The sequence below is a fragment of the Lygodium microphyllum genome, chromosome 30, assembly GCF_053477565.2.
Source record: "Lygodium microphyllum isolate KBCC chromosome 30, Lygodium_microphyllum_v1.1.10, whole genome shotgun sequence".
In the NCBI taxonomy this organism is placed as follows: Eukaryota; Viridiplantae; Streptophyta; class Polypodiopsida; order Schizaeales; family Lygodiaceae; genus Lygodium; species Lygodium microphyllum.
The window spans coordinates 38,091,088-38,163,176 of record NC_141164.1 but is presented as its reverse complement, the minus strand read 5'-3'; the positions used below and the strand labels follow the sequence as shown (position 1 = coordinate 38,163,176).

Sequence of the window (72,089 nt, the reverse complement as noted above, 5' to 3'; positions counted from 1 at the left end):
ACAAAGCTACAAGGAGCGTCCACTGACAAAGAAGAACCACAAGCTCAAGATTTGATTCGTCATACCATCGACGCCACTCTTGAAGCACAAACCATTCGCAAGGAATCCAAGATAAGTAAACGAAGTTTCAAGTTTCGCACTTTCAATGGCATAAGAGAAGGAAAGACTGTTTTATCATTCATTAGCCAGTTTGATGACTATTTCCATGAGGAAACTTATCCCGAGAAAGATAAAATCAAGTGTGTTACTAATCATTTGATAGATAGAGCATCACTTTGGTGGACTGTAGTCCGCAAGAGTATAGAATGTCCTGCTACATGGGAAGATTTCAAGAAGAAGTTCATGCAAAATTTCCTACCACCGCAATTTCATGAGAAGGCTATCAAGCAATGGGATTTACTCCAACAGCGCGATCGTGAGCCTATTCCACAGTACACAGAGCATTTTTGGAATGCACTCCTACAGCTATGCATACTTGAAGACGTACCAGAAACGACACATAAGCGGAAGTATATGTCTGGACTTCTTGGACATTACTACGCTGAGGTGAATATGTTTAAGCCTGCTACCCTTGAAGACGCCATCTCCTTAGCTCACGACACTGAAGATAAATTACGTGGAAGAGATCGACGACCACAGCCATTCCAAGCAAACGGTAATTATGGATCTAAACAATTCAATTCCAATTTCAGAAGGTTTAATCCAAGTCGTTTTTCATCACCATCTTTCCGCAAGAATTGGCCTAAACCACCTGCATTACCATCCACTGTCAATCCAAATCCTAAGCCTATTCCACAAGCAAATCCAAATATACCCAGACTCCCAGCCATTGCAAATAATGTGACCAAAGCCAAGCCCATAGTATGCTACAAGTGTCACCAGCCAGGGCATCTCGCAGCAAATTGTCATTCAAAGAAGCCATCAGCACATATCAACTACCTTGGAGCTATGGACGAAGAAGAGCATGAGGATATGCCGGATTTCACTGAAGAAGAAGATGATCCTACTACTACTTCCGACATTTTACCAGGTATGCCTACTTTACATTCATTGTTGACTATGAAATGTATGGTACATGGAAAAGAAAGAATTATATTGCATGATGACGGTAGTACGCATGACTTTATTTCAGCAAAATTGGTAAAGGAATTGAAATTGCATACAGTACCTACGCACTATCGCATAAAAGCTGCATTTTTAGGTACTAGGTACAATGGCACACAAGAAGTTCAAGATTTAGAAATTCAAATTGGTCCATATATTGAAAGAAGAAATTTCTTAGTTGTCCCATTACAGTCTAGCGACATTATTCTAGGAATGCCATGGAGACACCAACATAATCCCAATATAGATTATTCCACACACACAATGAATATTAATTTTCAAGGAAAATCTATTACATTATTTGGTATGCATGCATCTCATATGTTTCCACTGCTTTCGCATACTCAAGCAAAACGTGCACTACGCAAGAATACTAAATCATATCTCATTTGGGTGAATGAATTGCACGCAAAAGAAACTCATATGCACCCTAGGCATAAGGAATTTCTTGCATATTTTAAGGATTGTTTTGCAGAAGACCTACCACCAGGTTTACCTCCATCACGTCCAGAAGACCATAAGATTGACCTAATACCTGGCACACAACCACCTTGCAAAGCCCCATATAGGCACAATCAAATAGAGCAAAAAGAAATCCAGAGTCAAGTAGAAGAATTACTAAATAGAGGCTTAATTCGACCTAGCAGTTCTCCATTCGGTGCACCTGTGCTCTTAGTCAAGAAAAAGAATAATACTTATCGGATGTGTATTGACTACCGAGCATTAAACAAGATCACTGTAAAGAATAGGTATCCTATACCTAGAGTTGATGACCTTATGGACAAACTGCAAGGATCTTCTATATTTAGTAAAATTGACCTTAAATCTGGATATCATCAGGTGAGGTTAGATAGATTCGACATATTTAAGACTGCATTCAGGACACAGTTTGGCCATTACGAATTCTTAGTTATGCCATTCGGATTAACTAATGCACCTGCTACTTTCAGTAGAATGATGAACCGTATTTTTCTAAAATATCAATATTGTGTGATTGTTTTCTTTGATGATATTTTAGTGTTCAGTCAAAGTGAAAAAGAGCATTATGAGCATTTATCATTAGTTTTTCAATTACTGAAAGAAAATCAATTGTTTGCAAATCCTGACAAGAGTGAATTCTTTAAGACAGAAATAGAATATCTAGGTCATATTGTATCAAAAGAAGGAATAAAAGTTGATCCTAAGAAAATTGATACAATATTGCATTGGCCTGTTCCTAAAAATGTACATGAATTACGCTCATTCCTTGGTCTTGCTAGTTTCTATAGGAAGTTTGTACGTAATTTCTCATTACTTGCTTTACCACTGACCAAACTTCTTAAGAAAGGCATTGTTTACCAATGGACTGAAAATCAGCAGAAATCCTTTGACTTACTCAAACGTGCATTGACCAATGCCCCTGTTCTACAATTGCCTGACTTTAACAGACCATTCTTTCTAGTTGTGACCGATGCTAGCGGATCAGGAATAGGAGCCGTGCTTATGCAAGACAACCATCCAATAGCATATTCTAGTTCTAAGCTGAAACCCTCTGAGCTTAAATATTCCACTTATGACAAGGAACTCTTAGCAGTTGTACAAGCATTAAAACAATGGAAGCATTATTTAATGGGTTCAGAATTCATGATAAAGACCGATCAGCAAAGCATTAGACATCTACTTAGCCAGCCCCAAATTTCTAACCGTCATATCAAATGGGCTTCATTCATTCAAAGTTTCCATCCTATCATTCAATACCAACCTGGAAAAGAAAATGTAGTTGCTGATGCATTGAGTAGAAGACCTGCAATTCATAACATTTCTATCATATCTTTTGATTCTTTAATTGCTATGAAAGACACATATCACCAGGATATTACTTTTCATTCTGATTGGCAAAAATTAGTTCAAAATAATTTCATTCCTGTTGATTCATTGTCATATAATGATGGATTCATGTTTTTTGAAAAGAGACTATGTGTTACTATTCCATTCCGATCTTTTGTTTTGAATGAAATTCATTGTCCCCCATATCAAGGTCATAGAGGTATCATTTCTACATTACGCATGTTAACTGAAGATTTTTATTGGTCGCATATGGATGCAGATGTATCTAATTTTGTCTCTGAATGTTTGATTTGTCAAAGAATAAAGAGACATCATGGTAAACAGTATGGATTATTAATGCCTTTATCTATTCCATCTAAACCTTGGGAGCATATATCTATGGATTTCATTACTGGCTTACCAAATACTAAATCTAACCATGACATGATTTGGACAATTGTAGATAGATTTAGTAAGCAAGCATATTTCATTGCATGTAAGAAAACTTTAACAGCATCACAAGCAGCACAGTTATTTTTGAAAACTGTTTTTACTAACCATGGATTGCCGAAAGTGATTATTTCAGATAGAGATTCTAGATTTTGTAATAATTTCTGGATTACACTGTTTGCAAATCTAGGCACAAAGATTGATTTCTCATCTGCATTTCATCCAGAAACAAATGGACAAACAGAAGCCACAAATAGCACCATTCTAGATCTTTTACGTGCATACACTATCTCTAAACCTCAGACATGGGATACTCATTTACATTTATTACAGTTTGCATATAACAATACACCGCACACATCTACAAAGAAAGCACCTTTTGAAGTTATTTATGGATATAGATTATCTACACCTGTTGCCTCTTTGTCTAATAGAATACAAAGTGCCGATGATATTGCTGTTATGCATAACACTATTTTTGATGAGGTCAAGGATATGATTGCTAAAGCCCAACAATCATATACCAAACAAGCCAATAAGAAAAGACAAGCCATGAATTTCAAAGTTGATGATTATGTTTGGCTTAGAATAGAAAAGCGTAGACTGCAAAGTGTAGATAGACATCCAGTTGTCAAATTAGCTCCTAGATTCTACGGACCATTTAGAATCATTCATAAGATTAATGACAATGCATTCAAGTTAGAACTGCCATCCCATTGGAAAATTCATAATACATTTCATATTAGTTTATTGAGACCATTTAGAGGACAATTACCTATCCACCCTGTCTATGAAAACCCACCTTTACTAGAAGAAGAGACTGAAATACTTGAACCAGAAGCCATTATAGACACTGACTACATGACCACTAGAACTGGCCGAAGGTATTCTAGATATCTAGTGAAATTTAAGAACCATCCTGTAGAGGAAGCACAATGGATGCACGCTAGAGACTTAAATGCTTTCCCCACTCTGTTAGCTCCACATTGAGCTAATAGCAATTGAGGTCAATTGCTATCCCACCGCGGGGGTATGATGCCAGGAGGCATATTCCACGGTGGATTCCATGAGGTTTTACGGTGGATTCCGTAAACTTAGATGACCGGGGCTCATACGCAAAGAGGATTCTTTGTGCGAGAAGTTGATGGGGACGCCTGTCCTTTTCGGGCGTTTCATTAATTTAGTGTGTACATGGGTGATTCCATAGCGGGTGATTCCGAAAAATGCATATTAAATTAATAAACGTTTATGAGCTTAGAGTGCGCACTCGTAATAAATTAAGGTTAGGATTTATTTCTAACCGGTTGATTTATTTATGTAGCTGAAGACTGCTAGGTATTCACTTTTGTCGGTTTAATTGTGTTATTTTACTAACGATTGTGAATGCTTCAGTTGATGTGTAGAGATAGCAGCAGTGGCGGAGGAAAGCATTGGAGTCTAGCGGGTTTTCGACCTTTGGACTATATTTTGATAGGCGCCACGCCTATATTTTGTTATGTCTATAGAGACATCGATTATTTATTATTATTTTGTATGCGCTTATGCGCCTGGATATGTTATTTCTATTTGGACATTGAGATTGGGCGTGCCAGACACTATGGGCACCGTCCATTAGCTTTATTTTACTATTTTTGGTAGAAAGCAAACTCAAAAGCTAAAAGCTTGTCATATTTTTGTAATTGGGCTATTTTTGAGCATGAAGATTGGAAATATACATTAAATACATGCTTTGTGAAGCGCTCACACAAGGCATGGGGGAGATTGAACCCAATTTGTCTCTTGCCTCTTGTCATGCTTGCTTTTACATGGGTTTTTGTGCTAAAAAGTAGAGTACTTTGTTCTTGGGGACCTTCCGGGATTCACCACGTGAGCTATCTGCGACCGATCTGCGCACCACTTGTTCATGAGTAGAAGAATGTCAAGGAGGAACCATGTACCCTCTTTGGTGATTAAGCTCTTCAAATGGAGTTCCTTGCTAAAAATAATGAAGAATTTTCCTAGTATCTTGAAGGAAGGGCTTGTTAAACACTCCATAAAATGGTACTTGATCTCCTCTAAATCATGTAGGGAAGGTCCTCCAACAACTCCTTGATATTAGTAGGTGAAGATGAAGGAGAAAAATGAAGTAAAGCTTGTGGTCTACCCTGAAACTTGGAAGAGGTTTGGGAAAGTTGAAGAAGAAGAAGAAGACTCTTCAAAAAGTAACTATGTCTAAGCCTTCCCTAACTTTAGTGAAGCCTCTTTCTTGAAAATGCTTGTCAAAAGTACCTAAAACTAAGTGACGACCTACTATTTTGACTAAAGTGCCTCCATATCTATCCCTTCCAACTTTAAATACCTCCAAACTTGTCTTCTTCCAACTATAGGTATCCTACAGGTCATTGCTAGTCACAATCCACGTCTTGTACTTGCAATACTTGTCTAAAATAGAGTTTTTCAAAAAAATTTAAATAAATGGATAGAGTGGATCAAAAACCTAGGGCTTTGATACCACTTGTAACAAAGGGACCTAAGAGGGGAGAGAAGATATGCAAAAAAAGAGAGAAGAAGAGTGTAGAGGAGAGAGAAAGTCTATACAATGAGAGAGAAATACTAGAAATCGACAGAGAAAAATATGAAAGAAGGAAAGAAATGGTTGGGAACTATGAAAGGACATGAAGAGGCTTGAGAGGTGAAGGACAAAGTTGTATTATTGTACAAAAAAAAAGATATGTACATATGTCCCTTTCACCTTTTATATGCCCCTAATTCAACTCTTTACAATAGGTCTTGGGGGAGCTTGCCCTCTAGGCTCAAGCCATACTTAACACACAGATCCTCTGCAGAGAGGCAAAACTTTAAAAGATGAGGATATTCAAAATCATGCTTCATGGGAGTAGAGGAATCCACAAATTTCTTGGATGGATTCCTCATACAGAGGCCATTCTCAAAGAGAGAGAGAGAGAGAAGAGTATGATGCATTTATTACATATCCACATAACAAATGAAGTCAAGAATGGTCTCTGAGAACTGGAATGCATGAAGAACTTCTCAACATTGGGATATACAAAGAACTTTTAACACTAAGTCTCTGAGAAAGGGCTATGTGCCATGTTAGAGCTCATTCTTCTCTTTAGTAGAAAGAGCATAAGGTACTAATGTTTGTGTTTACTTTGTTTATTCTTGAACTCAAATTTGTAGAGTTAAGGCAATGCAATTTGTTGTTGATTGATGTTAGAATGTTGCATTTTGAGAAAGGACACTCTTTGAAGTCACCCTACCATTCCTCTGATGCTTTGGTGGTGTATAAGCTAAATTTGTACTTTCAGTTCCTTGGTAGCTTGGATCAAGCACATTGAAATAACTCAATTGAGCCAATGATCAGTATTTAGATTAGAGAATCCTTCTTGTGTGTGGTGCTGCTGAAATCATAAAAGTGTTTGTCACTGTTATCATAGCTTCAAGTCCTACTAAGGAAGCTCTAAAGTTACTGCTACAGAAGTTGCAAATTTATTGTAAAATGAAATGACACAAAGCTTTCGAGTTCTTTTGAGAACCATTGCAAGCCTAGCACCCACACAGTTATAAACTCCTTATCAAGCAACTCTCTCTTGATTTTTCTTAGATGGGTGTTTATCATCTGATGTACTGCATAGTCTTTTGGTGAGAAGTCTACATTGCAACATTGCAAAAGATATTCTCCTTCATGATGATCAATCATCTATCCTACTAGACCTTGTAGTTCCTAAACCTGTAAAGCTTCTACTAGAAGTAATTGATGACAACAAGCATGAAATCTCAAGAAAATCTTATAGGCCCATACAAGAGTTTCCTCATCAGAGCCTTTTTAAAACCAAGAGTAATAGTTGCAGAATCTGAGTGACACTAACTCATTGAGTTAGGTTATTTCAAGTGTATTCACATGTTCTCAATCAACTAAGACCTTTTCACATGAATCCAGGCTACACTGAGCGAGAAATTGGCAGCAACAAGATGCATATTGTTCTTCTAAATCTTACAAGCTATGATTAGATAGAACATGCATACAATGAGGGCTCAAGTTGGAAACATCACATGCTTTAGCAAGAGCATTACTCACATAGTTTTTCTCCTTATTATGTGCCACAGGGAAATATGATGAGCATCATAAGAGCAATGGAACTCAACAAGTCAGTTGCTCATATGGTTGACATGATTGATGTATTGGCACATGCACTTATGGATTTTGATGCAACCATGATGGGGCAGCTGAAGTGGTAGATGCTACCCAGATAGAACGAACACTTGCCCAATGCTTGACATCCATATGGATCAATTGGTATAAGCATGCATCTTGAAAGCTCTCATAAATCTTTATGGCGATGTTGTTGCAAGAGGGTTTGGCACATGTACAAGACAAGCATATGTTGGTTGCATTGATTGCTATGGATGATGCAACAGCTCAACAAAACTTATTAAATTCATTGCTAAATTTATACAACATTGAGTATAGACAATCACTCTCTTACGGGAAACATTTTCTATATGGGCGTCAATATGACTATGAGTAGCAATCATTTATTTCTCAACCACATGCTTATCATGAGTACCATGGATAATAGTATGACTATTAAATTGCTAATCTACATAGTGATGATGTGGGCAAAACCATCGAAAAAATGGCCACTCTATGTTTAATTTCTTCCGTAACCTTAGTTTAAACCTTATTACTAAGGTCTTCAAATCTTATCCATAAAAGCCCCTCTTTACATTTACATAGAGGTGAACTCGTTTGCTTTAGAAATCTATTCACACTATCTTATACGAATTAGATATCTATAAACTACTTCCACACTTTCAATTACCTATCCTAAACTAGTAAAGAAGGGTTGTTTGTATGTGGGATACCTATTGCCCAAAAACTTGATTCTAATCTTTTCTACTCTTGTAATCAGAAATCATATACTAAAAAGGTTGCTCTCAAGTAAGACTTTTCTTATTTTTCAACCTTGTAAAATCCCAAAAATCCCACTCTCGTAACTAGAAATAGACCCTACCCTCCTATGAGTCACCGGTAAGACCTCTCCATTCCCAAAATCTCTAAAATCGAAGTAGTGGAAAATTTAATAACTATGGTTTCCACACTTGAAAAATGAAAACCATATACCACCTAATGCAGAAAGACCTATGGGAAATATCTAAAGAGATCAAAGCTCTTGAAACCCAACTCGAAGAAGAAAAAAATAATAAACCACTCAAGATAATAACATGGAGATTGTCATATGATGTTCTGCACCACATATTGAGGATTATAAATGCAAAAAAAGTCTGGGATGAATTGGATAAAATATTTGGCTCACAAGCAAAGAATTCAAAGAAAAAACTTTTACTTGGGTTTTTCAAGCTAGATTTAAATAATCATGGCTCTTTGACTTCATTAATAAATAAATTTAAAAGATTAAGGTACAATGTTCTTCTATTGGTAAAGACATCAAAGAAAATGAAGCTATTGTTGTGCTACTTGGTGTGAGAAAACCTAACAAAGGGTAAGGGCTCATCATCATAGGCCATGACAAAGAATTAACTTGAAAATCCCCTACTAACCCAACATTTTAATAGCCTCACCAAATATCTTTAGGAGACCAAGGCTCACAAAAATTGCAATGAGTTCCTAAGGCCTTATTATGTGCTTATGATTACTATGTGGTTAATCGATGGATATGATTGTTTAAAGTATCCACACAAGCATCTTTACTTACCACGATATGAACCCTATTCAAGGTTAGGGACAATAGAGCTAAATCTAAATGCAAATATGATACAAACCCAGTTGATTGCTTGAATATATACAAATTCGTGACCATCATGGTACTTTGATAAAATGCACAAGATGTGAATGAAATGGTAGACGAGAGTAAGAGGTTAGGACTAGAGATGGATCTTGGTGGCTCTTTAGAGTCACACTCAATAAGTTGTGTACCTATAGGGGTACATAAGTGGAGGGTGGGTGGATGGTGTGCAATTAGGAGTTCGGTCTAAGCCAAAACTTCCTAGGTATGTTCCACACTTAAGAACCCAATCAGTGTCAAATTATTAGTGTGATACGATGCAATGATAGTTAGGGGGAAAGTCTACCAATATTTTGGGTTTCCTAATCTTGAGGACCTTGAATTAGCATCTTGGAAAAGGAGCTAGGGGTTTGGAGATGGAGCCAACCGACTGAAGCCACTAGGCACTTCTAACTCAATGATCCCTAAGTGCCATGTGTGGATGCATCTAGATTACATGTGGGGCTTTTGCTCTCTCTCTCTCTCTATATATATATATATATATATATATATATATATATATGTATATATATATATATATATATATATATCATTCTTTGTCCTCCTATGCATGCAAGAGAAGTGGTCTCAAGGAGTGCTCCATGCAAACCTTACTCATTATTTCCTTTTCATCATGATTTGTGTCGCTAGAAGGGTAATGAATAGGAAGGGGTGATTGTAGCTACTAGTGCACCAACTTTCCTTCATATCCTCTAACAAATTGAAGTAAGAAGTTGGTAGCATGGTGGCATGATGAATCAGGTTGACCATTGTACAGTTTTCAATACATGTGTTTATATTAAAACATAGTGGATGGAGACCCTCTTCTTTTAATGCTCTTTGCTTATTCAGAAATGTAATGAGAACCATGAAGCATTTTCATGTCCCAATAAAGGCTAGGTCTAGGCATTCTAAAAAATGGGACACAATGCTCTTGAAGAGGGAACAAGGTCCCACTTTTGAAACTCAAGACTATCTTCCTCCCTTTGGGCTTTAACGTTGAAAATGAGGGAAAAGTCAAATTTGCCATGCTTTTCTAGTTCATAATCCACTCCATGGATTCATGGGCAACAAAGATAAGTGAGGTCTTCTCTTTTCAATGTTTTGGCACTATAGAAAGCAATCAAGCTTCGTTGTTCATGTTCAAAATGTTATTTTGCCATTCAAGATGTGCTTCATACCCATACAATGTTCTTGGTACTTCAAAGACCTTGCATGCCTAGTATCCTTCCTTGGCAATTAACTTTTTTAAATTCCTTCTAATGTTTCCCTCCTCTTCTACTTGGAATCTTTGCTTGAGTTTCATAAGGTGGGCTTATTGAGTCATCCTCCAATAAGCATCCAACAGGAAGTTCTTATCTAGGTTGTCACCTCCTATTCATCTATTTCTATCGATGGAGGTGACAATAGTGGCTCTTCCTAGCTAATGAATCCTATTTTTCTAATTTTATCATCTATAAATCCCTCATTGCTAATGCACACACTCGTCCCTTGCAAAGTTTAACTCAAGTTGAGACACTATTGTTCCCATGCTAATCCTAAGAGCTTCTCTCACTATTTAAAGCTTCCTCTTGAGCTCATCAAGCATATCTTCATCACCTAGCCCTATGAATTCAATCAAGATGCAAGTGCAACTTCTTTGTTGGATATGCATCAACTTCTCTACAATCATGGCTCTTTCATTAGTTGAATTTCTTTCATAACCTGCTTGTGCCAATTTGGTTCCAAGGTGGTGGATGGTCTACTTGCACCAATTTGATTCCTAGTTGGTGGATGGTCTATAAACTATGCCCATCTATTTATTCTATTTACTTCTTGGCTTGCTCCATGCCTCTATTTTTACACTTGGTTAAAATGTTAAGTTTTGTTGCTTCTTGGCTTGTTGTAACTCTTCATTTTGTTTTGGTTAGCCAAGCTATTTCTTTTCTAATGTGGTCTTAGTTCTAAGTTACTTTCTTTAATTTTTCTTCTAGTTATAGTACTCTTTGCCTTTCTTATTTTGCTAGCTCCACATCTTTCCTCACTTTCTCTAGTTGTTGAGCTTGTTTACTCAACTCATCTTCCAAGTGAGCCTTTTCATTAGAGAACATTTATATTCACATTGGGGCATTTAGTTCTAGAGAGAGAAAGCATCTCAGCCAACTAAGGGAGAGCTATTGTTACAATAAAAATGGATTTTTTCATTTTTTGAATGTTCTATCTCATTTTCAAAATTTTCTAGCATAAAAAATTTTAAGGTATTTTTGGGGGGGCAAATTCTTGAGGCACAAAAAGTAAAAAACTTTTAAACAATTTCGACACCAAATAGTGATATTTCTTGTTAGCTTGGGCATAAAACCTTGCATTCTCCTTATAATCTTCTTGAAATGATAAATTATTACACCAAAATGCTCTCTCTTATTGTAATATCCCTATTTTTTCCTTGAAACTCTATAGCATGTCAATGAAGTTCCTTTTCTCCAAAGAGTTTCCATGTGATTTGCTAGTTTCACTTCTACTTTTCATTCAATGTCTTCTTTTGCTTCATTTTCTATTTCAATGAAAACTACACATCTTCCACATCCTCCTCTTCTATCAAAGCAATTATAATATACAATAATTTAGATCTTGAGAAGTAGAGTTTGAAAAATGCTCAAAACAAATATTGAGGCCAAGATACAAAGAAATAAGGAAGGTACCCAACACAATGCTATATTGTGTTGAGCTAGTCACTATATAACTCCCTCATATTTTAGTCTCGGGGTTTGTTTTGAGCTTTTTTTGACACCCAATGGGGATTTGGGCCATTTAAATGTAGTAATCCATTAGTATACCAAAATCTACATTTTGGGTAGAGAATGGGATAAAACCAATGGTATATTATATCTATAGCACCCCAAAGTCCTTGTCAAGGGGGTTGAAAAATTCTCATAGTGGATATTAGGAGATCAAGATATAAAGAAATTGACAAGATGCCTAGGAGGACTGGCACAATGCAAGAGGGACCTTGACCTCTTAGTGTCTATTTCGAGAATTTTCTAATCCCAAATAGGAGGCCTAAGGCTAGTCCCCATACAATGACACCATCAGTTTTTTCCCAATCTCCACTCAAAATTTAGATTTGGTTACTACTAATTGATTAATATATTGAAATGGCCCAAAATCCCTAGTGGGTGTCAAAAAAAAGCTCAAAATAAAAACAATGAGACCAAATCATGAGTGGTAGCACAATGTGATAAGGCCTTTCCAAAACACTGTGGAAAGGCCGTATCACATCGTGCTTACCCTAGGCCAACACAACATAGGGGGTGATCAGGGGAGGAGGGAGATTTGGAGATCATCCGAGGAACCCCTCACATTGTACTAGCCCTAAAATTTGGGCATTGGACTGGCGAAACACAAGGGGGAATCCCTCAACGATCTTGGGAAGGGGGGGGATTGCTCCTCAAGTTATGTAGATCTACGGCTCCCCTTGCATTGTGTCAATCCTCTTGGGTACCTTCCTTATCTCTTTTCATCTTGGTGTTATTTCTTCATATGATGAGTACATTTCCTATCTCTTTATATCATGTCAAAAGACACTCAAAATGTATACTAGGAGATCAAATTATGGGGGAGTTGAGAAAGTATTCATGGTGATTGGCACAATGTCATAAGGCCTTTTTAAACACTATCATGGGTCCCCCTCTTACATTGTGCTAAAGCAGTGATTGAGCACAATGTGAGGGGGGGCCTACGACTATCGGGATCCCCCTCCCCACTTTGTGTTTTATTGGTCCTATGTCATCCAAATGCGAGGGGGGGCTTGGGCTAGCACAACACGAGGGGGCCCTAGAGACCACGTTAGCAATCCCCCTTGCATTATGTTGGCGAAATCCCCCCCTTGCATTGTCGTAGTCTTGGGTCAACACAATGCTAGGGGAAGGGGCATTCGATGGTCTTAGCCCACCCACCCCCCACCCCCAACCACTTGACATTGTGCTAGGACCAACACAATGTGAGAGGGTGTTATATTGGCTAGGTGATTAATATTGATTATGAAAGTCTATTTGTTGATGGAACTTACTAATATAGAGAAAGTTTTCCCAACAATCTCAAAGAAGTGATGTAAAAGCACATGAGAAGTTGTTCCATTTCATCCATCAAGTGGGACAATTTCATCATAAGCCATAGGTGTCCTAATATAAAATATTTCCTTTGATAGTTTTAAATGTCAAGGATATTAATTTTCATCCTAATACAAGGGCCTTAATATAGATATATCATGATGTATCCTAATATGAGATAAATCTTTATATTGAGATAGAGTTTGAAATAATCCAATGTACATTGAATATTTATCATATGGGGGATGGCAAGAGCCTTTGTCTCCTTTATCCATGAACATTAAGGAATGAAGTATTCCAACATTGAGTGATGAATTGCTTGAGAAGAATCAAAATTTTTAGGAATAATTGATTGTATTATGATTTTGGTATCCATGGTATACTTAATTGTAAATGTTTTGGTATCCATGAAGCATATGAGAAGAATTCATCATTAGAAGGAAGGTTTAAAAGAGAGAGAGAGAGAGAGAGAGAGAGAGAGAGAGAGAGAGAGAGAGAGAGAGAGAGAGAGAGAGAGAGAGAGAGAGAGAGAGAGAGATAGAGATAGAGAGAGAAAGAGAGAGAGAGAGAGAGAGAGAGAGAGTGAGAGAGAGAGAGAGAGAGAGAGTGTGTGTGTGTGTGTGTGTGTGTGTGTTCCCACAATATATTAAGGATGTCTAATTATTATATTATATTTTGCCATGATTCCCTCCTTGTTCATCTCTTTGAATGCTTGATTACTTCATTTTGGATTTCTATGTGAACTAGCCTTTCCATATGGTCACTAATGTAATTCCATAGAGTGTTAGCTCTCGTATGGCTGAATAATATGAATGAGCTTGATACCATGGTTTCTTAAATTTTCCTTGAATTGACAAAATTGCTATACCATTATGTTCCTTTAAAAACCATGGGATGTGATTGCATCTACTATGCTATCAAAGAATTCAACAAATTTAAATTAGTAATGCACTTTGAAACTAAAGGTCAAACTAATTAAATATATCACATATTTTTTATACAATTTAACTTTTTATACAAGAAAAACTCCAATAAATATATTTTTACCTCTAACTTGTTTCTTACTATGACAAATTTAATAACATTCTCAAATGTAACTTAAATATTTTATGCTTAAATAGATGGATCTAGTTTTAAAAATGTCTGGTTAGTTCTAGTAAAGCAAAGGAAATTTATTTGAGATACAAAAATAATGAGCATCGATGGATTTTTAGAAATTATCTTACTTGGTTGAGTGTATCCTCTTCTTTATATCACCCTATTGCAACTTCATATCCTACATATCTTGAAGCTTTTTATCACATTACAAAACCCTAATATTTATTTACAAGTAGAAGGTAGAAAACAAGGTTTATTTTCCTTACTTAAGAATTCATACTCTTAGGATTTAGACTTTTCAATAGTCTTCTTTTTAAATGGCTTCTAACTGAGCCCTCTAGGCATCCTTACCTTTCTTCTTCTTGTCTTCTCCCATCCTCTTGTATCTTTGAGTTTGCAAGGTTTTTATTTTGGGCTCCATGGGTTGATTGACCTCATTTCTTGCTAGTTGGCTCTATTTTTAGTAGTTACATTGGATGTTTTCTTGTTGATGGCTTCCCTATGCAGTGCAAGCTTCCTTTGGGATTCCTCCCACAAATTTTTGCTAGATTTTCTTCCTTTTGAAGCTGCAAATCCTTGATCTTTTAGAGTCACTACCCCTTTGATTGTTGAAGTCGCCTCCTACATTGATGAGGTGGTTTCTCTTTGTTTTCCTTTTAGGACTGGTTATGTTAGTGCTTGGGAGTTGTTAATGACTTCCTCTATAATAGTTCTTAGAATGCCTCTACACCACCCAACCATACTAGCCTTTCCAATTGCTCTTTTCTTGCTACTATCTCACTCACATTGGATGTTCTCTTGTTGATGGCATCCCTATGCAGTGCAAGTTTCCTTTGGAATTTCTCCCACAATTTCTGTGCTATTTTTTCTTCCTTTTGAAGCTGCAAATCCTTGCCATCAATGGGCGATGGGCTTGAGGATGCCTCTTTCACAGTCACTACCCCTTTGATTGTTGAAGTCAACTCTTACATTGATGATGTGGTTTCTCTTTCTTCTCCTTTTAGGACTGGTTATGTTAGTGCTTGGGGGTTGTTAATGACTTCCTCTACAATGGCTCTTAGAATGCCTGTGAACCCAACCATACTCACCTTTCCAATTGTTCTTTTTCTTGCTACTATCTTGCTCACCAGTAGAGCATCCTTTGAAACTTCATATGCTTGAGTCTCCAAGCTTAGGGTCTTTGCTACTACATGGGTAGTATCTTGTATGTAGGCATTAAATTCACACTTTCCAATATTTCGTATTATCAATTCCTCTAGCAATATTAAGTGAATTCTATTGATCATAGAGTCACACTTCCTGCTAGAGAACAATGTGTGAATTAACTTGGCTTGCATCTTTAGAGTGGGGTCATAAATGTCTTCAATCTTCATCCCCTCATTAGTGCTCACTTTCCATTTTGATAGCCTCAACTTGGCAAAGACGTAGAGGTCTTGTCCAACCTTTCTAGCAAGTCTAGTACTCTTTACACCACATCTAATCTTAAAGGTACTTCTATTTGGTACATCCCTTCTCCCATCACACGACAGTCAATTTTTTAGTTTGGTTAGTGTGGTCATAGCTCCACATTAGGAACTCAGCACACTTACAATGATATGTTATCCCTTAAAATCTTTCCATGTACTTTGTAGGGCACACTGCTCCACCAATTCCTTTTCCTTTAGTTTCCTAGTCTCAACCTTGTTGAGGTTTTGGATTTTGCTAATAGTGTAGGTTGCAATGCTTCCAATTTTCCATTCTTAGCTTGTACCTTGCTTGCTCCACCTCATTGAAAGGTAGCCAAGTTTTGCTAAGTCTTTTGCATGTGACTTATTCACTAGCTCCTGCCTTTTAAGAGTACTTGTACAAGAAGTTGTGATGACAGATTGCAAATTTTATAAAGCTTTAAAATTTCATTTGGTTTTCTAAAACATTTTATCCAAAGTTCCAGTGCCCTATAGTACCTAGTGAGTGCTTTTGAAAACTTAAATTCTTTTCTCATTTCGTATGCTTAATTGCTACTTTTCACAACTAATGTTTATTTTCTACCTTTTGGTCCCCTTTATTACCATGAAAGATTGCAATGCTTCCTAATATTGTGGGGGTGACTTCTTGGTGAATAGTGGAGCATTCCATGGTGCTTATTTTTAGGGTATATGTGTAAACTATGTGAGAGAAAATATTTTTTATATGGAAAGAAAATTGATTTTACTTATTTAAAATTAAATATTTTTGCAACCAATCAAAGAAGTGAGGGTTGTATTCAAGTGATGTATAATGTTCTATGTCATGGGATAAAGGCCATTGTAGTCAACTGCCCATCATAGTCACTAACTCTAACTATTTATGTACACACTCATTCTTTATTCTTTGTGTGACAAGACAATAAGGTGCTACTCATAAGAGACATATTGGAGGCACCACAAACATTTCCCCTTCTCTCTCTCTCTCTCTCTCTCTCTCTCTCTCTCTCTCTCTCTCTCTCTCTCTCTCTCTCTCTCTCTCTCTCTCTCTCTCTCTCTCTCTCTCTCTCTCTCTCTCTCTCTCTCTCTCTCTCTCTCTCTCTCTCTCTCTCTCTCTCTCTCTCTCTCTCTCTCTCTCTCTCTCTCTCTCTCTCTCTCTCTCTCTCTCTCTCTCTCTCTCTCTCCCCTTGTAGCTCTAACAAATGGTATTAGAACAAGAGAAGTCTCTAGCCAGTGCTACCAAACAAAAATCATCACGATCTCTATTTTGGACAAGATGAGTCTAATGTCTCCCAGATTCAACAAACCTTCCCCAACTAATGAGAAATGAGAAATCTAGGAGCAATATCTTGGTATATCTATGAAAGAACATAGAGCATAGTGGAGATAATAACAAACACAAGTATAAGAAAGAATAGGAGAGAATTTTAAAAATATTCTTCTCGTTTACCAAATTGATACAACTAATGGCTAAAGGCTCTATCCATTCATGCACTCCTTTGAGCTTCAATGGTAATCTAGATAGATGTTGGATGGACGAGGATAAGTGAGGAAGGTATGTGATAACTCTCACAACATGCTTGAAAACAACTATGTTGTATTTATATATACAACAAACTCATAAAGGTCAACATGGTAGGAGAGAGAAAGGTGGATCCATAAAGTGGACGGTAAGTCGATCCATAAAGTAGGATCCACTAAAGGGAGAGGGAGATGGATAGATAAGGTTCTCGAGGAGTGTATTAAATATCCTCCAAGATGGTTCCCCTTAGCTCACCACTCACATGTTTCTCCTTAGCTCTCCACCCACATGGTCCATTTAACCCACCAGCCACACCACCCAAGAATATTCCCATGAATATTGTCCAAATCCCCATAATTCATCACTCATTGTATACTATTAACTCTTTCCCACTTAACCCAATGTTCAAGTCCACATGGGCCATCTCATAACAAGTTTGGCCTTCACGATTAGACCCCTTTGGAAATCTAAACTGGGAATCTTGCCAATGGTCAGTGCCTATCATGGTAAATATGTTAATGCGATTTTCCTCTATAGAATTATATTCCATATTTAATTATCTATCCTCAATAAGCTCCCACACAATGATACCAAATCTCTAGATGCTTTGTGCAAGCATGAAACACAACGTTACTTGCAATCACCATGCAACTCTATTTGTCACACTTCATAGTTGTTCCCTCTTTGATTGGAACTCCCATGTCTCCCAAAAGAATGCTTAGTAAAAATGCTTCAAAAGAAACAAAGCATGTTGCCTTGTATTTAGCTTCTATTGACGATAATCCCATTGTAGGTTACATCTCTTGCTAATCTAAGAGAAAATCATCCAAGTGAGAAGCAATATCCAGTCACCATTGATTTCCTGGAATCAATAGCTCTTGCCCAATCTCAATCACAATGTCTTTCCCAATTTGTAGATGATAACATAATATATTGTACCCTTTAAGTACTTTAGCACCCACACCCTTGCTCTCCAATGGTTCTCTCAAGGCTCATTTGAGAACTTGCTTAGGACTCCAACCGCATAACTAAGACCTGGCCTAGCATTACATTAAAAATAACCATCTTCACAAGCTTCTAATACTAGCTAATATCCATAGGTGGTGACGTATTCTCAAATGATAGTTTTGCAATTACTTCCATTGGTGAAACCGTTGCCTTACACGAGGTCATCCTAAACGGCTTCAAAATTTCCCCAGCACACCTTTGTTGAGAAATGATTTTGCCGAGTACTTGAGATACCTCAATACCCAAGAAAATTTGTATAAGCCCCAAGTTTTTCTTTTCAAACCATAAAACCACACCCTCTCATATGCCCAAGTCAAGGGATTTTCAAAAGCTTTAATCATTCAATCTTTCTTATTTGGCTTCAATATTAACACCCCTTGTTTATTGTTTGATTCTAATGGATAATGAGAACTTTTGTTTATTGTTCAACCTCATATTGCATTGCTATGTTTTTTTGCATGACTCTATCTTCCCTCTGCCATTTATATTATTCTCATGTCACTTCACTATTACATTAATTTGTAGTGGTTCATATTGGTTTAGGGATTTGAAGGGTATCATGGGTGAGAGTCATATAAGAGATACATATTGACAAAAATTCACCTGCAATTAAGAGATTGCTCAGGTTCTATGAGGTTCAAACAAATAACTACCTAGCCCTAATCCTAGACTTGAAGAATATGCCGTGTTATTCCTCTAACAATAGCCATCAGCTACACAGCTTCTATCTTTAAAGACGTAACACAAACCATGATACATGGGAAAATTTATTATGTGTTTCGTGCTATAGAGCGCTTTCTTTATCATATAAGTCTGTGTGCAAACTTGTATCTGTTGAGTTGTTCAAAGCTAGATAATGTTCTGAGGGCCTTGGATCAATGCATGCCACTGGGTTGAAATTTTTTACAATGGATTTTTGTGTGGGAGATTCGTAAAGTGGCAAGTGTCCCCTTTCCAAGTGGCAGCTAGTTTTCTTCAAATAGTTGGATGACTTCTAGAAAGATCACCCCACCTATACAAAGTGCAATACTTTAATTGTGGATGACACACTTGCAAAAGTCTATGGCAATCTTGAAGGCATCTACTTGGTTATTCCAAGAATGGATGTACTTGTTGATATGCAAGAGAGAAGAAAGTCAGAATGTTTTTGATTGAGGAAGTGGTGCCATTTCTTTAAAGCGGTCCCACTCCTCAAACCTTGCAGAGTACACACAATCCAATCCTAGGGGGAAGCGAATAAATGAGACATAGGAAAGCTAAATTAAGTTAGCAAGAAATGCACAAGGGAAAGGGAAAATTCATATATAACTTGAAGGCTTGTAAACTAACATTGAAAGAAAATTATAATGCCTTGCTACCAAATTCAAAAGTCATCTTTTTTCCCTTGCATAATTATGTTCTTAAGTAAGTTTTGTTACATGGATATTAACTCATACAACCATAAAACTGTGAGGAGGGGGATTCTAGCATGTTGATATGTTGAGTTAAATGACATATTAAAAGGCATACAATTTTAAATATTTTCTTATATCTCTTAATCCATCCTATACACGTTTGCATGGCTAAGTATAGGCTCCACATGGAACTCAATGTCCCACACCAAGTGTGAGTAGATGAGACCAAGGGGCTTGTCAACAAGCAACTGCCAAACATATTTGTGTACTCATTTGTAGTAGAATCCATCAATCACCAATGAGCATGCCAACAGGGCATAGTCCTAGTTTTCACAATGTGCCCAAATGAGCTTTCCCTTGATAGACATGAATTTATTGATGAAAAATTCTATCTCATTGAGGTTTTCCTATGCATTCATAGCCAAAGTTGTCCCCAATAGACAATACATCACTCAAGGTATTTGGGTGGCATGCATACATTGGAAGACCAATGTCATCCTTATCACTACAACTATTGTCTTCCTGTACAACATCAGCAAGGGGTTCAATGGTGTGGTACTCCCACTTATGTACAATCTACTTATTTTTGCATCTTCTCCAATGCCCATTTGTACATTCATCCCATAGAATCATGAGAGTGCTCCATATCATATAGAATTTATATCATTGGATAAATATCCATTCACTGAATGCATGAAGTGGGACTTGGATATGCATCTACAATCCCACTTATTTTCTCATTCCACATCACCTAACCTGACCTCCCAAAAAACATTGTGCACATCATTGTTAGAAACCTTTTCCCTCAAGAAATCCATATTATCCAAAGCACATTTTAGCATACATCCATTTTTTTCAGTTGTTCATGTGCCAACTCTCACTTTATCACAACACCTGCACCGCTATGCTCTCCCTTTCCATGTCCTAAGCATGGATAACTCCACAATATCTCTAGATCAATCATGGCAAAGTATCTTGCCACAAAATAGAATGGACATTTTGCCTCGAATTATGCTACACAACCGTCGGACCATACCCAATGATGTTTCAACATACCTGTGATCCTTCAACCACCTATCATGCAAAAGGAAATAATGATGGTGAAAAAATTAGTCGTGCTCTTTGTCATCAAAGATGTAGAAGATGTAGAACTAATAAGTTTTTTTCACATAATCATTGTCACAAACATAACTTATATATACCAATAGTCACAATATGAGTGCATAGACTATATTTCATTTTGTTCTTTGAAGGAATAGTTGTTTGCAAAGTCAATCACTTAAACCACTACACCATCAAGAAACCCTACTAGGAAATCTTTAAATTGCTAACTTTGCCACATGTAGATGAAGTTATGCATAATGAAGCTTTTGGTCTTCTATTTCAAAAAGGACATGAATTCTAGACATTTGATTTGCAACACTGAGAGATCTTTCCTCTTCTTTTTACCACTCTCATTAACTCTAGTTCTTATGTCTTCAAAGACCTTAATTGATGGCAAGAATGATGTATTGCTAGTCTTTATCAGGCACAAAGCCAATTTTTCAATGCCACATTGAGAAAAGTCCTGAAAATTGCATTTTCTGTCATAAAATGCATACCCTTTCGCTTTAGGGAAAAATAAAGAATCCCAAAGAGATGTGACCCCAGTATAAACAAACTACCTTCTTGCTATGCAAGTTGAAGGCTCTCTAAATTTAGCACATGGGGCATACACACATGTAGCTTATATCATGAAGCTTTGACACATGAATTTAATAGCATCCTTCAAAAACATCATTCAAACATGAGCAATGCAATAATATGTATACGTATCTTTCAATAATCATACCAAGTATGGCTTCAAGCCCTTGAAACATCTCAAAGAGTTCTGAAAATAGGGATAGGTTGCCTTAAATCTCTTGAAAAGCTCTGTGTGCATACAACAATGTAAAAAAGTCTTATGCTATGTATGTTTTCTAGGAAATAAGAAGTACTTATGCTTATGACTAGTTTTCTCCAAGAGAAAGTTGTCACTATGATTGTTCAAAATCAAAGGTGTGGTTTTTTATATACAAAAGTGCTCTATGAATAGATAAATGCTTTTTGAAATAGACAAATTCTTTTGAAATAGAAAAGCTCTTTATGAAATATCAAAAAGATGTTTTTTCAAATATAAACTTGCTTCCATAAGAGAAAAATGTATTTTATGTGTAGTAAATGCTTTCTTTCCTATACAAGATTATTGCTTTGCACATCATAAAGTGTTTATTGATAAAGATAATTTCTTTTCTACATGCACTTGATATGCAAGGACATGGAAAAACTATTGTCAAAAGAAGAAAATGCACTTTCAAAAAAATAGGAAGTGTCTGAATACGAGAAAGTATCTCTTGAAGAAGAGAAAGTGCTATTTGTGGAAGAAGAAGTGCTTACATATAGTATAGAAATGCTTTGAACCATAATAACAATCAAGGAAGAGAATGCATTGTACTAGTATTGTAAATAAGTTAAACACAAAATGTAATTTTTGAGAATAAGAAACTACATTATGAAGAAGGGGAAGTATTCATTGTGTACAAGAGAACCACTTTAAACATAAAAAGGGTTTTTTCAATTAAGAAAGAGAGATTCACTCAATACAATATAATATTTGAACTTGAAATATGTGCTTTCTGAGGAAAATAAGGTGAAGTGCAAATAATGCCCTAAACAACATGAAACCAAAGAAAGAGAACAAGAAGCAATAAAATGATAATTATCTTAGGCTCATCAAGCAAGTGGATTGGATGTGTGACAACTACATGCCTCCCAATCCACTTAGAGTGGCAAACATCCTTCTTGTTTAAGGATACATATATCTCTATTGTCCAAAAAGAAAAACCAATGTCTTTGATATCATTTGTGATCATGTGATTTGTGGTTGTTACCTTTGGCATGTCTTTAAGGGAAATGCTCCATCACCTTCAAATTTTAATCGAGACTTTGCAGTAATCTTTTTTTTTGTGTGAAAACTAAGATATTTTGTAGCCTTTGCCATGCTAAGTGATTTTTTCATGCCATTATCATTACTCTTAACCAAGAACAAGCACATGGATCTCTACAAGAAAAGTTCAATGATCGATCTAGGCCTTTTCACTTGTAATAATGTCCTTCAAATGTTGGCCATGAATCCTTCATTGTATTGCAACATTCGAGGCTATGAATCCTTCAATTTAGGATATTGTAAGAGATCCTTGAAACTTAAACCAATTACATATGCATCCAATCGAAGAGTCTGACCATGTGTTGTATCATCACAATGAGCTTCACCTTCAGGATAGTAGCCTTCAATCGGAGCACGATGTGATAGGGATTGAGAATCTATTGTATTGGAGGTGAACATTTGTAACACTGTGCTTTTCTCTTTTAGAGTCTTCAAACTTACCTCCACAAACTGCTGGAAAAGTGGTGTCAATGACACCACTTTGTGGTACCACCTAACCCTACTTTCACTTGAGTAGATAAAGCAATATTGTAGAAAGGATGATAGGCATGTAGTGTGTTATGCAAGAAGCCTACAAAGATGTTGATCTCAAGAACTAATCAAATAGTGTTGCCGCATCAATGCTAGTTTGGCCAACAATGCCAATTCACAATTAAGAATAGTTAGAGGTGGGTTGGATGATGGCATAAGCTAGCCCAAAAAACTATTTGTTTCCATAGAGAAGTATATTGGAGATTGATATTATTATCACGCTAATCCTTATAAGAAAAAAGGAAAATTTTTGCTGACAAAAAAATAGATTTTTACTATATTTCTATTGATCAAAATTCTAGAATACTGATTGGAATTTTTTTATGCCCTCAAAAATACTAGCAAGTTTCTTGAGTATTTTAATTATAATACTACCATCTTATATAGATTTCAAACATCAAAACTTGTTGCTTTGGGAATTGAACTTTAATTTTATAAATTGAGAAAAAAAGTTTTTCATGAGCCCTAGTTCAAGGAGATATTTGTTTGAAAGTTGATGTGTGGCCAAATAATGTTTTTTGAGACTTAAAACCGTTTTTCTAAACAATTAATAAAATTAGAAAAAAAGGCTAACATGTGAGGCCTAAGAAAAGAAACTAAAGGTGGAATCTTAAGGTTTATAATCTAGAAAATCCACATGCCTACCCTAAAGGTTTTAATACCAATTTAATAATATTTATTGAGAATCCAGTTTCAAATTGCATCAAAGGGAATGTCATGTATAGCAACCAAAATCAAGTTGGAGTTAGGATTTCATCCTAAAGTGGTGGAGTGATTTGTTTTGGTGGTTGTTAAGTGGGTTGTAATACACACACAACATCATCTTTCCATTCTTCCATCTTCACAACAGAAATTAATGAAACCACTCAATGTTAGATGTAAGATAGAAAAATCAAACTTCCAAAAATTGCACCAAGGGCTTTCAAGCAATTCTTGATGAGATCTTCTTGCCATGCCATGGGTCTATTGCATGACAACAACTTGCCCCACTAGCATCTTCACCATGTGGAACACACATTGCTTCATCAATATCCTCAATTCCACACATCCCTACATTCTCTACTTCTTGTTAGTTCTTCTAATAAGTTCATTTATTAGCTCTAATTCTATGTTTTTTGTTCTCCAAAATTTTTTCAAAACATGGCTTTTCCATTGGGTGGTGGATTAATGCAAGCTACCACATTTCTAGATACTTTTATAGGATGTTAACACATCATATGTGAAGCACCTTTAAAAACATACTCACATATTATACACCATTTTTAACATAGTTAACCCTTGATGATGTTCTAGCCTACGCCTTCATTTGTGAGTATATTTAGCTCTCTTTCTTCTAAATGCCTTGATTATTTTTCTTGTATATTGCCTTTGCATTGCAACAATATAGGTATACAATTTTTCTTAATAAAATCGATGTACTTATTTTTAAAAAGCCATGTTAGAAAGAGAAGAGAATAGATAAGTTTATTCATGCATACTTGTGCCTTATATCGACTAGTAAAAAAGGTGCATCTTCCATAAGGCTTGTGTCATAGGTGAGATGAATGTGCTTACATCATAGATGAATTCACTACATTGGAGCTACTTTTCAAATTGCAATGACATGTAACTTACCAAGTGTAGATGCAATTGATCCCAACACCTAGCGCTTTTATGATCTAAAAGAGATCTAGATCTACATTCTTTATGTAGCATTGGTATCTTTCTTGATTGCTTAGGTGATATAGCTACATTAGCACTCCATGAAACTTTGAGGCAATGTGTGTCATTCAATTAGAAAGATAGATCATTATTAAAAGACTGCTTTCATCAAGAAGCACTTCATAAAAAATTGAGGCAATGTGTGTCATTCAATTAGGAAGACAAATCAACATTAAAAGACTATGCTTTCATTAAACAGTGCAATAGAAAGTAATACTTTCATCAACAAGGCAACATGATGCTATGTTTTCATATGCAAAGTATACACCTTTTCCTTGGCACACCAACAAGAGACTAGTCAAGGCAGTAAGAGATTGCATTTTATATTTTAAATGCATAGGAGATTGTTCCAAAGGGTTAAGATTGATATACTCCCGAGCAACATGATCATTGATCAAAAAATCTTACTAATGGCTCATATAATTAGTAATACTACTAGACAAGCTAAGGCTTCCACCATATAGCAACCAAAGGAAAAACCTCATACTTAAAATGCATGGAAGAAAATATTATCTTGATCCAATGAAACAATGGCATCCTCATCTTCATTGGCTAAAGGATCCTTATCTATACAAGGTTGGGGGGCTTCCCATAGCTACAATCCTCAAAACATCTACCCTTTCAACATGTAGTATGAAACCCCTAAGGGAGGAAATATTGTCCTTTTCATTTCTTCTCCTTTTCTTTTCACCAAACAACATGCTACCCACATTGTTAACCGCACCATAATGACACTAAACATTTGAAATGTTGAGCTTTTTGCTTTATAAACATGGAAAGTAGCTCCCCTCTCAAATCAAACCATCAAAAAGGCATGAAAAATGGAGTACTATGCAACCCACATATGAATGAAGGAATATGAGATAATAAGGTGATGAGCATGTCTTCTAATATGGCCTTCCCACAAAGATTGATCTCAATTCAAAGGTCTTGAGTCACTAACTTGAATCAACAATAAAAATTATTTGTAGAACCAAATACTATAAGATAGAACATCAAAAAGTCTACTAATCTTCTCTAAAGACTACAAAGCATACACAACATAACAATACCACTTCTCCCAAATCTAGGAAGCATGCAATGCATAACAAAACAAAAATTGGTGCAATTCGCATGAAAGAATAACCAAGAGTATATATTCGAAAAATGGTGTCTATACAAGATGACACAATGAAGAGACCTCTTGATAAGTAGTTCAAGCATTGTAGAAAGGATTTCAAAATACCTTAAAAGCATACTCCACAGTCCAAATTTTTACCCTAATGGACTCCACATGAAATTCTTAGAAACTTTTCCACTAGTCATTCTAACCCCCATAAAAGTGATAATAGTTAGTGGAAGGTCTCCTTGTCTTTTAATATGAGAGAAAGCATGAGAATACATCATCTCATCAAAGTATTCTATGCTCAATAAAGAGAAGCAAAAAAGATGTAGTCCTAATTGATTCAAGGATAAAACAAAAAGAACCAAGGACTAGCTTCGATCCTTTCATGTGCACCATGTGTGCATGTGTGCGCGCGCTCTATGCACGTGAATAAAAATTTCCCTCAAAAAATGTGATTATTGAATTACATAATAAACTTAAATTCAATATCTAATCCAAAAGAGCTCACAAAGAAAAAGAAATAAAAAACATCCATTGAGATTACCTTTAAAAGATGAACTATATATAAAAATAAAAAATACAAACTAGCTTTGGTATATTTTAAAAGTCATGAATCATTTGGATATATTAAAAGTACATTTTTTTACTTTAAATAGGATGCATATTACATCTGCCAACATTGGGACTCGATTGTCATACCAATCACGAATAATAAGACATGAGACAAATCTATCCCAAATGACATTTGAATCTAGTAATATATAGTCCAAATACAATTAATTGAACTAAAAAAAGTGGTTAGAATGACAAATCATCAAAGTAAATCAACAAATACCCAAGAGGCACTTATCATATTATTTGTAAACTATCAAGCCATCATATGTTAGCTAACTTGAGATGTAGCACAAATACTATATTTACAGTTCCAATTCCATTCTATACATACAAAACATTAAGAGGAATGTGTCCAAATTGCTTATCAATTGTAGCACTCCTTAAGGATCATAGTGGGCTAGTTCTTACTATTCAACATATCTAATCCTTAAAGCTAGTGATCATCAAACTCTCGATTCCGTCACTAGTCTAGACTTCCATCTCATCCAACTCAACGACTCCATCTCACCAAACTTTGCTCTATTTACAATTCATCTTTTGTTTTAATTTTGAAAATTTTGCATTTCAATTCTTATTTTTAAGCATTTTCTCATTTACACGCATTGGAAGTGTTTTGCAAGCATTCCATTTAATACAAATTTTAAAGTCAAATGTGAGCACAAAGCCAAAAAAAGAAAGAATCAAATGATCAAAGCATTGAGCAAAAAAGGAGAACAAGACAACCAATTGTTACCTTTACATATAAAAACATTCAATAGAAAACTTTCCACACAAAAGTAATGATTACCAATTTATTAAATATAAATTATTTAAGTAGAAAATCCAAGAGAAAGACCTACAAGTATTAAAACTTGACAAAAAGATTAAATGAAAATAGAGGGGAATACAAAGACCAATTATAAACTTTACTTACAAGAGCACTCTCTAGTAAAGCCTTATATGTAGCAACAATAATTACCATTGTAAAATATTTGGTAGATTGACAAGAAAAATCAAATACCAATTCACACAAAGAGGACCCAAAAGTGTTTAAAATACTTAATATTCACCTTACAACCAATCCAATATTGCCATCTAAGCACTTAACACTAATCTCTTTTTTCCCAATGTGATGGTCTTCTATTGGTAAAGCTTGTCATAACCTAGAGGCTGTGGGTTCAAGCCCCAAGAGATGCATCATGGATAGGGGCACCTATATTCACATGGTGTGTTCATCATTGATAGGCTCCAACATTTGCTTGGCTCACAAATTATCCTTGGTGTCCATTTTAGATGACTTCATTGTTTCATGGCTAATATTTGGAGAGATTCAATGGTAAAGCCTTGGATCTAAGCGCAATCATTACCATTTTACACATTACGTAAAAGAATGTAAAATTCAAAGCAAAAACCCACAAAAGGACACAAAAATATGAATATTTAACTTACAATAAAACAAACCAAACCAAACATTGCTATGTAAATGTTTAGAGACTAATTTCTATTAGTGATAATGACTTTTACTCATTTAGAGAATGTGGTACCTATGCCTTGTCTTTTTGGCATGACTAAAGATGCACAAACTAACCAACCCAAAAATGAAAACCACATATGCAAGAATCAAAAGATGTGCATGCTTAGATGCCAACAGCCATTAATGACACACTCAAAATACAAAAGGCAAATGTCAAAAACATATGTTGTTTATGGCATTGCCCTAGAAAAGCATCAAAACATAACATGTAGGAGCTGCAATAAAATGCCACTTTGGACTATGACAAAACTGCCAAATATCGAAGCAGACCAGCCAAAGTGACAAAAGTAAGCTCTGACATGCAACCAAAAACAGCACTTCAAACACGAAGCATCAATCACTAACACTGTACATCAACAAAAACATAATTAGTGCATCAGAACTTGATCTTGTTTCGTCCCCGAAATCGGAATTCATTCCTTAGATGACCAAGGAAAAAAACACTGAGAGCATATCAAGAGGGCAAACACAAGCAAACACCAATACAACGAGCTAAACACAAACTGAATGCAAAAAAACATGTACAGAAGACAAAGTGAGGCCAAATGATACTGCATAGACTGAGCTAACAATTGCCAAAATGACAAGCTCCCTATATTCACAAAAGTGGGATGCATATAGCAGTCTTAAAGTGAATGGATGGCCATCATAGGGTGATGAAAATAAATAAGTGATGACCGACTGCAAAGGGCAGAGCCCCCATGCCACATTATGAGGCTCACAAGCAAGTAATGATCATAATGCCAAAAACCTTAGGTGTAGTCTGCTGAAACTGTTTTCCAGTCTTGCATGCAAAGAAGCCATCTGGAAATAAATGCGTGTTTCTTTTTCCTCGGTTGTCTCTGTTTTCTCCTTGCGATGAATCAACAAGATTCTTTCAGAAAATGTCCATGTAAGCAAGTTGCATTAATGTTGTCGTTCTTTAGGGATTACTAGATACAGGCAACATTTAGGCTATCATAAACCTTCCATGCCATTTTACTCAAAATGTTTATGTGAGTTTAAGCAGAAAAGAGCGATTGTGGATTTGTAGAAAACGTTTTTTTTCCTTAAGGATTGCCCATAATGTGCTTGGATCCATTGTAGCATTTTGATATTGACAGGAAAGCCTTTGTTGACTAGATGGAACCTCCAAAAACTAAGCCAACAGTATTTTCCAAAATGGAAAAGCACTCTCAAATCTAGCAATCCTGCCTTCAATGGAAGAAAATTCAAACACATGCAATGCATCAATCAAGATCCCACATCTCACAAGTCTTCTCACACTTGGAGAAGAACAGTTAACTGCACAGATCCCATATTGTTCTTGATGACTGATAAGGATAATCGGACAGACAAACTTGCTGATAGCGAGAAGTTTCCTGATAACTTGAGGAGCTCCAAATTAACACAAGAAACAAGCTTACAGCTCCTGAATCTACAGTTTTCTTCATTGTAATTCGTGGTCTAACCCTTGCACATTTCTCAGGCACAGAATTGCATATCTGTAATCACTTTTCCTATTTATATATACATTGTATAATTTTAAATTTACACAATGGCAACATTGAAACAGCTTTGAGGCAAGCAGACAAGAGTTGGGAATTCATAACCTTGCCTTTTGTGCAATCAATACCCAGAACGGTGGCCACCTGTTGACTGGAGAAAGCAAACTCTGGCATATATAAAAACTAACTTTTAGGGGTTTCATGCATGTAAGATGGCTGGCACTCCAAGGCGTTGCCATCAGGATCACGAGTAAATATAACTGGCCTTCCTGACTTGCTCATGGTGTATGGTATACCTGCCAAGTCAGCAGTTCAGTGAAGAATACTACAACCACAAAAGATTGTCAAAAATCTTTTAACTGTGTGCATGCATAGTGAGCCAATCATGTAAATAGCTGAAAATTTTATTCCTTCTGTTTCATATAACTTGCACTTCGTGAAAAGACTATGTCAATACTGTGTAAGTTGATAAAGATCCATGCCCTGAACTCCTATGGAACGAACCACATTTAAAACATGTTAAAACTGTGTCAGACAAACCTGCACTCTCCAAAACAGCTTTCAGTCGCATAGGATTCTTGACAGACACACAAATGTGGCGATCTTCTCCACCATGTGCAGGGCGTCCAACAACAGGATCAGGGTTGGGTAGTTCCATCAAATGGATCATTTCGTTCCCAACCCACAGCCAAGTGCCTCGGTAACGGAGCCTGTCATTTGGCCTCAAATTGCAAACTTCCATACCTGATCCCAGCACATACATGCATGACTCTAAGCAATTCTAAGGAAAAGCCAGAAGTGAACATACATTTATCATCATGATAAACAACAAAAAATAGAGTACAGACCACAGAGAAGGCAACAGAGAGAAGAGGGGGCCCTAACCGGTGAAACACAACAAAAGTGCACTAGATGAGATAGTGTAGATCTACACACCTAGTAAACCACAGTAGAACTCCAATGAACGCTCCAAGTTCTCACAAAGGATTCCCACATGATGAACTCCAATAAATCCAATGCCTGCTAGCCAGAGTACAGCCTTACTTTCATCAGATGTCGAAAATGTGCACTAAAATGGACTCAATAGCTCATCAAAAGGATACATGCACTTACCATCATTATCAGACTCGGTAGAGGATTCTTTAACATCAAGTGGTGTAGTGGATGCACATATCAGAGTCTGTGGTTTCCTTGAAAAGGACACATTCTTGCTCCTTACTGCCCTTTGTTTGTTGCACTTGATTTTCTGTCCTCTCGAAGTTAGGAAGCAGCAAGGATATTGAACCTGACAGCAACATCAAGTACAGTGTGCAGACGAATAATAGAAAACATTTGGAATTATACGAGTTTTTTTCAAGCATAGCACTTGTTGCACTAATGTTAGCGTTGATCCATAAAAAGTATAATATCTAAAGAAGCACACATCTTTGGGAGGGGAGAACAAAAAAACCACCATCCCTCACCCCCAGTGGTTAACAAGCCTTATAAATATGCCTTTTCAAAAAACCTAATTCAGCACAGAAAGTATAACAGAGGTAGTAATACTCTTCATCATACGTAGTCATATTAGTAATGTCTCTCAAAACAAGATATCAGGGAATTCCTTCATACACCTTAAAATACAAAAGAACAAAGAAATGACTTCTCAACGTGATCTTCTGCAGCAACCTCTCTCCATGAACCACAGTAGCTTCTAAAAGGTTTGACAATATACATATGTTTGAAAAAATGTATAAGCAAACCAGGCCTTGCAATGCTGAAACTGTTTGAAACGTGAATGGTACTGGATTGCAAAGAACACACAGACCAAAAAAACAGTAAAGAGGTCAATAATGCGACCTCTACTCCTCTGTAAGCTTGTCGTATCTTTTACTGACACCACATCTTAGGGAACAACCTCCTTTAAAAATTATCAGGTTTTCCAACTTATCATTTGGACCTTTTCCATATAACCACAATTCACACATTTTGATGTCCCTTGAAATTCGATGTCATAGAACAAGAGAATCAACACAAGGATCCTCAACATGTCTACCCAAAAGGGATAGACCATACTTAAAGCAACAAAACAACATTACATTTCTATCAAATTAGTTACCTCAAGGAGGGCAATGCCAATTCCTCACCGTGCTCTCTAGTATCATCTCATTGCAATTGAGCACTGAGGCCTCTTTTCCTCTCCAAACACTCACCTTTTCTCATATTGATCCACCATGGGCAATTTTCAATCTCTCCAAACACTCACCTTTTCTATATTGATCAACCACGAGTGATTTTTGATCTCCCACTTTGAGAAAGTGCATGTCTGGGATGTACATCATGGCAGTCTTATTGATGAATGACACCCAAGCCTTACAAGCTACTGAAAGTGAAGTCAAGTCTCCACCATCCTCAAGAACAACAAAGCCTACTACACAAAAAGAGAAGCACAAAAGTGATTTCCTAAAGAACCAAAATTGGCAACTAATATTCCAATTTCATACTGTACAAACACAACAACAAACCTCACCTATAGACAACTCCTCGTGCAACCACCACCTAAATCAAGTCAAACTTTCTCAAGTTCTTGAGCTTGACATTCTTCTCCCTTGTCTCAAGGTGCACAATAATAGGAAAAATAGATTTTCTCCTCCCAATGATGTATAACTGCACAATCTACCATTCCAAGGAGATACACTGGGGGATAAATCATTTGTAGGCCCCCAGTCATAGTAGTACTCTGCTGCTAAGCAACAATAGATCCATGGTCAGAAGACATATCAATAGGAACAATAGAGGTTGCATATCAAGAAGCCATTTCATTAAAGATGATGTCTCTACTGAACAGTGTTTCCCATGTAGACGGATCAAAGCATTTGTAGGCTTTTCCGTTCCTAAGCATAGCCAATGAACACACTCTTATGTGCCTTAGGATCCACCTTCCTTCTCTTTTCATCTAGGATATGAACATATGCAATGCAATCAAATACTTTCAAGTGACTAATGTCTAGCTTATGCCCATACAATTTCTAATACGGTGTTATTTTATGAATGCCTACAATCGGGGTTCGATTCAGCACATATATTGCTGTCATAACAGCCTCAGCCCAGTAGTACAGTGGCATGTTTTTTTCATTAAGCATTACACGGGCAATCTCCATGAGTACCTTGTTCTTTTATTCAGCCACTCCATTCTGCTGTGGACTATAACTGCATGAGAGCTGCCAGTGAATGCCATTCTTGGCTAAGTATGCATCACAAACTCATTAGATACATATTCCCTACCACTGTCAGATCTCAAACATGAGATAAAGCAATCAAATTCTTTTTCAACCTACCTCTTGAAGTCCTTAAAAACAACAAACACCTCATCTTTGAGTTTCCGGATATACACCTAGGTATACCTACTGAAATCATCTATGAATGTCACATAGTACTCGGATCCCCATACATCAGAGTGTATCAACTATAGCAGCCTCGAGTTATTCCGGACATGTTTGACAGATGGAAATCTAGATCGTTTGCCAAACTAACAAGCATCACAGACGTGAAACTTTGGCAAACTAGTGACTAGCTGCTTTCTTTGCATAGTGTGCAACCGCTAAATATTTGCATGCCCAAACCTCTTATGCCATATCTCAAGATCTCTAACAATGCCTTGACCATGTGCAAACATGGCTAATTTCAGCTAAGGCAATGAAGCATTCAATGTGAACATTCGACCATATCTGTTGCCACGAGCAATGAGCTTGCAGCCATTGCCAAACTCCTCGATAAAACAGCGATGCTTATTAAAGTGAACCTGCAAGTTTTGCTCTATCATCTGTCCCAATAACAACAAATTTTTCGTAATCAAGGGCACATGCAATACATCATGTAGACTTTTTTTCTACCCATCATGAATGACCAAGGGAATCGCACCCTTATTCTTAATGCTATGCTGAGTATCATCTCCTGTGCACACATACCCACACTTTTCTGAAACCGTGTCAGTAAACCATTCACCATGCGGTATCATATGATTAGATGCTCCAAAGTCAATATACCAAACATTATCTAAGTGAGTTTCCTAAGCTGCATGGTTCTGAACATATGTCATAGTAAACAACCTGTCAACAAAAGCATCCTCAGCATGACTTGATGATGCATAATTCCCCTATTGTTTGCCTTTCTAATTAGCTTGCTTTTTCTAACAATCTTTGGCAATGTGACCATACTCGCCACAATAATGGCAGTCCTTATCCTTGTTAACATTCATATGCATTGACTATAACTACCATGATCCTCGATCTCTACAATTGGATCTTCCCCTTGCTCAAAAGTATCCATCACCTCTAGTATATTGGCCCTATTGATTATTGGCATTCTAAGATGCATGTTGTTGAGTTCCTCTACCACGAGCGAACCCTCTTCCACAGCTACCACGGCCTCTTTGATTTGAACAAAATACTATGTCCTTGCCCTTTAAACTACTCGAACCAATAGCTAATCCCAATTTGACCTCTTCATGTATGAGCAAAGACACAAGTTCATTCAAATCTAGCATCTCAGATCACACTAAGATAGAGGTGTCAAAAGATTTATATTCATGTCCCAGACCATTCAAGGTCCCAGCTATCAAATCCTCAGCATCTACATCAACTCCCACTAGAGCTAACCGATCTACAATGGTCTTTATCTCAATCACATAATCCTGTATGGACCGTCCTTTCCTGTCCATTGTATTTAACTTCTGCTTTAGTTGGATTTTGCGTGCACTTGTGATCCTACCATAGAATCTCATCAAAATATTCCAAGAATCCTCTGGTGACTTGCAGTTCATTATCTACATGACCATTGCATCAAAAATACATAAAGACAGCCAATGCAGTACTCTTCGATGTGCCCTAAGCTGATCAACTGTTGCATTCTTTTCAAGAAGCCAATACATAAAGACAGGTAATGATACCATGTGAGAGGGTGCAACAAAAGAGAATCACAAACACAGAGAAAAGGAGACAAGAAGAGAAAGCAAGAAGAGAAGAATGATCTGCACTAAACAAAGAAGGCTAAATACAATGAGGACTCATCAGTCCTACATGTAGCCCACACCGTCAATGAGGGCACATGATCAAGCTTAATGATGACAGCATCTTTGATGGTGACGAAGACGGTGACAATGATGAAGATGGAAAGTGTGCAACCTACTGTCCATGACGGAGATGAAGAAGACTGCATCCACTTAATAGAGAACCTAGAAGACAGAAAAGTGAATAATCTGCCCACTGACTATGTCTACTATGTAGCAAAAGAACTGAAAAACTAGCCACAAGGGTAGGAAACTGCATGTGGGGCCCTTGTTGACAGTGGACTGCAGTGAATCGGTCATTCATAGTAGGGCAACATCAAATTTCAGCCAATTTTGATGATGAAACTCTAAAATTTCTCTCTCCAGCTTCCTCTCCATTCTCACAGCCAATCCATAACTTCCCTCTAAGAGATCTTGGCCAAATTTAGTTCCAAGAGGGTTCAATTGAAGAATTTCTACTGCTAAACCCTAATTTATAGCAAAAATTAGGGTTTACTAGCCACCTTGGGAAGAGTGCTCAAAAATGGGGACCTAGTTCTTGAAATTTAGCAGCTAAAATATGGGGATTTCAGAGAATTTCAAGAGGCCAGCTAAACAACAATAAGTTTGGGGCAGAATTTGTCATCCAAGGAGCACATTGAAGGCCAATCCCCAAGCAAACCAAGGGATAGATTGGTTTGAAGGCTTGTTGGTTGCTGTGAACAGCAAGATATATTGAAAATTGAAGGAGATCAAGCTAGATTGCAGTATACTTCAACCTTTAGGAATACAAGATAAAGAAATACCACAAGGGGCACAAGTTTCAAGGCCAATCTAGAAGAAAGTTGCTAATCTTGTCCAAATATCTACAACAAGGCAAATACGTCTTACATATACAAGCACACAATCTGCACAACTCAAACAAAGAAAAAAGTGAGCTCTGGTATTCAATTGATCCCATAAAGTGACTGACCCTAAGGTCACTCCATCATGGGAATCCACGGTAGGTCGGGGTATAGGGATAATAACAAAATCCCAAAGGTCATAGGCGACGAGGACACACTCGATTCTACACAACCATAACAAGTAGTTTGTCCTATCTAGCTTCTTGGATGCGGGTATTGAGGGTAGGACAAGCACTTGCATCAAAGGTGCCATCAATGCCAAACAAGAACTAAAAGCTCCGAAAGAATACAAAGGGTGAGAGTGATAAGATGGTGGTCAATCTGCATGATCCCAAGCCACATGATCCCCCAAAGCATACACGTCAGCCATATCTATCCTTCAAGAAGTACCTACGAGAAAACAAAAGATGTTGCAACTAGGATGTTCTCCACATGTTTAGGGTCCGTCCATCTGCTCGTCAACAAAGGATAGATATACAGCAGTGTAGATGATGGGAGAGATGACCCGATGCCGAGCAAAGAGGTGGAGCAATAATTGCAGATGAAAACTGGTCTTCAACCTGTAAATGTAGCCAATCTAAGGGCTAATAAACAACTAGGAATGCCCGAGAGTGGAGTACCTACAGTGAACGCAGATCTGCCCTGCTGAACTGAAAGAGAGGCCGCCAAGACTAAATCTGATGTTGCCCAAGTCAAAAAGACCTGTCCAGTGTGAAACGCAGCAAAGCTGTCCACATGTCCAGCCTATAAACTGCTGCCCTGATGTAGAGGATGGCCTGCCTGCAAAAATGCAGATATGCAAAGAAAAACACAGCCACCAAGCCAGCAATGATGTCGCCCAGGCTGAATACCTGCCGCCTAGGAGTAATGATGGCCTGCCCAACCAAAACACAAATAAGAGAAGGCTGCCTGCACCAAAATGCAGGCAGTAAATGGGTCTGTCCTGTAGCTAACAGCAGCCACCAGGTAATGATGACACTACCTAGCAAAGAGAGAAGACCTCAGGCTGAAAACGCAGGATGCAGAAGGTGAGAACAGGCCACCCTGGTCTGAAACTCAGATCTGCAGCAGTTTCAAAACGGTGCCAAGCTGGCTGATGACTCAGGCAGCGCACTCATCTTCATAGACTCCAGTTCCTGTGCATAGCTTTGATACCATGTGAGAGTGCACAACGGAAAGGAAAGTAAACATAGAGAGGAGACTCGAGAAGAACGCAGTGAGAGAAGGAACAATCTAACTACAATGGCCAAAGGATACAACGCTGCAATGGTCAGCCCCAACATGCAACTCTACACATCAGTGTGAGCGCCAACGGTAGCAAGGGGATGAGAGAATGAGGAGTGTTGGCTGATCACAAAGAATCAATGATGGATAATGAGAGTGAGAGGGTAGGCTACCTATATAGGTAGACTAGGGCCATTATTGCCAATAAAGTGGCCAAGCCCAAAATGTGGGCACCCAAGACAACCTAAATGCCCAAAAAAGAAACACACTAATGTACCCTCAAAGAAAGACAATGTCAAAGCTCCTGATGTCCTCATTTGACTCAGACTAAGGCTCACATACACGAGATGACCATACAAGACATACATGACTGCTAACAAACATGTCCTAGATATAACAGCTCCGTGTGAAAATTTTGCACTTGGATAGTTTTGTAAACAGTTGCTCTCGTCTTAAGAGACGTAAGACAATACACAAATGATTCGCATGGTCCTCCAATGACTTACTATAAATAAGCATATCGTCGAGAAAAACTACTGTTCACTTTTCAAGATACAAACAAAAAAATATCATTCATTATTTGCTAGAAAGTTGCGAGAGCTTTAGTTAATCCAAAAGCCATTTTATCAAAAATTTGATAGTGTTCATACCACGTCCGAAACACAATTTTTGAGACATCCTCTGAAGCTATCTATATCTAATGGTGACTGGACCTAAGATCGATCTTGGTGAAATGTCGCAGACCACAGAGTCAATCTATAAGGTCATCCATCCAAGATAACGGATACTAATAATCACCTTATTTAGATCTTTATAATCAATACAAAAGCGCACTGTGTCATCCTTCTTTTTAGCAAGAAGAACAGGTGAGTCCCATGGAAATTTACTCACTTCAATAAAACCCTTAGCTAGGTAATCATAAAGTTGCTTAGCTATCTTATTCTCCTCTTTTAAGATAAACCTATGAGGTTGCTAAGAGATGGAATGGCTTCCAGGGAATGCCTCGATCCTATGCTCTAATATACTATGAGATGGTGGAAGTTTGCTGAGTAATTCAAACAAAAAGACATCGGCAAACTCGTATAGAATCAGATCGAAATATTTACTCACAAATGAATTCACATTAATATTATTATTTAAAGAAATTTAATTACATTGGAAATTAGATGATTGAAATTTTAAGTAACAACATCTGAATCAAAGAAACATCTACTGAATTCCAAAGCTAATATCATATATACATTAGTTTCTATGATCCCAAAGGTTAAGCAATTCTCAATCACATGATAACGACCATCAAGTTCAAAAGATATACATCAGTTTTATAGTCAATATACAAAGAGAACCAAAAACCATGGCATGCCAAGAATGACACTGACATAGTCAAGGCTCATCAGTCGAAAGTCCAAGAGCTCATGGCATTGCTAGATCGAAAGATCCAAGCTCACTGCATCTGACCCCAACGATCCATGGTAGGTTCCCCTGCTAAAGGACATAATAAACTCCACAAAACCTTAACTTCTTGGCCATTAATACAACCAGTGACCTTTAAAAGGTCGTGTGGGTCAAACACGATTTTATTTATGACCATTGCAACTACTTGCTTTAACAAAATAATCTTCCGAAAGAAATTTAGAAGAAATACTTTGAGCTTCTACAGTATTAATTGAAGCCTTTGAAGTAGACTTCACATTTTTATTTTCAAAACATTCTCTACCACCACACACAAGTGTCCTATATCATGGCAGGCAAAGCAACAGCCCTTTGGGCGATCCTCGCTATAAGTTACTTTGTGCTCACCACTCGCTGCAATAAGCTGCAAACGCAAGGGTTAGAAGCTCCAAAATGCATTGCAAATGGTAAGCAACAACTACCAAGGATACGTCTCAACTGTAGCAAACTCGATACGTAGTCCACGAAATGATCTATCCTCTATGAAGTATAGACAGCAGTGTAATAGGGCACTAGCTAATCACAATTGTGTAGATGTACAAAACAAGGGTATACTGAGTGGCTGGGCAGCCTTCTATTTTATAGATGTGGATCCTCCCAAAGTTTGGATATTTTCTTATGGAACAACAAAAAGTTTAGTAATTTTTAACTTTTGGGGCTGTTTAAAGAGACAATTAAGGTTTTAGAAATTCACCTCATTTAACTGGTAAGTAATTTTTTTAGCTTAACAAGGCTAAGCAACCAAATACATGCAAGTGCGCAACAAATGGCTTTTGGCCATGCCAAGTCTCGTACAAGTGATAAACTACAATGCCTTAGTAGACACTTGTTAAGTACATAAGCAACACACAAAACTACCATAAGCCAAAAACTATGTGGCAACGCTTGACTTTTAATCATACATCATGTCAACTCTATGAGAGATTTGTTCTCTCTGTCAACTACACCATTTTATTGTGGTGTATACAACACTGTATATTCGTCTTTTATCCCACATTCAATCAAATATGCATCAAATTTCCTAAACAATACTTCCCCCCTTGATCAAAATGGAGAGTGCCCACCTTACATCTTGACAAATTATTAGCCATACTTACAAAGTGCTTGAAGCACAAAAACACTTCAAACTTAGTTTTTAAAGCATATACCCATGTATGCTTGGAGTATACATCAATGAAAGTACCAAGTAGTTACCAAAAAAGAGTATCTAGATTGGACTACAAATATCACTATCTATAAGCTACAGTTTGCAAACAAGCTCTCACTACAACATCTTTTGGAAAGGAAGCACATTACATTTTACCCAAAAAATCCTTATGAATATGTTTTGTAAGTGTCTGAAGAGTAGATAATGAACACACCATATCATATTTCTACAAGTGCAGCAAACTAGCAACATTCAAATAATCAAAACGCACATACCAAAGGTTTGCATTTGAAATAGTTTGCAAATTTGCAAGTACACACACCATGTCTTCCACACATTTGCTAAAACTATTGAACTTGTACAACCCACAACTAGTAAACCAAATGCAATAACTGTATCACCACATGAGAGATAATGAATTGTACATCTATCATTAACAAACTTCACAATCAAGCCAATCTTGCCAAGTGCAAAAACTCACAACAAATTCTTCTTGACCTCTAAGCATATACAAAGCATCCATAAATGTGAAAATACTACCATTAGTAGCACTAAACACAATTTGACCCAACTATTTTAACATGATAAGAGGAGTTATTGGCACATATGGCAATACAACTCTTAGGGGCAAGCTCAACAAAAGTGAACAAATTGTGTTGAGAAATAATAACTTGGAGAAGAAGCAACCTAAGAGAGCATAATTGAAAGTGCATTGAGAAGTTTCAATAGAGAAGATGTACAAGACTAAGTATACCCTAAAGTGGATAGACATATATACAAAGCCAAGGGGGGAAAACCTCTTAAAGAGGAAAAAAGGTACTCGAGTAGTCCTTCGTGTGTTCATATATATCACTACTGAAATATGGTAACAAATTTCCCCTTGAAATGATACAATGAAAAGCTAGCACTCATTTATAGGGAAGCACCAAGCCCGATGAACTGCGATCAGTCCACAAAGGAGAGTAAGCTCAAAGCTTTATCAAAAGCTTTGAACTTCTCACGAGGCAAAGCCTTTTTGGAAAAATTTGCAAGGTTATCCTGTGTTGGTATATAAGCCAAGCTGAACTATCCTGCAAAGAGTGTATTCATAACATTATGCTTATGCACCTTGGATTTAGGATTACAAGAATGTATACACATAGCTTAGAGAAGAAGCTTGAGAGAGCACAACTCAAAGTGTATTGAGAAGTTTCAAAATAGAAGATTTACAAAGCTAAATATACCCTCAAGTGAATAGGCATATATAAATCCAGAGAAAAGAAACCTCCTAAACAGAGAAAAAAAATCCCTTTTCAAACTAGTCCCTTTTCAAAAAGCAGCTATTCTCAAACTAGTCCCTTTTCAAAAAGCCCAAGAAATGCCGGTCTCCACCTTGATGGCTAGCCACAACCAATGAGAGATCTGTAGAAACAAATTCGAAAGGATTTTTCAATCCCAATTGGTAACAGAAGATGCGCATACTAGGTAGCTAGCAGTCTGGCAATAATTGACAGATACCCTTGCATTCCGTTCCTCCTGCCATTAAAAACCAAAGTGAAGCCCTAAAACCTTCTCATTGGGATTGTAGCAGTAATTGACCAATACCCTTGCATACTGTTCCTCCTGCAACTAAAACCCAAAGCGAAGCCCTAAAACCATCTCATTGGGATTGTAGCTTATAAAACATGAAAAGCTAAGAGCAATTAATTGTGTATGTACTCATTCATATCTGCAGGTGCGTATCGCAATCCCATATTAAAGCAATGGGTTTGAGCTGGACCTATGCACACAATGAAGCCAATGTGATTTGATACGTATCATTTGCCTTTCCATCCTCCATGTGAAGGATCTTTGCAATGAACCAATCATACTCGATCAAAAACTAGGTATGATCTTTATCTTGCTCCCTAGACTGAACTCAGAAAAGTGCTGGAACGAGCACGGACATTTGTAAATCGCTGGACACCTGTAGACTCAGCCATGTGATTGCAGGTATTGTGCTACGCATCTCAATATGGCAGCCAAGAACGATGAGAAATCGGCTACAGTTTCGGAAAATCCTACAGAAACAAGCTAGTAAATGATTCCGTGCAACAGATCAGCGAAGCTAAAGGCTTACCGAGACTCGCAGGACTCTTGAAGACGGTAGGAGCAGAGGTGCAGAAGCTGCATGCCACGATAAGGTGACGCCTCCCTCCATTTTCTGGAGTCAAAAATGAGCACAAAACATAGAAATAAAGGGGATAAAGTATCATAAGGCATGCCCTTTCTTTTTTAATAGCATAGTTAGTTTATAAGTTGTAGCAGTGTTATGGTTTATATATTTAGTATTATTTGTCGTTGTAAGTCATTCAGGTTATATGGCTATATATAGAGACGACTGATCATCTAGTAAGAGAATGTGGTTCTTGTTATAATTCCGTCAATTGGTGTTTGTCCACATATGATCTACTAGTTGGCCAGGTCATTCCATCAATTAGATTGTTCATCCATATTATATGATCTACTAGCTAGCCTGGCCGACATTGCTGACCAAACCTGCTAACCGTGCTTCATGAGCTGGCATAATTGCAAAGCTTGCAAGTCTATGCTTGGCTTGCTTCACATGCTTGTGAGCAAAGCTAAGCAATTGTATTCATAGGGTTGTTTCCCTTTGCTCACAAGAAATAATACAAATAGTGTGTTTCATTCATGCTCTATGTATAATGATGTGTGTCTAATTGATTCGTAATTGAGTAGTTGCCTTGCAAAGAAAACTTGCTTTACTCATATCCCATGTATGAAGCTCTTGTGCATGCGATAAAATATGATGTAAAATCTCTCTCTCTCTCTCAACATCACGTGGTTGAAAAGCACATATATTGACCATTATCTTGAAAATACTAACAAGTATGTTTGGATAATAATAAAACACTTGATATGTGGTAATTTATGAAGAAAATGAATAGAATATAAGTGAAACAACAAAATATCATATTGATTGGTCAAAAATACAACAATCAAAATCACATGACTAGAGTGTCATTCAATCAAAGAGTTCTCTTTTGTGAGTGGTCATCCATGACAACATTGTCCTTAGCACACATACTAGTAGTGAAAGCAATACCCACTCCTAAATATGTTGCTTGGAATCAACCCTCAACCACACATGCAAAGGTGCATCTTTATATATGTATCTATGCATGTATGTAAATCTTTCACAAAAAAGTGGTTACACAGCCCCTCCAACAATAATGTGTTGTAACACACACACAAAGGTGCATCTTTATATATGTATCTATGCATGTATGTAAATCTTTCGCAAAAAATTCGTTACATAGTCCCTCCAACAACCCGCTAAGATAATGTGTTGTAGCAAACATGCAATTGTGTATGTACGTCCACATGTGGTGTATACGTGTATGGGTATGTGTTTATACACATGTATGAATACATGTGTATGTACATCCATAGGTGGTGTAAACTTGCACGTGTATGTGTTTGTATACATGTATGAATGCATGCTATGAGTATGTGTTATGGAGACCAGTGCTCTTAGCTTTTAAATCCACACATACAACAACTTATTACTCTCACTCAATCACGATAAGTCTAGACAAATGTCAGAATATGCATGCATGCATTATTTTATTTCAATGAGAGAGAGAGAGAGAGAGAGAGAGAGTGTGTGTGTGTGTGTGTGTGTGTGTGCACATATTACATTATATCTATTGTAGAGACACATGCGTAGTAATGGTGCTACTAGTTTGAAAGTTTATGGTGCAATTTCTTAGTTGTAAGATAAGAAGTAAGTACAACATCATAAGAGATGCAACTAGCCTATGCCATAAACTAAAGTTCCTTACAAAACAATCTAAAGATCCAATGCTTGAATTTCAAGCTCATCAAAAGAGTCTCAAATTTTGATATGAGATATTCTATGGTCTCAACCAAGGGTTTCCTTAGGCAACTTCTGAAAAAAGAGTCATTCTTTTTTATTGCGACTACTGAAACCAGACTAATGAGCTTCCAAGACAACTTGTCCCATGTGTACTAGTCATTGAAGAGGGCTACTATGAATCCAAAATCAAATCTAAGCTGTGCTTTCCCAATCCATTGCTTAACCTTGGCCCACACTACTATAGAGTGGGGACATTTCCAGAAAAGATGCTTCTCATCTTCATCCACTCCTCTACAAAATGGGCACATGGGGGTAATGGGGAATCTTTTGGCCACCTTGGCCCTAAGAGGGAGCTTCTTGGTGAGACATCTCTTAAGTCTACATTTCAAGGTGGAGGGTTTTGCCCTGGGGCAATGCCTATGCCATTTATCACAAAGGGACATCAAGATAGTCAAATTGGACTCCAAGCATATTGCACAATGGTCGATTGCCAAGATATCACTAATGCATGCACAATGTTAAAGTGTGGGGGTTTCATGGGAGAGTGGTAGGAAGATAGGTAGTCAACTTCTAGCCATAGATGACCATGAACTCAGGCTCCCTGAAGCCAAGAGTGTCGAGAATCGCATGGTGGGGGGACTTGCTCGAGTTGCTACACCAAACATATACCATATACACAAGAGAAATCTCACTCAAGAAAACAATAAGAGAGACAAAGGCCAAAACATTTTCTTGCTAGTTTCTCCTTCTTCTTCCACCTACAATACAATGTATACAAAGTATAGATAAGATACAACATAAAGAAAAGTGGCTTGCTAAGTCAAACAATGCATAACTAACTATACTAATCGATTAGTGCTATAACTATGCCAATTGTAGGTAGGTGCAACAAACTAAATATAATAAGTGATAAGTTAGTGGCCATGTGAGGATCATAATGACCACCAATGTGCTAAGTGTAGACGTGCAGACCCATCTAGCCAGATGGTCCATCATCAATGTCCACACGTGTTGAGCTTGCCATCTCAACACTCCCCCCCGAGCTCAATTGTATCTCTGCAATGCTAAGTAAGCTTCAAAACTTTCGAAACTTCTCTACACCCAATGCCTTTGTGAAAATGTCAGCTATTTGATCCTGTGTGCTAACAGTACCTTCTCTCTCACAAAGTGATAGTGCACCTCAATGTGTTTTTTCCTAGCATGGAACACTGGGTTCCTAGCTTGTTGTATGCTGCTCATATTGTCATAGTGAATGACAACTAGGCCATCTCCCTACACATCCAAATCACCTAATAACTTTTGCAGCCATACTACCTCACATGCTGCCATAGAAACACCTCTATACTCAGTCTCTATACTCGATAAAGCAACTATAGGTTGCTTTTTATTGCTCCATGTAACTGCTACACTATCAAGGGAAAACATGAATCCACTAGTAGATCTTTTGTCTAACATGCTACCAACCCGATTTGCATTCCTATATCCAAACACATGTACATCCTTACTTGCCTTATAAAAAAATCCATAATGTAAAGTGAACTTTACATATCTCAATATGTGTCTAACTGCATCCAAATGAGGCGTTCTAGGCATTTGCATAAAATGACTAGCAACACCAATAGCACAGCTCAAGTCAGGCCTTGTGATAGTCATGTAAATGAGACTCCCTACTATCCTCCCGAACATAGTAGAGTCTTCTATCTCATCCCCAACATTAGCACTCAACTTCATATTTTGCTCCAATGGTACTGAAAGAGGCTTACATGTTGTAATACCATACTTGGATAACATATCCAAGCCATACTATCTTTGGGATAGCCATATACCATCATCACATCTAATCACCTCAATACCAAGAAAGTACCTTAGCTCACTCAAATCCTTCACCTCGAACTTCTTCTTTAAAAAATCATTAACTTCAACAATCCCACTATCACTATTTCTTATAATAATCAAGTCATCCACATAGATGGCTATGATGACCAAGCTTGCATCTTCCTTTCTCACATAAAGTGGGTTGTCAACATCATAAACGTAGATGCCAATGTTGACAAAATACTCTTTGATCTTGTTAGACCATGCTCTAAGTGCTTGCTTTAGCCCATGAAGCACTTTCTTTAACTTGCACACATATGTGGGATGCTCTAAATTCTCATAACTTGCTACCTGCTCCATATACACCTCGTCTTGTAATTCACCATACAAGAAGGCATTCTTGACATCCGTTTGTTGTAACTTCCAACCTTTGGTTACTACCAAAGCAATCACACATTTAACAATTACTATCCTAGTAACTTGATTGAATGTCTCTTCAGAATCTATGCCATTTGTTTGAGCATAGCCTTTTGCAACCAACCTATCCTTATACCTACTAATCAAACCATCTGCATTATGCTTGATTTTGTAAACCCACTTACATCCAATAGCTTTCTTGCCCTTATGTAAGCGTACCAAATCCCAAGTCTTATTGGCTTCTAATGTAGCCATCTTCTCATTCATTGTTGCATCCCAAAATGAACATGACCAATAGCATCCTCAAAACAATTGGGTTCAACATCCTTAACTACTTTTACCATATAAGCATAATGGTGAGTTGCATAACCTTCAAAACCAAATCTTTCAACAAGGTATCTGACCTTGCTAGACTTGTGTACCATTGGATGAATTAATGGAGCCTTCACATTACCATGGGCTCTATGTACACCTGGTGTCTTGACTGAAGGAATACCAAGCTCATCATCCAAAATCTTTAAACCACTAGAATCTCCATCAAATCATCCTAAATGACTAGTAGATGCATCATTATCATCCAACACTTTCTTCTTTCCTTTGTCTTACCTGTAACACTTGTAAATCCACTTGAAGATGTGGGGTTACTCCTTAGTCTCCTAGACCAAGGAGGACTAACTGGAGGTGTAGTATCAGATGATGTTTCTGGTCCACTAAGGCTCCGTGATTCTTGCTTTTCTTTCTGTACATAGCTATCATGATCATTATCATAATCTAATACATCACCAATAGATGTACACCAAGCTACTTATCTCATAAAAAATAATGTTCTTGCTCACTCTGAACTCACTTGTGACAGGGTTATAACAATGATACCCTTTCTGCTTTAAAGAGTATCTAATAAAGATACATTTTTTAGCCTTTGGAGTCAAGCTTCTTTCACAACTCATTTGACACATGAACATATACAATATAGCCAAATACTTTCAAGTGTGACATATTGAGCTTCTTGCTTATAGAGCATTCTTCGAGGGTTATCACATGAACTGCAGCTATGGGAGTTCTATTCATAATATAGACAGTAGTATAAACAACTTCAGACCAAACATATTTTGGCATATTCTTTCAGCCATCAATGCCTGTGCAACTTCTACAATATGCCTTTTTTTTTCTACAACCCCATTTTGTTGTGGGATATACCTACAAGTAAAGTGTCTCTTTATCCCATGAGACCTCAAAAAGCCACTAAACTTGTTAGAGAGGTACTCTCCCCCTCAATCTGATCTCAAGCACTTAACTTTCAATCTTGTTTTTGTTTCAATTGTAGTCTTGAAAGTTTTAAAGTGCTCAAATATATCACTATTTTCCTTCATGAAATATACCCACGACTTCCTTAAATAATCATCAATAAATGTGACAAAGTATTTGTTGCCACCAAGATATACATTGTGTGTAGACCCATAAACATCTATATGCACAATATCAAGTATATTTTTGCTCACATCTCTGACATGCAAAAAGGGTTGTTTTGCATGCTTACCAAATCAGTATGCTTCACACACTTTATGAAATTCTGCAACTCTAAGAGTAGACAACCCTATAACCAATCCTTTGGATTGCATTAATTTCAATCTTTGCACATTTACATGTACAATATGTTTATGCCATATTTCAATGTTTGTAACTACTTCTTTTCCTTTAGCATACATAGTAGCATTCATTGCAAGAATTTCAACATCTAAAGTGAACATGCGGCCAACTCTACTTCCTTTTGCAACCAATCTACACTAATAATTAAAGTCTTCTACAAAATAGCTTTTTGTATTGAATTGAATTTACAACCCTTGCTCTACCATTTGGCCAATAGATACTAAATTCTTTGTGATTGATGGCACATGTAATACATTTGACAGACTCTTTGTCAAACCATCGTGCAAGGACAAAGGAACCTTTCCAATGTGTAAAATTGGTATGCTATGATTCTTATAGGGAGTTTATTTTTTATCGGTATCTATTGAATATTAATTCCAGAATGAGAATATAATAAAAAAGGACTTTTTGGTAGTAAATAGTTTATAATCAATTCTACTTAGAGACGAGCGAAGAGCAGAAATGATATAAGGGCAAAGCAAGACATTTTGCTTGCAAAGAGGACTAACCATACTAGAAAAAGCTAATAAAAAAGGGACTAACCGTTTCTTATTCTCATTTTATTGCTTGAAATAACGATTACAAGCCATATGGAGAATACAAAAATTGGTTGATGTAACAACAAAACAAACCGTTTTTGGTGTTTTTTAAATAATAAGTTCTTCAGTGCTATAAGAATCAATGATTAGACTGGTCCTTAGTTAGTGGGCCTTTGGCCTTGTCGATGATAAAACATTTTATTGTTAGAAATCGATTTTAGGTTGATATAGAAGACATAATAAATTATTGACTCCCATTTTCTACGGAAACAAGGGAGAAGTAATTGAATGATTCAATATATTCAAGTTTGCTCTACAAATCTATACCATAGATTGTTGTTTGAACCAGTAAAAAAATGTTGCTAGAATATATTTTGCCTTGATCCCACGTAAGGTTTCTTAAGCATTCTAGTTTCTATCCCTTTTCACTAGAATTTCTCCACACCTTGAAAGTTCTCCTTAAGCAACTATAGGTTTATGGTGCATGCAAGTATTATTGTTAGAACCTTCATAGATTCTCAATTGGTTTACCATTGACCAAACATTTATCAAAAAAATAAGTTGATTGTCTTTTTTTAACAATGCGTTGTTTACTCCTTTGACTTTTCTTTTTGTATCACAAAGCTCGATTTGTTCTGTTTGGATCAAAAAAAAGATGCTCGACACGGGTTACAAAGCCAATGCACAGCTTGTTGTTTCTTGCTGTTATCCGGCATTGGGTGTATTGGGACCTAGATCTTTTTCACGATGGTCGCATGCTTGTGGGGCGAAGGAGGACTCCTTTTCCCGCTTGTAGGTTCTTATGGCCCTTCAGACTTCAATAAAGGAACAAAGTCGTAGCTTTTGGATTCACCCCTAACCACTTAAGTACTCCCGAATACTTAATGCTACCACTACATCACTGCACGGGTTGATACATGCAGCGCTTTAGTATCCATTGTATGACTAGCCAACCAATCAACACACCTTACCTTGGATTCCCCTTAAAGTTGCTAGACAAATTGCTTTATTTTGCTATGGCAAGGCAAAGCATGCCAAAAATTTATGTTAAACCTCCCCACATGATGGCAATCTAACTAGAAATTTTAGTTCCGATGAGCATGAGCGTTGGGCTGGCTAGTGAAACTCGCCAAGCATAGGATCACCCACTACAAAACTATACCTCTTTTTTAAATAAAAAGGTCATTTGACATCAATTTTGTAAGATAAGGTGAATCTTTTGGTCAAAACTAGCTTTGAATAAAGGTTACGAGAAGTGGATTTAAATAAGGATACACGAACATGCTTTGAATAAAGGTTACGAGTATCTATTGGTCCTATTATCATTACTGTACTAATTTGTGTAGGTTTTTATAATTTAAGTGAGATTGTTATGGCGTAAGAGCAGATATGGTTTCATATTCTCTTGTTTCCTATATCGATTTTGTTTTTTATTTCCTATCCAGTAGAAATCAATCGAGCCCCATTTGATTCACTAGAAAAAGAGGTTGTACCACCTTTTATGAAAAGAAAAGAGAAACAAAGCTATGAATAATTTGAGGCAATCTTCATGCAGAAATTTTCCATCTATATGATCTGAAGATAGTATTGATTATAAAAATATAAACTTACTACGTCGATTTGTAAGTGAATAGGAAAAGATTCTATCAAGACGAATAAATAGGTTAACCTCAAAGCAACAACATTTAGTTGAGGTTGAAAGGTGAGAAGGATTGAAGCTTGCACTTGGAGAGCTATGGTGGGAGAGCAAGAGTAAGAAAGAGAGAGACACAAAATTGGAACTCCAACTATCACAATGTGTGATCGGGCCTTCCTTTATTCAAGCTGTCATTAATAGAATAAAGAATAAAGTGATGGTGATAGGCACATGTCACCTGCAGTGTGTAGTGGCAGGTACTGTCAGTGTAGTAATACACGAGCAGCTAGGCAGAGGCGCCTTTACCTCCAACAACCTCCCACTTAAAGACGAATCTACCCCTGTGAGGAGTGAAAAGAAAAGAAAAGACAGTACAATGTACACATGTACAATAGGATGAGGAAAACTGTCATCTCATCCAATGCCCATCAATCTCCTGAGGAAGACAAAGCACTTAGTAGTGAGGTTTTTTGTGAGTATATCTGCAGGATTTTTGTCAGTGGAGATCTTGAAAAGGTCAATAGACCTATCCTCCATGACCCCACGTATGAAGTGATACATCACCTCAATGTGTTTCGTCTTTCCATGGAAGACCAGATTCTTGGCTAGCGGAATAGCACTCATAGAATCCGAATGCAATGTAGGTATAACATCAACCCCAAGGTCATGAACCAAACGGCCTAACCATATGGCCTCCTTGCAGGCCTTGGTGGCTGGAACATACTCGGCCTTAGTGATAGATAGAGTCGTACACTTCTGAACCCTGGACATCCAAGAAACAACACCTTTAGCATAGGTAAAGGCATATCCAGAAGTGGACTTCCTACTATCTACATGTCCTGCATAATCGGAGTCTGTGTAGCCCACAACTTCTATATCATGGCTGCCATAGCAAATACACATATCTATTGTGCCCTTCAGGTATCTCATGATACCCTTTACGGCATCCTAATGCTTTTTTGCCAGGTGTAGCCATATAGCGTACCACAACACCAACTGCAAATACAATATCTGGACGAGTGGCTATCATGGCATACATCAAATTTCCTAGGGTTGATGTAGAAGGGATCTTGGCCATCTCGGTCCTCTACTCATATGTCTGCGGACAATCGCTTGTGAGACCTTCACATAAGAAGGTAATGGACAACTAATAGGTTTCACGTCGTGCATGCGAAAACGATCAAGGACTTTATGAATGCACTCCCTCTATGAGAGATAGAGTAGTCCCTGATGCCTATCTCACTTAATGCACATACCAAGAATGTGAGAGGCCTGTCCCAAATCCTTCATCTCAAAGCTCTTCTTTAGTTGAGATTTAAGAGCATCCAGCTCATCACGAGCTTTCCCTGCTATCATCATATCATCCACATAAAGTACCAAAATAAGCAATGAGCCATCACGGGCTTTCTTCTGTAAAGACACGGATCCATAGCACTCCTGTTGTAGCCCTATGATTGCATAAAGGCATCAAACTTACGATACTACTCCCTAGGTGCCTGCTTCAAGCCATAAAGACTTTTCTTCAACTTGCACACTAGGCGCTCCCTGCCAGGTTCTACAAAGCCCTTAGGTTGCTCCATGTAAATCTCATCATGCAAATCCCCATGCAAGAATGTAGTCTTGACATCCATCTGATACATGCCCAAGTCAAGCTGCACGACTAAGGTCAAAACCAAGCGTAGGGTGGTTATCTTGACCACAATAGAAAAGACCATCAAAGTCAACTCCATGCTCCCGTTTAAAACCCTTAGTGACAAGTCTTGCCTTATATGCCGACTTGGGGTTTCCAGGGATACTTTTCAGGAGCTTGTACACCCATCTGCACGGCAAAGCTTTCTTGCCATTAGGCAATGCAACCAAATCCCAAGTCATATTCTTATGCAGGGAGTCTATCTCAGACTACATAGCCCTGACTGTCACCCATGCTCATAGCCTCATCATAGGTGAGAGGCTCTCCTGAATCTATAACCCATACATAGTGCATGGAGGGCTCAAATCTGTCAGGTGGATGCCTATCTCTAGTAGACCGTTTCATTGTAGCCTCTGCTGCATGTCCAACATCCTATCCAACGCCCTGGCCATGTGGACCAATTGCTGCTGCAGGGTGTCCAACTGGCTATGTAGGAGCACGTGGCTCCTCATGGAATATAACTCTACGAACCTCTACCACCTTCTCAGGTTTCCTATGAATCTTGTATTCCTGGAAGACTACTTCATGGCTGTGGATGACTTTCCACGCCTACAGATCCTAGAGGCAATAACCCATCTCACTTGCATCTCCATAGCCGAGGAAATGCATTTGACACTCTTAGGATCCAGCTTACTATGCTTGTCCTTGGGCACATGGCAATATGCCTCACATCCAAAGACACATAGATGCACATAAGATGGAGGTTTTCCAGTCCATACCTCCTCTGCAACCCAAAAATCCAAACCACTAAAAGGTGATTTATTTATGATATACACAGCTGCACTGACTGCCTCAGCCCAAAAGCTCTATGGGAGGCTTGCATGGCTAAGCATACTATGTACATGCTCCTGGATGGTTCTATTCATTCGATCAACCAAACCATTCTGGGGTGGGGTATAGGGGGCAATCAACTGATGCTTAATACCCCTCCTGTCAAATAGCTGCTTAAAGGCACATGACACATATTCTTCACCATTATCACCCCTAAGACATTTCAGCCTATGCCCAGTCTTGCTCTCAACCAATGCAAGCCATCTCTGAAACACAGCCAAGACATCTGACTTAAGGTTAATGGGATAAGCCTAGACTTTACGTGAAAAATCGTCAATAAATGTCACAAAATACTTTGCACCACCCATAGATTGACATGGCATGGGCCCACAGACATCCGAATGCTCTTAGCTTATGTGATGCTCCAGAGGCTTATATTTGATGCCCAAATGCTTTGGGGATGCTTGCCCAATGTTTTGAGATGCTTTGGGACTTGGTTTGAGCTTCCATAGCTCGATTTATGCAAGGATTTACTACTGTACATTGTTTAGGCAGCAAGGTTTTATCAGGAACGGCTTATGCATAATGCTCTTTGTTGACATTCAGGTGTCTTGTTGGATGTATTAATGCTTGATCATCATGGTTTATGCCTGGATATGCTATTTGAGAGCTATTGAGCCTTGATTTGGATGCAGAAACTTCATTGTTGGTTGGGATTTATGCTACCTTGGTTGACAGGTTATTTTACCTCCTGTTTGGTTATGCCTATGGTCTACGAGTGCTCCCAACTACTCGGGATGATATGCTGATGTATTTGGATGATGCCAATTTGATGTTTATGCTCCCAGATGCTTCTTGAGCAAAGAGTAGAGCTCAATTCTTGGTTCATTGTCATTTTCTTTGTAGCTAGCATTTCACTTGACAAGGTTTATGCCCTGTGCTACCCATTATGGGGTTGATGTCTAATGTGGATGCTTTTGGGTTTAGCTGCAGTATGGAAGATATTTGGGCTTGAATCAACTTGCATTTGAGAATTTCGTGGAGCAGTTTGCTTTTGGTTTGCTTATTACTTATGCAGCTTGGATGCTATTTGGCCCTTAATGCCCCAATTATGGATCTTGGATTTACTTGGATGCAGATACATGTTTTGAGCAGTGCTTGCTCCATTGACTTGGAAGTTGGTTATTGAGATTTCATTGCTCATTGATGCTTGGTTCTTTGCAGGTTACTTCTTGATCACTAGAATTCTTGACAGTGCTTGGGTTCAGCAGTTATGGCTTTGTTGCTTTTGAGTTGCCTAGCTTCTATGCTAGTTGGGTGAGAGCAATTGCTCTTGATGCTTACCCAGCTATGCACTTTTTCTATTGTCATGTATTTTACAGAGCCACTTATTTGGATGTTGTTGTATAGATACTTGGGCTTCTCCTGGAGCTGGACCATTGTAGGATCTTATGCCACTTACCGGTCTTGCATTGACTTGGATACTACTATGTGGTCTGATGTACTACAAAGTCATGTTTGCCATTATGGTTATGGGCTGATTTCATGGCTGAATACCATATACTCTTATGACAAATGTCTTATGATTTACTGTATAGTGGTTGGTTATGTCATGTAGTTGGCTATGACTCTTCTTCATGTGGGAGCTTTTGCATCCTTGGTTGATGCCTTTATGTCCTCTTGTTTGTTGAGGTTTCATGAGCCTTTGCAGCATGCTTCTACCACTGATGTACTTGTAGATGATTGTCTTTATGAGCAGGTTCCCTCCCTTGGGATAGCCCTCAATTGCTTGAGCTCCGTGGATGCTATGGATAGCCCTATTCATGATGACTTGGATTCCTTGTCATCTTCTACAAGTTCTTCTACTTCAGATGTTGTTTGCTTCCATTGTGGGAAGCTTGGGCATGTTCAAAGAAGATGCTTTAGATAGATTAGAGAGCAGCAAAGACAGAGACGGACTCGACATAAGCAGAGAGTCAGAGATACAACAGATGTAGAAGGTGTTACCACTCTTAGTAGTGGTGATGTACATGCAGCTATCCATGATGATGCAGTTGAGCATGTACTCCTGTCATCTTCTTTCCTATAGCTTACTTGCTCAGTGATTAGCCTATGCGTTTGATTGGCTTTTGGACTCTATGGCATCTTGTCATGTTACCCCTCATAGAGCATGGTTCTCTTCTTATATGGAGGTTGACAGATGTATTGATTTGGGCCTTGAGCAGTCTTATGCTATTGTTGGTATAGGGGATATACACCTAGCTTTGCCTAATGGGACTTCTCTTATATTCAGGGATGTTTTACATGTTCCCATGCTCAGTAAGAGCTTGATTTATGTTAGTCAATTGCATAATGTAGGATATACTATTTCTCTTCAGGATAGGTCATGGAAGATCTGTCGTGGTTGCTTGGTTTTGGCCAGAGGTTCTAGAGTTGGTTCTCATTACCCAGTGCATGTCTCTCATGTGGGAGATTCTATGGTTGCAGTTATTCCAGATACCACATGCATTGTTATGGCATTATCGCCTAGGCCATATGCACCACAGAGAGATGGAGATCTTGTCTCATTTAGACTCATTGTTGCCTCCTATGTCACTTACAAATCTTGATACTTGCCCTGATTGTACTCTTGGTCCTTGGAGATCCCCCTTGGCTTATGGCAATCGTACGAAGCATGCTCCTCTAGATCTTGTCCATTGTGCAATATATGGACCTATGCCTTCCCAGCCACTTGGTGGAGCATCATACTTTGTGACCTTTGTTGATCATGCTACCCACCATGTTTGGGCTTTTTCCTTGGTGCAGATTGAGGATCTGCAGTTATGCTTGACATGTTTATGGATTCTGCTAGTAGTAGGCCTAGGTGCTTGCAAATGGATTATGAGAGTCATGTTCTCTCTCCCAGCTTTCGGACCTCTTGTCAACAGTATGACATTGATTTCTTGTACCCACAGTATTATGGGATTGCTCATGGCATGTGCCTGACCCTACATGCAAAGGTTGCTTCTATGCTTACCACAGTTGGGTTGTCTTATGGATTTTGGACTGAGGCCCTTATGACGACAGTCTATTTGGTTAACATGATGCCATGCTTGACCTTGGATGGTATTACACCCCATGAGGCACGGAGTGGCATGCAACCCTCCTATGATTACTTGAGGATGTTTGGCTGCCAGGCATTTGTACGTCTGCCACATGAGCCTATGCCATGTAGATGTATCCTCCTTGGTTATGGAGATGGTGACTTTAAGGCCTACAGATTATAGGATTTGGATGCCCAGCAGGTCATATGCAGCCGTCATGCTGTCTTCTATGAGATGCAGACACCTCTCAGGCCTCTTGATGAGCATTCAATACGCTTTATGGGTGGCTGATTTTACAACAGCTATAGTGCCATTACAACAAGCTATTTATGCTGAAAATGAGGCACTTATTGACCTAGATGACATAGCTATGCATAGCAATTAGGGTCAGGATGTTGGTGATCAGTTGCTAGACCCCTTGCAGGCTCATGAGAGCCGTTTTCTTGTAGTTTTGCAAGCTGGATAGCCAGCCATATGTCAGTCTTCCGCTTTGCTGAGGCCACATGTAGTCTTAAGACCCCGTTGGACGATTGTTCAGGATGTTGGCTCTCTTTTAGTGATTGACTCTAGAGAGCTTGACTGCTCTCCGCTCTCTTGTATGTGCCACGGTGATGCTATGCGCGACTCTAATGCTTTACAGTTGTGCATTGATGAGTTGTGCTTGCTTCATGAGAAGCATTCTTAGATTGCTCCATTGTATGGAGCTACAGGATTGCTTATCTCCTGGATGTCATGGACTTGAGGATGCTTGACTCTTCTTTTGTAGAGGTTCCCAACACTTCTTGCACAACTCGCTTTTCGATTGGGCATTGGGTGAGATGTCATGATTCCTCACCTTGTCTTTTTTTTTCTTTTCTTTATTTTCACTCCCCAGCCACATTGGTCTTTTAGTGGGAGGTTGTTGGGGTAAAAGGCCTCTGGGCCTTTTGCCCGTGTACACTGTGACCACCCATTCTTTATTCATATATAAGATGATAGTGCAATAAGGCTGTCAGTTCAGTTGGACAGCACCTACATTGTGTGTGCTCTTCTCTCCTGCATCTTTCTCTTCTCCTTCTCCATTGCCATTGCATCCCCTTCATGTAGGGATTCAATAGAAAGCTAAATACGCCATGAACCAAGTCGGAATGCTCAAGAAACCATGCTTTGATACCAGTTGAAAGGTGAGAAGGATCGAAGTTTGCACTTAGAGAGCTATGGTGGGAGAGCAAGAGCAAGAAAGAGAGAGACACAAAAAGGAAACTCCAACAGTTACAATGTGTGACCGGGCCTTCCTTTATTCAAACTGTCACTAAAAGAATAAAGAATAAAGTGACAATGATGGGCGTTCGCTACCTGCAATGTGCAGTGGCGGGTACTATCAGTGTAGTAATATACGGGCAGCTAGGTGGAGGCATCTTTATCCCCAACGGTGGTTGCTATTAAACATGAGATCCATAGATACCAAAAGTTTTGCCTTGTTGGGAAACAATCACTCTACCTGTAACCTTGGGCTCTCAATGCACACCATATTTATATGGATTTCTTCTCTATAATAGGCCCAACTATGAATTTTACCAAAAACTGACTAGAGCCCTCTAAATTTTGTGCTACCATAAGAGGGAACCTTCTATACATGACCTCTTACCTGGACATTGAGAGCTATATCATCATCCATTTGTACATAACCTGGATTTCGTAAGTCATGCATCTCTCCAAACTATTCAACATGACTGGTCATATGATTAAATGCACTTGAATCGACATACCATACATTATCATGTGTCCTACTTTTTGTAACAACATTCATCATATGCTGTATAACAAACATACTCTCATTTTTGTATTCATTCTATTGTGAAGACAATGCATAATTTCCTTGCTGTAGTTTACCATTGCAGATATTATCCTTCTTAACATAATAATGGGCTACAATATGACCTAATTTTCCATAATAATGGCAAACAATAGCAAAATTTTCAGAACCTCTGTTCTGCCATTTACCTCTTATTCTAGATCTTTTCCTGCCTTTAAAGTTTCCACGGTCTTTTGAAACCTGTATTTTACCAAATTGCTAATTTAACATGTTTTTCTAGTTATCACTAGCATGTCCCATATCATGGCCTCTTGAAGAGGATCTACCATGTCCTTTTCTTGAACTTGAGTAAAATGCTTGGACCTGTTCACCATTTCTTTCTGAGGAGTCACTTTGCATATCGATCTCTTCAGCAATCATGAGAGAGACCAACTCATCAAAATTGGAAATGGTTTCCATACATATACAGAAGTGGCAAACAATTTCCAAGCCTTCTCATTATTGAGGCCACCCAAAGTAGATGAAACCAAATCATCATCATCAAGCATTGCATCAATCGCTGCTAAAGTATTTGCAATGCCCTTCACCTTCAAAATATACTCATTGATAGACGTTTTCCATTTCTTCAAGGTATTCAACTCTTGCCTGATTTGAATCTTTCATGCTTTTGTATTTACTAAAAACATGTTCTTAAAAATTGTCCAAGTTGCATGTGAAGTTTCTCCATTTTTTATATATCCCAGGACAATATTATCAATGATTGAAAATAGCCAATATATCACATTTTTGTCTTTTGCATTCCATTCTTTCCATGCCTTAATTCATCTGTAGTCATAGGGGTACTCAGCTCTAGCTCCTTTTCTTAACTTAAAATGAACTCATAAAGGCCCTTTCTAATAAGGAAGTTCGTCACACGGAACTTCCATGAAGGGTAGTTGTTCTTGTCTAGCTTCTCAATGATGGGATTTTCAAATTTCTTTGCCATTATTACAAAAATGATACAAAATAACCAGTAAGTCTTCTGCAACCTTTCACAACAAGTGCATAGTAATACATGAATAATACATCAAGCAACTTTTTTCACTGATTGCTCGATAGTACATGTAATCTGCAACTTGTTTGCAAATAAAACTTATGTTTGCTTCTTGGCAAACACCTCAAAAATCACAGATTCAAAAACTACAACTTGTGAACCCACTTTCGGTCGATATGGCCGAAATTGTAGTATACCCTAAAATTGTTGTCCACAAGCTTACGGCTCTAAAATGGGGCTTGAAACGATCTCAAATGCCCAAAAAAACAGTAGATAAGCCCTTTGTCTCTGTAGAATATATAGTGCTTTGCTTGTACACCAAATCTCACATCAATTTGAGATTTTCACTTTGCCCTACTTCTAGTGCCTCCACAGGCACTATCCAAGAGAAAGAGTGAAAGAATGGGAAAGCTTCTTACCCATTGCTTGCTTGCTGCTCGAATCCTTATTTCTTCTCCTTCACTTTAGCCTTAAAAAATCAACCTCTCTCAGTGGTACTGCTCTGATACCATATGAAGAATTGCGTGGTAGTGGGGGGGACTTGCTTGAGCTACTATCCCAACACACACCATACACACAAGAGAAAGCTCACTCAATAACACAAGAAGAGAGATGAAGGCCAAAACATTTTCTTATTGTTTTTTTCTTCTTCTTCCATCCACAATATAATGTACACCAAGTATAGATAAGATACAACATAAAGGAAAGTAGAATGCTAAGATAAATAATGAATAACTAAGTATATTAATCGATTGGCAATATAACTATGATAGCTGTAGGTAGGTGCAACAAACTAAATATAATAAATGATAAGTCAGTAGCCATGTGAGGATCATAATGACTATTGATGTGCGTGTAGACCTACGGACCCATCTAGCTAGGTAGTCCATCATCAATGTCTGCACGTGTTGAGCTTGCCATCTCAACAAAGAGTGGATGATGAGGGCCCAAGGTTGCATCTTGTCAGCTCTCTCAAAAATCTAAAAGTTGAGCCTTCTAGCTTTGTCTATAAGGGACTCAAGACCGACACCCTCTTCAACTTTATTCAAGCATAAAAGATCCCATTTGATTTGATGATATGAGGGAGCATTGTTACTGGTCCATAAGAATTGATGTAATAATTTCATGACCTGCAAAACCAAGCAAAATTGTTAAAGCAAAAGAGTGAGGCCATGTATATTGTAGATGAGGTTAGAATGCTCTTAATGTCAATAACCTTGCCTACCAGGGTCAAGGGTATCGAAGTTCATTTACTAATTTTAGCTTGTAGTTTGACTTTAAATTAATCAAATTTGTACTTTGTGGTGAGGCTGACCCCAATAAGAGCACCAAGGTAGTGGATCACCTCACATGGTCTTACAACCTTGAAACCATAGGTCAATAACCATTCCTCAAATTCCTACCATAATAGGAGGACCAACTCTGTTTTGAAGCAATTGACCGTAGAAGCGGACAAGGCAATGCGAAGTTCAAGTAGACCCCAAGAAGACATCCATCAGCAATGACAATCGAAGCATTGTCATCAGAAAAAAAGTAGGAAAAGGCCATAGAAGTGCCATTAAGGAGTGGGAGGCCCTTAAGAGCTTCATCATGAAGCCTGTTTTATTGAACTTGCATAAGAGGGGATCCGTGATCAAGGCAAATAGAAGATGTGGGAGGGGGGCAACCGTGAATATATCACCTAAGTTGGAAGACCTAGAAAAGTTGCCATTGATATCAATAAAAGCTAAGGCATTAGTAAATAGGGCATTTACCATTCTTGAGAAGACAAGACCAAATTGGAGCATGGCCACGACACCTTTGATGAACCGCTAGCTCACATGGTCATATGCTTTGTTGATGTCCATGTTGACCAACATGATATCATTGTGGTGGGTGAGGGCATAATCCATGGAGAAGACAAGATTAAGGATTATATCTTGAATTTCATGGGGCTAAATACAAATCCATATTGTTTAGGGTGGATGATACTAAAAAGGAGGTGTTTGACTTGTAGGGCTTGTGCCTTGGCACAGACTTTGTAGGAGCAATTAAGCATTGTAAGATGTCTCCAATTGGATACCTTGGAATATGCAGAGGGGACTTTAGAGTTAACTTAATTAGTCCTTGGTTGAAGGAGCTGAGCATCAAATCAGATGATATGAGGCAATTTAGCATAGCCATGAAGTCTTCACCATAGCAATGCCATAGTGATTGAAAAACCTCCACATGACTAGGCGATTAGGACCAGTGCCTAGCTAGCTTTCATATGAGAGAGATAAAACTGGATTTACTCCATGGAGAAATGATGTTCTAAAAGGAGAGCTACCTCACGGAGAATGGGGATAGTAGTATTCTCTAAGAATGACCCCCAGCAAACATCGTAGTCTTCCAGGTCAAGGGGTTCATAGCCCAGCCCACAATTGCCACCAAGTGTTGCTCGAAGATGCGAGTGAAAACAAAAACTTGTTTGGGACATCACCCAACATCTCCCACTCTCTTCAGTTGCACCTTGGCTGCCAGGACCGAGAAGGATTCTTGTAGCCTCATGGATTGCCCTATCTCCTCGAGGAGGACTTGGAGAGGGGGAGTCGTCGTGGGATTCTTGGAGAGCGCTCAGTATGCATTTGCGCGCGTGAGCAACCGCTTTAGAGTTCCTCCTACGTCGGGCAGCCGCTTTCCTTCCAAAGGCCTTGCTTGGCACAGGAAGTCACTCATCAAGACATCTCTGCCACAGGAAATGGGGAGAGATGGAAGGATCTCTGGTAGCGGCTCTTTTGGGTTCTTCAAGGAATGCATGGTTGCTTAGAAAGGAGGTAGTAAATCGGTGGTTCTGCCCTATCACAACAATTCTAAACGTGAGTAAAATCGAAAGGTGATCAAACGCTATAACCTCCAGAAGAACGCAATATATAGGATGGCCCATGAGCCACCAGCCCTCGGAGGAGGCATAGAATTTGTCGAGCCTCCCAGCTCTGCAGGTGGGGCTGCAGCCCCAATGGCGGTTATGCCAAGTGAAGTGTCTGTCGGTTTGTCATTGGCGGCCATGAGTGGTATGTCCCCGAGTTCAGACGCTTAGCAGAGGTCCTCTCGTGAGTCACGCTCCGTCGAAATCATGCATCCACCCCCGTGGGACCGATTAGCATCGCTGCAGGTCATATTCCAATCGCCCGCAAGGAGCGCCTGGCAGCCTTCGAGATAAGCCTTCAAGAATTCCCATTGCTTGGCTCGGATATCAAAGACATATGAAGCGTAGACTAAGACCAGTAGGAGCGGCTCGCTCCCCCCAGCAGCTTATTTCCACCACTAGCGAGGCACCCTTCTTCGGAACGCCATGCAAGCTTAGGTGATAGCCAGCATTAGAGTGCCGCCTCTGCCCCGTTGAGCCAAGTTTGAGAACACGGTGAAGCCAGGAAAATGGAGTTTACCACATGCTAACATGTTGTGGTTGCATTTGAGGCAGATCTTTTAGCTAGGAATTAGCATAAGGTGGGCGTTCTATAGTGGTTTTTGAGAGAGCAAGCGTAGACAAAATGACCATTGCCCCTACAATTATAACAAGCATCTAGGAAGGGAGAATCCTAGGCAGTGAGGAGGATTTCAATACATGTTGCATCCTATTGATGGAGGAACTTGAGCGGCTCATTTCAACAATCCCATATGATGTAGAATCGATGCTTGCCCTCAAGTACTCACCAAGAAGTAGACACAAGAGTGTATAGCACTTTACCCAGAGTGGAGGCAATGGAGGAGACTTCCTCATTGAGCTATGGTGGGAGGTTTGTGAACATAATCCAGACTAGACATTCGTGGAGGAGGATACTATCCATGATAAATGAGGAAGACCAATAAAGGGCATAGATGAGGTTCCTTTTGTGTTTGACTGATGAAGCTAGTAAGTCACTTGCACTCAGACTTTGAGGCCAGATTGGTGAGATAGAAGCCCTTGTCAATGAAGCGAAATTGGAGTAGAGAAATCTTACCATGGTAGGTAGCATCGAACTAGTGAGAAAACCCATCCTCGAGAGGAGGCCTTTTGAGGAAGTACAAGAAAACCCCACAAGTGACAAGATTGGCATAGTGTTGTTTGACTCATCGAGGGGAACGGTGACGACAGCCTTATGGATCCTAGCTCCTTGCCCCACCTTAGCCTTACACTCTTGGTTGTGCTTGACTTGATCCGATTTGAGTGCCTTCTCCATCTTAGCCATGTCAACCTCATGAGGTCTCAAGGCTTGTCTGTAGTCAAGACTAATGACATTCTCCTTTGTCATCTACTCTATTCACTATTGCTTGCTTGATGTCGCCTATATGTAGGCCTGATCAACACACTATGTTACCTGACCACGATGACATTGCAACCACCACATCGGAGCATTGCTATTTGTCAAAGCATGTTAATGGTGCTCCTACATCAGTAAGTTAACTCACCATTCTCCACTCTACTTCCACTCCACCCCAACCACATCGTTGTAATGTCAAGAGATCAAGAATATTCCCTCGAGAGCGAGGTTGCCAAAACTACTTTGAAAGTTAAGTTACTTGCGCTTCGAGCATTTAAGGTAAGAAACAAATTTTTACCCATTAGGATAGCACGAGTTTCACCTTTTTATAGAGATAATTTTCCACTTTGTTTCTCTTTGTCCACATTGGAATAAAACATTCAGCACGACCACTTAAAAACATCCGTTATAGCACTATCAATATGGTATATACATCCAAAAAGGGTATATAATTTATCATTTTAATAGCATTTCAAAATGGAAATTTTCAAGAAAGGACCTCATGCCCAAATGTTTCAAATCATTTTTATGCATTATGTTTTCAACATAAAAATGATGCATGATAATTATTCATCAAATCTACATTCATAGTCACTTTTTCTTATGTGCCAATAATAATAGGGCATGCAAATGTATGCATGCTATTTTTAGCACAATTAAAACATCATAACATGCATATGTTTACTTCTACATTTCTAGTATCATGTAGATGCTTGTTAGAGTGTCCCCCCCTTCTCTCTCTCTCTCTCTCTCTCTCTCTCTCCACCCCACATCAAGCACTTTTTGGCCTCCTGGCCTCCCAAGGGGGGAGTCATATCATTTCTTCAAATGGGGGGTTGAAGTGTTTTAGTCAAGGGGTGAATTTCCATTGGCTGAGTCTCCTAAAAAGTGGGTGAGAAATAGCATTACGTGTGCTCTAGAGAAGGCTTTCTATTTTCCACATCCATCTAAAAGGGATCGTTTGATTGAAAAAGACTTACTTGAAAGGGATTTAGCTTGCCTGCTCATTACGAATGATAGAATTTTCTTAGTCATTGTTGCTTCATTATTATTAATCTACTTATTTATTGTTGCTTAATCATTGTTTAATTGTGTATGCAATATATTGTGAAGGATCAAATTCACTTTCCAATTCAAAAAGCAAGAGTTGACTATCGGGAATGACAACTAAAGAGGTGTCTTCTCAATTCTTATTGATCCAAACTTCAATTGTATACAACCTGGTTCTCGTTCAACCTTGCAACTTGGTTCTCATTCATTTCCTTTTGTGTTTTGTAACCTCTTTGTCTCTTAGGATTTTGATTTCACAACAATAGCGATAAGACTATGGTATGTTATGTGTGAATCAAATTATTATTTTGTTCTTCCCAATATTTTGAATTGCTAAGAATTGGGATTCCATAAAAGCACATGGTTTCTGCAATGATCTGATTGTATCGAATTCCATTGAGTCTTTATATATACTAGATATGTATTCCTTAAAAAATATTGTGTTGTTCAATTAGGAGGTGTATTTGTGAGGCTGCATTTGCTATTCACTATTGAAATCATGTTATCTAACTACTCGAAATTCTTGATTATGGTACAAATGATATACCATTCAATGTCTTCTGAATTACTATTTGGTTCTCAAAGGATATCACTACTCTAGCACAATGGGATAACATTACCCTAGTGTTAAAATATTGTGCTTTGCATGGTTGACCTTTTGTGAGACTAGGACACATTTATGATTAGCATTACATTAACAATGAATAGAAACGATCAAGTTAAGCATTCTCTATTTTCTTTGAGACCCCAATATAGTAGCAACAGCTACTATTAAAACTAAAATAACTATGTTCCTACGTCTTCTCTCTAGTTGTTTTGCATGTTTGGGGTCTCTATTGAGCAGTGACTATAGCTTGCTAGCTAGAGGTCTAGATAAGGAGCTGATTTTTTACAAGAAGTGTAGGCATACTTCTAAAGTACTTAGTGAGTAACTACAATTGGCATTGTGTGTGCTTGGCTATTTTAAAGGCTAACTATGAGAGTTATTGGGAATATTTTTAATAGATGTACAGAAGATGGGAGCTCCAATGATCATGAGAATAGAGTTGTTGGTAGCATGAATGTTGATATGAAATGTTTCTATTGAGATCTACTAACACATAGACATCTTAAAGCATGATGTCAAGAGGATTGGAGTCCCCAATGATTCTTTGAAAGATCATTAGGCTCCATAAACTCCAAGAAGGGTTTGAAGGGAGATTGATTTTTTTTTCTTGTTCAAACTTGAACTACATGCAAGTTGGTTCTCATTCATTTCCTTTTTGTTTTGCCAATGGTGTAAAGGAGTGTAAAGAACAACTTGTTTATGACCCAAGTTAGGTGTCTACGGTCATTGGTGTCTCATTGGTGTGCTTGAAGACGAAGAAGAAGGGTAACAGAGCGATGCACAATGACACTTAGCAATTGACACAAAGGGTGAAATCCACTTCCATACTCCATGATGGAAGTGATCAAGAAGGTGGCATCTTCTAATTATATGTTGATTTGAAATGCTTTGTTGATGACTTGTTTAGAATGGGGGAATACAAAGCGTGGGAGCTTGGCTCTTGAACATGCAATGCAACTAGTTAAACATAATTCTAGAACTTATGTTTGTATGCCTAATATTTATGGAACTATTGGTATGGATTTAGAGTATTCTCCCATCATGTGTATATACCAAGGTGCATAGACAACTATGACAATCAAGTGAACTTGAACCTATTGTAATTGGAATGTATGATAAAGAACTAGTGTGGTTGTTTACAACTATGGATAGTACTTTAGGGTTGTCAGTGGAGTTGCTATGGTTGGAAATTCAATAGTACAGTAGTACAGTCAACTCTACTAACTTTGGCTTTTCCTTAGTATTCTTGCATGGGATAAGCTTGGTTTTTTGTATAGTAGTGTATTTGTTATTTCTACAACAATGGCATATAGAGGTTGGAACTATTGCATCAATTACATGCAACCATTATTGCATACTACAAGAGAGACAATGAAATCTAGGTTCCCATTTTGAGGGCCAACAAAGTAAAGGTGTCCATTGTGTAAGGGAGAACTTTAAATGTAGTGCAACAAGTTGATCTTTACCTCATGGTAGATGGATGTTACTCGAATGCTACATCTTGTTTGTGTATCACAGATGTGAAAAGTAGTAATGTGAGAGGAAGTAAGACATGTTATGTACTTGTTGGATATAGGACAAGTCATGAGTCTTCATTATTCCATGCTTCCAAAATCAATTTTATATGGTACATGGTTTCTATGCTTATGCTATAGTATTTGTCAGTTCATGTTCTTATGATCTTTGAGGAAGGGTGTAAGAATATGAATGCAAAGCTTGTTGCTTGTGTTTATATTGGTAAATGTGGGTGTGTAAGATGACATCACAATAATTTTTTCTGCATTGTGAGGCCACTTTCCAAGTTTTGTTCCATTTATTTTACTACTAGTGTTTATGCTAGTGAATTTGAGTATGTACGACGATGTTCCAACAACTTTTAGTACTTTGCAACACTACTTCCCACGTTCTATTCCATTTCAATCATATGTGTGAAAGCTATGAAGCTTACAAGTCAATTGCTATAGTAGACAACATGCATGGATTCTGCACAATAGCCTAAACATAGTTGAATTCAGGGTATTGAACTTGTTTCTCTAGGACAATCAAGTGAACTTGATAGTGCATGATCAAGAACTAGTGTGTTTGTCTACAACCATGATTGTTACTTGAGGATTATCAACAGAACTACTATGATTGCTAGTTTAATAGAAGACCATAGTATTCCACTTCATTATCAACTTTGTCATTTTCTTACTATCACTTGCATGAGATACCCTTACTTTTTAAGACCTTTTGTTGGTGTTTATGCTGGTGAATTTGAGTACGTATGACTATGTTCCAAGAATTTTGAGTACTTTGCAGCACTACTTCCCAGATTCTATTCCATTTCGATCATATGTGTGCAAGCCAAGAAGCTTACAAGTCTATTTGTTGTAGTAGACAACATGTAGAAATTCTACACATTAGCCTTAACATAGCTGAATTTAGGGTACCTACTCTTAGGATTTGACAAAGGTTTCATCTGGACAACTATATACTTTTTAGGGTTTGAATTTTTTGAAGGGAGTTTTTCAATATGATATAAGTAGCAAAAGTTATGAGTAGATTTCGGGCTATTAGTGCTCTAGTATAGCATGCATAAATTCTAGACAACAACCTAAATACAACTAAAATCAAGGTACCTACTCTTAGGATTTGATAGAGGTTTCTATTGGAAAGTCGTAGAGTACCTATTAGGCTTTGAGTTTTCAAAAGAAATTTCTGAATCTAACATGTGTAGCAAAAGTTATGGGTAGATTTCAGGTTGCTAATGGTGTAAATAACAACATGTTTATGGCTCGAGTCAAGTGTTTGTGGTCATTGGTATGCTTGAACATGAAGAAGAAGGGTAAGGACATGACACACGATGACACAATGGGTGAAATCACTCATGTATACCATGATGGAAGTGATCAAGAAGATGGCATCTTCTGATTATGTGTTGATTTGAGATGTCTATTGATGACATGTTTATAGTGAGGAAATAAAAGCTTGGGAGATTGGCACTTGAACATGCAATGCAACTAGACAAAATAAATTTTGTAGCTTGTATCTGTATGTGCAATATTTATGCAGTTATTGGTATGGATATATAGTACTATCACATTAGGTATGTATATCAAGGTGCATAAACAATTATGGCAATCAAGTGAACTTGAACCTATTGTCATTGGAGTGCACGAAAAAGAACTAATGTTTTGGCTATAACCAAGATTGTTACTTTAGGGTCATTGTCATAATTACTATGATGGCCAATTCAATAAAAGACCATAGTACTATACTTGATTATTGACCTTGTCATTTTCTTAGTACCACTTGAATGAGATACCCTTGCTTTTTTAGACAACATATTTGTGATTTTTGCAACTACTTCATCATAGCTACTAGCCTTTTTTGGCAAACTTTATTGTGGATCTTGATTAGTATCAATTAGTGTTAAGTAAGCCCATATTTGAAGGAAAGAAATTTCTAACCTTCAAAACTAAACATAATGGAAAAAAATGAGAGTGTTTACATCTCTTAGTATGATGACATTTGCTATTCTTAGAATGGCATACTTGAGGTAAGAGACAAATACCAACTTGTGACAAAGAAACTAGTAGTTTCCCATCATTATGCATTCATAGCTAGATTACTTAATTCATTTACTATTTCTTGCAACTATTATGAAATTGAAAGTGAAGCTAAAGGTCACAATCAGAGAGCCCTACACATCATAATGCATGAGTAAAAAGTTGTTTGCCTCATTTAAGCCTTGATTTGAGAGCCCTTCGTAAATAAAGAGCTCAACTTAAACCTACTATCATTATGAATATGTGATAAAGAAGTAGTATGGTGATCTATACCTATGGATAGTATAATTGAGGGTTCAAAAATTAAAGAGCCAAAGGGCTGGCAAAGATGTGGATAGCATAGATTGAAAATTTAGGTGCAAACTATGTTTGTGATCTTGGATTGGTTGATGAATCCTTTCACCCCATGGGGGCAACTGTTCCACTTTCATCTCCCAACAACATATGAATTCCTTCATTGAATAGTTTGAATAGCTTTAGCATGGGGTAGTAATGTGAAGTAATTCAAGTGTTGAAGCAATCATACAAACTTGTCTATGTATGATGTAAATGTGAACAATCTTACATAGGTAGACCCCATTTGCACATATGCACCTTATAGACCATCCCAAACATAGATGAATAAATGATTGTATAGTGACAACCATGAATGATCAACAACAGTAGTAATAAATATGGAAAATTGATGATTTATGCATAAAACCAAGATGATTCTTTTTGTTGGCAAGTACTTATTATGAGAGAGAGACCCACTTCAACTTATTAGATTTGGCTTGCCTCAACTCCATAGCTATTGTAGATCTGTGTGTGTAATGAAAGTAAATATTAAAAACAAACATAAAGTACGAAATTAAAAATTAAAAATTAAAAATACCAAAACAAGAATACAAATTATGAATGTAAACACTCAAAATAACAAAATATTATGCCAAGCCAAGTAGGGGTTAGAGCTAGGTAGAAATTGAGGCAATGATGCTAACAAAGAGAGGAGGGTAGGTGGTCTAGCTACCAAGTGTGGTTGTCTATGATGGTTTTGCAGATAATGTTAATGTATGGTAGACTACCAAAAATAGATGATCACTCTTGTCAAATAATGATGGCATGAACTTGTTAAAGGGACCATGAAATGCAATGGAAAAGTAACAGTAAGGTGGTGTAGGTTTGCATGCAAATGACAATGTATGAACTTGTGGTGGTGAAAAAGATGGATAGCCATAGGTAGAGTTGAAGGTGAGGTGGTGCATGTTTGCATGCAAATGACAATGTTTGAACTTGTGGTGATGAAAATGGCCATAGGTAGAGTTGATGGTCATTTCTAGATGGTTACTATATACACTACTAGTGTTTATAGGAGATATGATGAAAGTTTTCTAGTGTCGCTAGGATCTACATTAGACACATGGCTTGATAGAGTACATGTGGTGTAGTTGAGATATGAAACAACTAAAAAGATTGGCACAATGTTGGATTACCCCATAGCTTAGCATAGGTTTGGAGAAGAGCTTTGAAATTAGTATTTTACTACTACAATCATAGAGTGAAATGATTGTAACTTTGTGAACACAAGCTTGGGCTACAAACAATGGACCATCAGTAAAATATTAGACTTTGCAAAGATGTAATAGACTCCGAGATAGTCTCAAAGATAGGAGCTCATTTCCAATCATCGTTACCTAGTACATAATAAATAGATGCAGTGAGGCAAAACCACAACAACATACTTTGAAAGCTTATGTTTAATATCATAGAATAATAAGTGCATGTAGATATTGGCATAATGTACAATGCAAAAGGCAATAATATTTAGTAATGTAAATTGTAAAAAGGGATTAAATTTTAGCAATCTCTTAAAAACTTGGATACTTGAAGGAAGCTTGCAAGGATCGAGCTTATGTGCCCGCACAAGGAATATACTAGTCGAGTGTCAATTTAAATGGATAACTAAATCTTTTCTTCAGACAAACTAAGCAGCTTGACAGCATGCAACCCTTCACATGTCTATTTAAGAGCAACTTATCCTCCCCCATGATGTTGTATCCTAGTTGCTAGCAATGATACCATGTTTGTGTTGGATATTGCCCATGGCCTTGAGTGTGGTCCCAGTCACCGTGTTGCCATGCCATGTCGCTTAGTGCCTTCGGATATATTTTAAGCTATCCCCTTTGTTATGATGTGGGGGTGCTAACTTGCCAAGGTCCACATGTGCAATTTGTCCTATAAAAAAAGAGGCCCACCAATAATTGACCATGTGTTAATAATTGGTACATAGTTTATTATTTGTTTACATAGCATACAACATCATGTGCAACATAACGTGTATAGCTATTTGTAAGTAATGTCAACTTGTAAAGTGAATGTTATCTATCGATTCCCACAAAAGTACATGATTCATTTTGCTACATGTCCACATCTTGAGCCTCCTTATTGAACCACTATGCTATTTAGTACATTTGCAAGCATCAACCTCTTATCAAAATACCATGTCACCTACAATAAATCCACATCAATCTATCTCACAGATCCATTTCTCAAATAGTGATCATTCATATCACCTACAACAGATCAACGTCGCTTATAGCCTTCTCTTACCCAGGTGATCAACTGCACTTTAGTTGATTGGTCAAGCATGGCGTTATCCTCAGTGTCACAATGATCAATATCCCAAGGGAGTTATGCTAAGGTTGTATGAAAACTCTAACTGATTTCTCAAGTTTGTGAGTTCTTGACTTTGTAAGCTTATTAGCTCTCACAATGTGAAGGTTGGGGATTGATCTATCATTAGTCACCCCCAAACCCCATGCATCCCGTATAAGTTGAAATAGAGGATACCCACATTGATTAGGAGGGCTCATGCACATGGGTTTCATTAAGATATCAATATAGTATGTATTTTGGATGCATGATTTTTCGATGTTAAAGGTTTTATTTTGAACAACCCTCATAAACTTTACTATTTTACCTTGCATACTATTTCAAATATTTTAATTTAAGTATAAGGCATGTAAATTATCTAATCCTAAATTTTAAGAATAATTATTACCTCTAAATAATTCAATTAATATTTATTAGGAGTAGAGTGTATATTTGTAACATAATATATCCATCTAGTCCAGTATTCTATTGTGATTAATATTTAAAATTATAATATGTATCAAATCCATAGATTTATTTTGAAGTATTTATTGTGCTTTTGATGTTTTTCAAGGTCCAAAATTATATGCTAAGGAGATGGAGTACATGTTCATTAGGGGAAATATAAACTAAAAAAAGGCTCCACCCACTTTTTGTGGTGGACCCTACCTAGAAAGGAGGGGGGTCTCCCTTTCTTGTCACCCTGGTAACTAGCCTTTTTCATCCTCCAAGATGGGACCAGTACTACTCTTCCAAAATTGATATATCAGGAACTCAGATTTATTTTTACCCCAAAAAATGACATTTAATTTTTTTTCACAAAAATATATTTTTTTCTTGAAAGACACCCAATCATATTACAATTTAAAATAATCAATTCCTATATATATTTTGCATTAAATACCCTCCAAATTAGTTCATTCTCCAAGATGAGACCACCACTCTTCCAAAAGTGTCACAATAGCAACTTGGATTTATTTTTGTTCCAAAAAATAAAGTTTTAATAATTTTCACGAAAAATATATTTTTTAATCAAAAGATAGGAGGAAATAAAAACATTGATAATTGGGTATATGGTTCCTTGTATCCTAATGACCCTAGCACTAGGCTAAATCCACCTTTCAATTTCACTTCTTCATTGCTTAATTTTATTGGAGACAGTGAAAATACTTTACTAGATTATAGCAAATGCTTAGGTGGAAATATTCATATACATCAATATTGTCAATCAATGTTATACATCACTCGTCAATATTTGTTACAATCCCAATGTTCTTTAAATATGTTGCAATAAGACCTAGAAGATCAAGAAATCTAAGTGAAGAATCTTAAAGAAGAATTGAAGTAGAGTAAAGACAAGGGACAAGAGGTGGTAGATAACACACAAAGAAATTCAATATTATAGGAGGGGAAAACTTCACTAAAATTGCTTTTGGAGAAAACGGATAAGGATAATAACATTATAGAAGTAGAGTTGCAAAGGTGTAAGCAAATTCCCATGGAATATAAGGAAAGGAACGTTGATTACTCCTAGTGCTATCACTATTCTTGAATGGTGGAGCACAAAAAAGACTTCTACAAGCATTAAGGTTGGCCATTTTCTATTAAAGATAATATAAATTCACTATATTCCTTGAAAGTATCTCTTTTTTTAAAGAAACTTTTTTAATGATAGTGGAGTCCAAGATGAGGGCCAATAGATGAAGCTCCCAAAGGTGTTCTTAAAATGTAAGCATTTGGTTTGAATTTTGAGAGATCTTCGATATCGAGCCCTCCGCCTTGTTGCTTTAAATATTAAGGTTCTTACCAAATATTCTTAATAATTTATCCATAGAAAAAGTTCAAATAGCACGTGATACATTCAGGGTTAGTTGACAAGGCCAAGAGGCCATATATAATATGATAGCAAATGCATTGGCTTGTAGCAAAATAAATCACATGATTTTGCCTCATCCATTTTAGCTTAGAGCTGTAAGACGAGCACAAAACATATCCATTTTGATGATTCAATAGGGGAAAATTTTAAATCGGTGACAAAAATGGAAGTGGAGGGAACTAAAGATGGAAATATTTTTTATGACAATGACCTTAAGTTGTAATGTAGCATGGCTTGTTTCTACAAGGTACAATGCTCGAAAGGTATTGACTTGTCCTAATATAACACTATGGATTCAATATGGTACACTTGTTTCTACTAAGTTTGTGCCAACTATAATTGCCAAATTTTTTTCAACCTTGAAGTTTGTTTTAGTAAGCTTGATGAATGCCAAATCATAAAGGGACGCGTGATTTCCCCACGTCTCTAATAAAAAATTTAAAAACATAAATGTAAGTTAG

At 37.6% G+C, this 72,089-nt stretch overlaps 1 protein-coding gene across 1 annotated transcript; it reads right to left on the bottom strand.

Annotated features, from left to right (window-relative positions):
• Positions 1-29,469: 29,469 nt before the first annotated feature.
• LOC148009747 (glyoxylase I 4-like) lies at positions 29,470-41,619 on the bottom strand. Its single transcript, XM_087672376.1, has 5 exons — positions 41,465-41,619; positions 30,726-30,897; positions 30,549-30,632; positions 30,153-30,356; positions 29,470-29,908 (listed from the first exon to the last, which is right to left on the bottom strand). Exons 1-5 carry the CDS (start codon positions 41,543-41,545, stop codon positions 29,796-29,798), a joined length of 654 nt encoding a protein of 217 aa, XP_087528502.1. The 5' UTR covers positions 41,546-41,619; the 3' UTR covers positions 29,470-29,795.
• Between the last annotated feature and the right edge of the window lie 30,470 nt (positions 41,620-72,089).

Excerpts from the sequence above, each read along its gene's own strand:
- LOC148009747 (XM_087672376.1), bottom strand. The coding sequence starts at position 41,545 with ATGGAGGGAGGCGTCACCTTATCGTGGCATGCAGCTTCTGCACCTCTG. Across the intron at positions 30,898-41,464 it reads CAAGAGTCCTGCGAGTCTCG|GTTCAATATCCTTGCTGCTT; the intron begins GTAAGCCTTTAG and ends TGTTGCTGTCAG. Across the intron at positions 30,357-30,548 it reads GTTCTACTGTGGTTTACTAG|GTATGGAAGTTTGCAATTTG; the intron begins GTGTGTAGATCT and ends TGCTGGGATCAG.